This window comes from Camellia sinensis, chromosome 2 (assembly GCF_055761805.1).
Source record: "Camellia sinensis isolate YWXY chromosome 2, ASM5576180v1, whole genome shotgun sequence".
Classification (NCBI taxonomy): domain Eukaryota; kingdom Viridiplantae; phylum Streptophyta; class Magnoliopsida; order Ericales; family Theaceae; genus Camellia; species Camellia sinensis.
The window spans coordinates 82,198,613-82,270,701 of record NC_138962.1 but is presented as its reverse complement, the minus strand read 5'-3'; the positions used below and the strand labels follow the sequence as shown (position 1 = coordinate 82,270,701).

At 35.4% G+C, this 72,089-nt stretch overlaps 1 protein-coding gene across 4 annotated transcripts; it reads left to right on the top strand.

The window, feature by feature from the left end:
- The first annotated feature begins 22,545 nt into the window (after positions 1-22,545).
- Positions 22,546-62,460, top strand: LOC114282840 (uncharacterized). Of its 4 annotated transcripts, XM_082914944.1 has the most exons (10): positions 22,672-22,796; positions 22,985-23,032; positions 23,338-23,376; positions 40,489-40,802; positions 42,996-43,823; positions 45,148-47,153; positions 48,038-48,160; positions 54,042-54,274; positions 61,508-61,651; positions 62,035-62,460. In XM_082914944.1, the coding sequence occupies exons 4-6, from the start codon at positions 40,731-40,733 to the stop codon at positions 47,026-47,028; spliced, it is 2,781 nt and encodes a 926-aa protein (XP_082771070.1). In that variant the 5' UTR covers positions 22,672-22,796; positions 22,985-23,032; positions 23,338-23,376; positions 40,489-40,730; the 3' UTR covers positions 47,029-47,153; positions 48,038-48,160; positions 54,042-54,274; positions 61,508-61,651; positions 62,035-62,460. The 4 variants fall into 4 exon arrangements, with proteins under 4 accessions (XP_028081386.2, XP_082771070.1, XP_082771071.1 ...); XM_028225585.2 differs by lacking the exon at positions 40,489-40,802 and having other exon boundaries at positions 22,546-22,796; XM_082914945.1 differs by lacking the exon at positions 62,035-62,460 and having other exon boundaries at positions 54,226-54,274; positions 61,508-61,640.
- The last annotated feature ends 9,629 nt before the right edge of the window (positions 62,461-72,089 follow it).

Below are 72,089 nucleotides of genomic sequence, written 5' to 3'. Positions count from 1 at the left end.
AGTGAAGAGTTAATAAATTAGTGTTTTGGAAAAATAATTCGGTTTGTATTATCTTGTTTTGAATTTAAAGGTAAATAACTGAATGAAGACTGTAAAAACCGGAAGTTAGGGTTTAGAGCAATTAATCTAAAATTTGAGAGTTAAATAATTAATATTAGAGTGTTATAAATGATTTCTAAGCTTCCAGGGTCGATTAGGATTTGTATGGTTTCGTCCGTGATGCGTTTTCGACTCTAGGGTTTAATTTTGCGAGCAATCAACGAATTAAGGGCCTTGTTATAGTAACTCAAAATTTTGGGATCTAATAAGGTTTACAAAAGTTAGGGGTCTCACAGCTGCGCTTGAGCGGGACCCCTGTTTTCAGCAAGTTTTGTTAAATGTATTCAAGTGCATTTTAGCATCCTCATTGCATCCTAGGCATTCCTAGGCAAAGATTAAGACAAAATAATGAGGACAAAAGTTAGAACACACCAAGATAAGAAAGAACTAAGTTAATGATTCCGGGTGTGTCATTCAATATGTATCCGTTCTATGTTTGTGTAAGTTACGTGCCATAGACGGTTTGGTTTATCTGCTTAATCTGTTTTGCAAGTGGAGCCATCTGTGAGTAATAACTTAGTAAATTTATATTTAACTTTAATTATTTTCTAAATGATATAAATTAAGATCTGTTTCATGCAATGTTATATTCTGTACAATGAATGATTGTCCAAGTTTCTAAAATGTATTCGTGGCATCCTTAGCACATGGCCCTTGCCTGAGGGTAACAATACCGTGGTCTATGAGTACAAGGCCCTTGCCTAGGGGTAACAATACCGTGGTCACATAGCCCTTGCCTAAGGGTAATAATACTGTGGTTTCAAGACCCTTGCCTGGAGGTAATAATACCGTGGTTCAAGCATGTTACAAGTTCTTGGTACCAGAGGTTCCTTTATGGAACTGACAAGTATGACCTTTAATGCTCGGTATATGATCTATTAGTGTTAATAGGTATACCACGTATGATCTTATGCAAAATATGAATATGAACATGTATATGAATCTGTTTCTGATTTGAAATCTGAATATGCATAAGACTCCATTTCTGATAAGAATTTGTTTCTGATATAAATTCTGATTTCTGACTTTGTGATAGACATCATTCATTTAAACCCTTCAATCTGTTATTATTTATTGGGCTCCAACTCATTGTAATTATTTATGTATGCAAGTGACTAGGTGCGTGATCAGGCCTAAAATTGAAGGCCTAAGTTCTGTTTTGTCAAGCCATCCATCGTGCCTCCCGGGGAGGTTCCCGTGTATAGAAGTCAAGTTTTGTGGACCATGTCAAGAGTTATCTTGTGTATCATGTTAAGAACATTTATGTTTTGTCTTGTTTGTTTATTTGTATTATGGGGCTAAGCCCCTTTTGATAATGTTTGCACGATATTGTAAGACGTATGTGGACATGAGATCTTATGTATATATCTTATAAGGTTTCAAATTTATGTCTCATGTATGTCTGCACAGCTTTATGGACTATTTTATTTTGTATATTTGCTTCCGTAGTCCCTAATTATATGTCATCCTGTTAAGAGGTATTTGGAAATCCAAGAATTATTGGCCGGTTACGACGCTAAACCTATAAGGGCAGGTTTGGATCGTGACACTTAGTTGCTCTGGTTTTCTTTTTTCCTCAATAAGTTCAAATGGCGGTGCCGACAATACTAAGAATTGTAGTGCTGAGTCAAAATACCTCAGCAACTTGAACGCTGTAAGTGTTGCCTCCGCAACTTGACTTAGCCATTTTTCTTCATGGAGCTTGTTTAGACCCTTGGCGGGTCGGACCTATTCTGACCCACTGTTGACCCACTTCCCTTGGGTTTTAGCCCATACTTCTTAATCATTCTTGCTCGCCTAACAGGGGGCGATCTCTGTATTTAAGTCCATACTTAATTTCGACCTTAACTTCTGACCTTCTACACAAACTAACTTAAAGACAAATTAATCCTCAACAATAGTTGTTTCTTATGTAGTAAATGATGCATATATATATATATATATATATATTTAATGTTATTCAAAATTAGATAAAAGCTAAAATCAATATTGAATAATTAATTTAAAATAAATATAAAAAAAAAAGTTACCTGACTTAATTTCTTCATATTGTTCAACATTATATATACATTCTCTAAGGTTGATTGGAATTGATGAAGACCGTAACTAATTTTTTCCACAAATTAGAGCTTCCACCATCTTCAGAGTAAAAGAACTTCTAAATGAATCAAGCACATGTCCAGTGGTACTAAAAGCTAAATTAGAGGCCATTGTAGAAATTAGGACAGCTAACACATCTCTTGATATTGGATAGAGAACCTTATACTTATTGGCATTAACCTTCCACCAATTCAAAATAAAGTTTGGAACTCTTGCGTTCTCACAATCATCAAACAAATACTTTTCTAACTCTGACTTGTTCTCCACACTTTTTTCCACCTCCAAATGGTTAATATATTGAGAGGCAAATAGTGTCGTGGGATCTTCCTTTTCATCAACTTCCATCACTTGAGGAGCTTTGCTTGCATTTGAATGTGCAACATTAGCAACATTATTTTTCAACATAATGATGATTTGTGTGTTTCTTTAGTGCGACGATGATGATAATGTTGCTACTAATATATATATATATATATAAAGAAAGATATTGATGATATATAAGAGGCTGTGATGATATTGATTTTTCTTTGGGTTAGATCTAGATCTGTGGAGAAGATTTCTATTTTTTTAGTTGTTGTTTGATTATTATTGTTGCTGCAATAGATTTGGATCTGTGGAGATTTAGATCAGATATTTATGTATTTATTTAAGTTATTAGATTGTCGTTGTTGCCTGGGTGCAGTGAAAAATGGGCAAAGGTTTCTGCATTTTTTTGGACGAGCGTGGGTAAAGAAACTAGTCCAAGACTACAGGTTTAGGGTAGCCACTTGGAATATAGGAACCTTAACTGGTAAGACGATGGAATTGGTAGATGTTATGATTAGGAGGAGAGTTAGTATAGCTTCCGTATAAGAAACTAAGTGGACGGGTGAAAAAGCTAGGGAAATTGAGGATACCGATTTTAAATTATGTTATAGTGGTAAGGACAGACGTAGGAATGGGGTAGGAATCATAATTTCCAAGGGTCTGGTGGAGAATGTAGTGGCGGTCATTAGGAAAGAGGATAGGATTATGTTAGTTAAACTAGTTATTGGAGGGAATATAATGAACGTTATTAGTGCATACGCCCCTCGAATAGGATTAGATGATCAGACTAAGAGGAATTTTTTGGAGCAAATGGATGAGATCTTACAGGAGATGTTCGTATGAGAAAACTTGGTTATAGGCGGAGATTTTAATGGTCATGTAGGCATAGATAAACTAGGCTATGAAAGGGTGCATGGTGGATACGGTTTTGGTGACAGAAATGAGGCTGGAGAGAGTATCTCAGATTTTGCGTTGGCTTCTGACCTGGTGGTGGCCAATACTATGTATAAGAAGAGGGAGGAACATTTGATAACTTTTAAGAGTGGGTCAGTTAAGAGCCAAATAGATTACTTCTTAGTGAGAAAAGTGGACCGCCTAGAATGCAATGATTGTAAGGTGATTCCTGGAGAGAGCCTAACCTCTCAACATAGGATTTTGGTACTAGATTTATGTTTAGAGGGCAATACCAAGCTAGGAAGGATGTTGGGCGTCGTAGGACAAGATGGTGGGACCTAAAAGGGGATTCACTAGAAATATTTAGGAATAGAATGGATAAAGAAGATACTTGAGACTTAGAAGATGATGCTAACACTATGTTGAACTCGATGGCCAATTGTATGAGGAAAATCTCAAGGGAAGTGCTTAGAGAGTCGAAAGGGACGAGACCCAGCGCTAGGGAAACTTGGTGGTGGATGGAAGAGGTTCAAGTGGTAGTTAAGGCAACGAAAGAGTGCTTTCAAAAGTGACAGAATGATAGAACTGAGGAAAACCTTAAAAACTATAGATTGGCTAATAAGGAAGTCAAAAAAATAGTGAGAGAGGCTAAGTTGAAAGCTTATGATGACTTATACACTACACTAGATAGTAAAGAAGGAGAGAAGAAAGTATACAAGCTTGCTAAGATACGAGAGAGGAAAACAAGAGATTTTAATCAAGTTAAGTGCATCAAGAGTGAGGATTCTAAGGTATTGGTGAAGGATGAAGAGATTAAGGATAGATGAAAAAACTATTTTGAGAAACTATTAAATGAGGAACATGAAGGTACGGCAATAGGGGGAAGAAATGGCTAGTAATACAATAAACCAAGACTATAGGTTTTATCGCAGGATTAGGAACTTTGAAGTGGAGATTGCACTTAAGAAGATGAAATCAAACAAGGCTTTAGGACCAGATGGTATCCCTATTGAAGCTTGGAAGTGCTTGGGTAAAAAAGGGGTTACTTGGTTGACTAGGTTGTTTAGCAAAATTTTGTTGACTAGAAACATGCCAGATAAGTGGAGGAAGAGTATTTTAGTGCCAATATATAAGAACAAATGAGATGTCCAGAATTGCAACAACTATAGAGAAATCAAGCTAATGTGCCATTTAATGAAAGTGTGGAAGAGGGTGATGGAACGCCAATTACAAGATATAACAGAGGTGTCAGAGAATCAATTTGGGTTTATGCCCGGTAGGTCAATAATGGAAGCGATTTATCTTTTGAGGAGAGTAATAGAAAAGTATAGAGAAAATAAAAGAGACATTCATATGGTATTTATCGACCATGAGAAAGCATATGATAGAATGCCCCGAGATATAATATGGTGAGTGTTCGAGAAGAAATTGGTGACAAAAGGTTACATTGATATGATTAGGGACATGTATGAAGGGGTGGTGACCACTATTAGATCGCCTACTGGAGAGATAAATGAATTTCCTATCACTGTTGGGTTACATCAAGGATCTACCTTAAGCCCTTATCTTTTTACTTTAGTTATGGATGAGTTGACGAGAAATATTCAGGATGACGTGCCATGGTGTATGCTTTTTGCAGACGATATCGTGCTAGTGGATGAGACTAGAGCAGGAGTTAATACAAAGTTGGAGATTTGGAGAAAAACTCTTGAATCTAAAGGTTTCCGGATAAGTAGAAATAAGACAAAGTACATGGAGTGTAAATTTAGTAACAATAACAATGAAAATAGAGAAGAAGTAAAGATTGAGAACCAAGAATTGCCTAAGAGTGAACATTTTCGTTATTTAGGGTCGATTATCACAACAACGGGGGAGATTGATGCGGATGTGGCCCATAGGATTAAGGCAGGACGGTGTAAGTGGAGAAGTACATCTAGGGTACTGTGCGATAAACGAATACCCACTAAACTAAAAGGTAAGTTTTATAGAATGGTTATTAAACCAGCGATGTTGTATGGGACGGAGTGTTGGCCAACCAAGAAACAACATGTAGATAAGATAAGTGTGGCTGAGATGAAGATACTAAGGTGGATATGTGGCAAGACTAGACAAAACAGAATTATGAATGAATGTATTCGGGAATGGGTATGAGTAGCACCAATAGAAGATAAGTTGAGAGAGAATCGATTGAGATGGCTTGGTAACATTCAACGGAGATCAACAAAAGCAGTAATGAAGAGATGTGATACTGTAAAGGTAGAGGGGAGTGTTAGGGGACGAGGTAGGCCTAGATTAACGTTGGCTAATGTTGTAGATAGAGATATGGATCTACTTAATTTGACTAACGAAATGGCCTTTCATAGGGCCACGTAGAGAAGAAGGATTCATGTAGCCGACCCCATTTGATGGGACTTAAGGCACGGTTTGGTTTCGTTTAGTTTAGTTATTAGATTGTTGTTGTTGTTGTTGTCGATGATGATGATATAGATGTATATGTGATTGTTGTTGTTGATGATGAACAGGTAGAAAAAACAAACAGGATTTGTGTTTGAATTTAAATAGATTTGTGTATTGAATTTCAACAGGTAGGAAAAATATAACTAAAATTTCAAAATGATAAGAAAATATAGATGATATAGATGTACATGTGATTGTTGTTGTTGATGATGAACAAGTAGAAAAAAACAAATAGGATTTGTGTGTGAATTTAAACAGATCTGTGTGTTAAATTTCAACAGATAGGAAAATTATAACTAGAATTTCAAATAGATATGAAAATATAGGACAATAATTTCAATAAATAAAGTTTCAGAATTTCAATAGATACAAAAAATTAGAACAAGAATTTTAACAGATAAAAAATCAACAAATAGAATTGAAGGAAAAATTGAACAGATAAGAAAATTTGACAGATAGATTTAAACAAATAAATGAAAAAATTGAACAAAAAATACAATTTGGACAGATATTTGAACATATAAGAGGAAAATTTTGGATAAATAGTCAAAAAATTTGAACAGATAGTCAACGAAAAGTAAACAGATAAAAAAAAGTCAACAGATAAATTAAGAGGTAAAATTGAAAACAAAATATCATTCCAAAATAGCAAAATGACTTCTCATTAAATTATTTCACAAATGGTAGATCTCTCACTAATAAAAAAATATTCACTGAATTTAATACCTTATACCTTCCTTAGATTAGATTTACAACAAATTTACTCTTATAACTAATGCAGAAGAAATAATTTAAACAATTTAATTATTTTTCCCTCTTCAAAACTATTAATGGATCAACTTAAAAATAAAATTTAGGGTAAACTACCAATAGGTCCTAATAATTATACTTAATTCCCATCAAGTTCTATTGAAAATAAGTCTTGATAAAATTATTGCTAAAAATACTTTTTTTGTGCAAATTTTTTACATAGATCGCTAAAAAATGACAATTAGTGACTTTTTTTTTGTTATTATTTTTTAAATTATTGCTAAAACTTACAATTAATAACTTTTTTATGATAATTTTTTTCATAAGATCTATTAGATAATAGGTCTACTTATTAAGATATGCACGTAAATACCCCATCTATTTTAATAAATGATATACACATAAAAAATAATAAATTATCAAAATGAGACCCATAATAAGGCTCACAAATCTAAACCACAATCTTAAATGTAAATTGTGGATACAAAACCATATATTTCAGATTACAACAATATAAATATTTTCATTAATTGATAAAATCATCACATAATACCAAAAAGTTAGCATATACGACAAACTTCGGTTAGAATTATAAATGAGCAAGGGACTTCAATTCTCTCAATTCTATAAAACATATCTAATAGGTACGAAAACAATATGCATGAGTATCACCAATTGGCATTGATAGCTCTTTAGAGATCTCACAAAGTAGAAATAAAAAGTGATGCTAGAAATTTTAAATATTGTATTAGATGTCTCATACAAGTATGGAATTTATATAGTGTAAGTTTGAGATATTTAATAAAATTTTTGAGATCTCTAATATTTTTAAAAAATAAATACTTGCAGATTTGACATTTATGACTAAAGTGTGATCGTGTGAATCTCAATATATATCAAAAGAACTCATCCTCAGGATGGAAAAATGTCAAAGTAAACCTTCAAATTTTATTTGCATGAGCGGATTTAAAAATAAAAATAAAAAATTAAATTTATGTTCTATTTATTTTGATAAAAAATTATTTTTTAAATTTTTTAATATTTAGTACAATGAAAAATAATAATTAAAAAAAATATTTAAAAAAATTATCTGTAAGTATTTCATTAACATCCTTATCCAATTAGAATTATTCATGAAAAAGAGTAATTTAAAATAATTACATTCACTAAGTTATTCAAATTTATTAATTTAAAACTCTCTAATCCATTATTAAAATTAATATATAAAAATATTGAACTAAATTAAAGACCATACATGTTTAGGGATTTAAAAAGAGAAAATTGAATTGTTAATCCGCATGCCCACAAAAAAATATATGATTTGAAAAAATGTCAATGTGATTACGAAACCCCTCTAAGGATAAGCTTGGCATTTTCATTGGGTCTTGTTTGTTTTCTTCCATAGCTTATGAGATTAGAGGTGAAATACTATCTTGTCTTTTAATAAAGTCACTTTCTTTTTACGTACTTTCATATATATTCATTTTATATTATCATACTATTACACAAACAAACAAAATTGGCGCTTTTTAATCTTACAATTAATAATACAAGATAAACTTATAATCGAGATTATATGTTTTCATATCTATTGCAATAAATAAATATGGACAAAAGGTAATTATTTATCTCATTAATCTAACTGAATAACCAATCTTATATTATTTTCATGAATGGTTAATCTTCTCACTATTGATCATACTAATCAAACAAGGGCTTATATTATCTTTATTTACCTAAAAATTTGGTGCAATATCCTGGTATGTCATTCAGGTCCTCATGTATAAAATGTTTTTTAAGGCATGATATACAATTATATACTTTTGTAATTTGAAGCATAACATATGCTTGAAAAGGGATTTTAAAGGACAATATACAATTTGTCAAATTCAACACAGTGTAATTTTACTATTTCACTTACCCAAAAAAAAAAAATTTAGTATATGACATGACAAGAGTAAAAGAAAATATTTTATTTTTAATTTTATGTTCAATATGGATCTTGTTTGAAAGTTTCCAAAAGAATAATCTAAATATTTTATTTTTATAAAAAAAATGAACAAGTAAAAATAAAGTGAAGATATTTTAAAATTTTAAACATAAAATATGTAAATGAGCAAAAAGGGCAAAAAGGTCCACAAAACAGTTCAGCCAATGCACATCAACTTTATGATTTCAAGAATGCTTGGACTTCAAAATTAGGGATCTTCATAAATTCTGAAATGATTTGGATCAATCATGTGTTTTTGCTTTTTATTATTATTAATTTTCTTTTCTTGCTGGACTAATCATAGGTAAGTGAAGATTGTGAGAATTGTGTTTTTTTTAGGGTCTGTAGCATTACATTTCAGTTCAATGTCCTTACTACCCCAGAACAATTAAGGTGGATCCCATTTCCCACAACTCCAAAAGTTTTTTAAAAAAAAATTGTACCAAATTTTCACAATTTTTAATAAATGAATTATTATTAAATAAAGCACTTGTTTGGAAAGTTGGATTGGCGGGGGTTGAGGCTAAAATAGGTATAAAAAAGATAAAATAGATTTTTTAGTTCAATAAAATAAAATGATACATATAAATCATAATCATTTTATTTTTTTCTCACAAAAGTCAAAAAACTTATCCCAAACGAAACTTTTTAACCCAAAACTAAAATAATTAAAAATCAAAAAAGTTAAAAAGTCAACTCACATCCCAAACAAAGCCAAAATAAAAAACCATTTTGTTGGTTGTGTTCATCAAATTTTAGTGCAACAACAAACTAAAAAAAGGTAGGGTAAATTAAACTGACACCCCCTCGAGGTTTAATTTATTACAGTTTCTCCCCTCACTTTTTGGAAATTACATTTTTCTCTTTGAGGTTTAAAGTTTCATTACAGATTCCCTTCTCAGCAATTTGATTTTTTTAAATACCAATTTTACTTTCACTAGGTAAATTATATTGACACCCCTCACATTTTAGAAATTACAATCCCCTCCCTAAGGTTTAAAGTAGCATTACCAATAGCCTCCTCGATTCGTATTAGTTGGGAAAAAAAAATTCATTGAAAAACAATTAGTGGGAAAAAAATTAATTGAAAAAAATTTTTGTTAGTAAAATTTTTAAATTTCTATTTAAAAACTAACATAAACTCATTTTTTGAATTTACAAAAACAACTTGTTTAATAATTTTTTTGGTTTATAAATTGTTGTCTCAGTTTGTAAATTTGAGGAAAAAACGTAAATTCAAAAAATGAGTTTACGTTGGTTTTTAAATAAAAATTTAAAAATTTTACTAACAAAATTTTTTTTCAATTAATTTTTTTTTCAATGATTTTTTTTTTCCAACTAATATTAACCGAGGAGGCAATGGGTAATGCTACTTTAAACCTTAAGAAAGGGACTGTAATTTCTAAAATGTGAGGGGTGTCAATGTAATTTACCCAGTGAGGGCAAAATTGGCATTTAAAAGAATTAAATTTCTGAGAGGAAAATCTGTAATGAAACTTTAAATCTCAATAAGAGAGATGTAATTTTCAAAAAGTAAGAGGAAACTGTAATAAATATAAATCTCAGTGGGTGTCAGTGTAATTTACCCAGGGTCCGTTTGGGAAGAACTAAAGTGGGCTTTTTTTGGCTATTTTAGCCATAAAAGACAAAATAGGCTATATTTAGCCACAAAAAACAAAACATCACATCTAATCCATAATCATTACACTCCTCTCTCACAAAAAAAGTTAAAAAAGCCAAAAAGCCTTTCCCAAACCAAGCTTTTTAGCCCAGGCTAAAATAGCCAAAAATATCAAAAAGCCAAAAAGTCAACCCACTTCCCAAACGGAGGCCCAGGAAGGTAAGAAGGCAAAGCTTGAACTTCACAACTTTTTTGGGAAGTTGGAGTTTGGGCCTTTTTGGGTTAAAATAATCAAAATAAAATAAAATAAGCTTTTTAGTTCAATAAGAAAGAAATATCACATTTAACCTATAATTATAACATTTTTTCTCCCATAAAAAGTTAAAAAAGTCAAAAAATTCTTTCCAAACGAGGATTTTTAGCCTCAAGTTAAAAAATCCAAAAAACCAAAAAGTCAAAAAGGTCAATCCACTTCCCAAACGAATCCTAAATACAACCTATATATGTTTTGTTCTTTTTTGATAGTTAGGTCATGTTTGGTTTGGTTTTTTCAAACTTAGTTTCGTGAAAAAAATAAAAAATACAATAAAAAATACTTATCATTTTTATATAATTTTATCTTTTTTGAGGACAAAAATAATTTTTCAAAATTCAAAAAATATATTTTTAATATTTACTTTCGTCCAATTAGATTCTATTTAAAATATATATATATATATATATTCAAAAACACTAACCAAACATCATTACGTATACCAAAAATTTGATACTACAATTTAGGGTGAATTACACTAACAGTCCTTAAAATTTGGAGCTCGGGCCATTTTGGTCTTTAACTTTTTAATTGTGACACATTTGATCATGAATTTTAAATATTGTTCCAAATAAGGATAATTGAAGATACTATTACTTAATTTCAAGGGCAAAATCAACAATTTGATAAAATTTATATTAATTTGACAAAAATAAATGTTGAAAATTTTTAAATTTTTAAAAATTATTTCTACCCACTAAAGATAAATTATGTAAAATTGATAAATCTTTTAGACATTTATTTATTTATTTATTTTACTAAATTAATTTTTATTATATGTTTGGATGATCATATAATGAGTAGTTATTAAGCTGTTAATGTGATCGATATGTTTAATATACAAAATATTTTTAGTTTTTGATATTTTGATTTAATGGATTGGTTTAATAATTACATCAAAATTGTTGTCATATTTGACTTTTGAAAAAATAGAAGCTAATTAATGAAAACAAAACAATCACCCATTACATGACTATCATCCAAACACATAATAAAAATTAATTTGAAAAATAAATAAATATCTAAAAGATTTACCAATTTTACATAGTTTTATCTTTAGTGAGTAGAAATAATTTTTAAAAATTTAAAAATATTTTTTTGACATTTATTTTTATCAAATTAATTTATATTTTATCAAATTGACGATTTTGTCCTTAAAAAATTCAATGGTATTTTTAATTGTCCTTATTTTGAATAAAATTTAAAATTCATGATTAAATGCATTATAATTAAAGAATCAAAGATTGAAGTGATGTAAGATTCAAACTATAAGGACCATTAGTATAATTCAACTTACAATTTAATAAGCCTCACTACTAAAGGTTACCCCCCCGGGGGGGTGGTGGTTTAGTTTTCATAAACTTTTCCCTTTTTTTCTTTTATTTCGTAAATTAGGTATAGTTAATCTTGTGCAAAATGATTTCTTGGTTGAAATACTTTCAAAAAAACTTTTTAAAAAAGTTTAACCAAATCAAACAGTTTCTTAGGCATAGTTTGGGAAGTCGATTTTTGTGGGTTAGGGGCTAAAATAGCCACAAAAAACAAAATAGGCTATTTTAGTCACAAAAAATAAAACATCAAATTCAACCCATAATCATTACACTCTTCTCTCATAAAAAAAATCAAAAAAATCAAAAAATCCTTTCCAAACCAGGCTTTTTAGCCCCAGGCTGAAATAACTAAAAAATCAAAAAATTAAAAAGTCAACCCACTTCCCAAACGGAGGCTTAATATCAAAATTTCTCTCTCTTTTTTAAAAAAATTATACGGAGTGATATATCCTGACAAACTTTATATAATGGTAGTTCCTAAATTTTGAAAAAATAAAAGAAAAAAAATTGCAGTTTGATCTCGATTACAAATCTTAACTTTTTAATTGTTTTAATTTAAACTCTTAACATTTAAAATGATAAAAATTCTAACTGTCCGTTTATAAACGCAGAAGCAATTAATACAAAATAACTATTTTTTTTTTCTCTTTATTGCTACTATTAGAATTGTTAGAAATTGAGTGTCCATGTGGCATGACTCATGAACCTTTTAAACCTTATCCATATAAGTTTGAATTTGAATTCAAAACTTATTTGGATAACCACTCATGATATTATATCTATCATATCAACTGATATGGATAGATGATATATTTATCCTATATGTCTTATACGATATATGAGATATGGATATGGGATAATGAAAATAACGTATGTTTTTACCATACTGACTATCTCCCATTAAACAACGATCAAACTTTTTGTACTGTGATTTGTGTGAGTGATACTCATATTGTGGTATCACTCCACTGTTGGGGGTTTGTCGTTCGCATTCTTGAAGCATGTGATTTACCCACGAGATTCTTCGCTTCAGGTTCTATCACCTAAGGTATGACTTAATGGTTTTTTCCTGCTGCGTTATACTTGTTTTAACATTGGTATCAGAGCCTTAATGAGTATTTTCGTGCTTTTTTTTAGGCATTAAAATATGAGTATAATTTTATATAACTATATATACACGATATATGCATGAAAATTAACAAAGGAGGAAGATGAAGTGCGCTGAGCCGCGTGCTGAGCCGAGCCAAGCCGAGCCGCGTGCTGAGCCGAGCCAAGCCGAGCCGAGCTGAGCCGTTCTCCGCGCCGGCTTGACTGGTTTGACGGATGGGTGTAAGGGTCTGTTTGTTTTTTTTTTTTTAAATCCAAAATTGCGTTAAATGATTTTAAGTAATTCGTTATAACTTTGTTTTAAGTGTGGTTGGTATTGTTAGACTAAGAATTATATTTTCTATCTTCTGTAAAATTTTCAAAATTTTATGAAAATAAAAAATATTTTTACTGAAATAATAATTCATTATTTATGCTTTAAAATGTTTCTGGTGTTGCATGACTGATTTTCTGGGGTTGAAATTTTTATTGTAAACTACTGCAAAGATTTACTATTTACTGGTATATTTTTTTTTCAGTTTACCAGATTCTGGAATATTTATTTCTAATTTTATGCATGTTTATTAGTTATTTAAAATTTCAGAAAATTTCAGAATGATGTACATTCTGTTATGGCATAATTTGAATATTAAGGCCAAGTTTGACATGTTCCCAAAAAGTCAAAAAGCTAAAAAGTCAAAAAGTTACTCAAAAAGTTAAAAAGTTATCGCTATTAACCAAAAGTCAAAAAGTACGGCTGCACAACTCCCAATCCTAATTTTCCCCTACACACTAATTTATACAATTTTTTAATACACATTTTCCCATAAAAAGTCAAAAAGTTAACCCAAACAACCATATTTTTTTCTTCAACTTTTTAGTCCAAAAAGTCAAAAAGTGCACTTATTTAGGACATCCCAAACAACCCCTAAATACATCATATTATTTTTTTTTAGGGTTTGTAATATGTTGTGATTAGAGAAGCATGCTTAGTTTTTATTTGTTTAAATTTCATTATTAATTGTAACATAGCATGAGTTGATTGTGAATCTACATTATGATTCTATTGTATGGGATTAGAATATTTTATCATGCTTTTAGATATGCCATAGTCAGTGGGAGGTTGTTCGGTTGAGAGAAATCTTTATAAATTTACTCCCGAAAACTAATATTTTGCGTATAAATTAAATTAAATTTTAGATAATTGTCACCTGTAGCACAAGAGATGATTACGAGCATAGCGGATTTTTGATCTTGCGACTTGTGTAATATTGTTACTATTTAATTTAGATTTTTGAGGCAAAATTATATTATGCTAATCAAATTAATCCCAATGTGAATTTCTCTCGAAATTGACTTAGCTTATGGAAATTAATTTGGTTGACCTAGACTTAGTAGAGATGTTCAAATGTGAATAATGTAATCCTATTCTTTAGATGAGCAAAAGTCTTGGAGACTTTAGGTTAGACCTTAATTGAGCCAAAGTAAGGAAACATGACTCAAAGTCGCCATGGTTTTGTTGCCTTGTTTGGCACAATAAAAACTGATGTGTGCGCTATGGTTAGCGGCACGCTACGTAGCTTTGATTGGCGAGTTTTGGAGTTATGAAATTAGTAAGCCCTTAATAGATCTGTATATGATTTTGACTATTGAGCTGCGCAGATTGACTTTGTAATTTGACTTATAATGATGTTGCATCATTGGATGGAATAACATTCAAAAGTCACGTCATCCAAGAGATGCGAGCTTAAATGAGTTAGTCATTAAGTGTAAGATGAGTAGCCAGTATGAGCTGTGTTTTGCTCTCTACCCAATTATTAGGAGTGGATGGAATAAAATTTCACGCACTATAATGGTGTGCATTGAAGTATCACTTGAAGTTAAAAGATTAGCGCTTAGTAGCAGCAAAATTTATTAACACTAAGTGAAAAGATTAGCGCCAAGTGGCTGCAAAATCTATTAGCATTGCCAACTTATCTAAGTCTGGACACTCTCTATTTCCACAGTTAAGTGTGAGACGTGAGGAGGTGCTTCTTTGTATGATTCCTTAGCTAGGCTAACATTTTTTTAATAACGTTTACTACTAACCGCAAACGTTGTAGCATAGTAATGAAAAGGTCAAGACCGACAATGTTATAATGACTCTAAGATTGTGACACATCGCTTGTGAGAGCATTGTGTCGAATTAGACTTTTTAGCATAATTCGCGCTTAAGTTACTTCAGAAGCTGTCATAGATTAATAACTTATTATCTCATTCTTGTGGATAGTAGAATTAATTGCAAGTAACTATGAAGCGAGAAACATAGATGGCAAGAGGAGTATCATCATCTTTGAACTAGATGCAATAAAGTGTATAGAGAATAAAATTGGCTTGAAGGCGCAAGGGATTAGCACTTACTAGTTAAATTTACGATTTAGGCGCACTTGATATCTCCATGACATCCTTTTATGATCTAGTGAACATGAATTAGTTGTGAGTCATTACCTAGTTGGGCCTAAACCTTTTAAACTTGTCTTCGAGAACTCACACATTAGAATGATTGGAATTAGTTTATAACATTGGACATAAACCGGTGGTTTGTTATACTTAATTACATTAATGAGAAGATGACATAGATGGTTTGAGTAGGCCCTCTCGAGCCCACTCGCTTGTGACATCCTACTCTCATATGAATGTGTAATTTTGTTCGCAATGATTGCGCACAAGTAAGTAGGAAAGTCGTAGAAAGCCGTAGAAAGTCATTTGTATTGGCGCATTTAGTCCACTATGATATTTGTGACTAGAAATGTGTAAGGGTATGATAGTTAGCCCAAAATCTCGACACATTTATAGATTACGATACGCATTTTAGTCAAGACTATTTGATCTCCCATAAGTCAAAAAGTTTTGAAATGATTTTTTGACATTGCACATATGAGGTCGAGATCAATTAGATAAGAACTTTCGTGTTTTTAGTTTGACCAAGGTGGCGAGTATCTATTTGGGTTATTTTTTAGAAAGCTTTGTGAAAAGAAATGGATGCTTAGAAAATTGATTATTCCTAGTACTCAGCAACACAAAAGTGTAGTAGAGATAAAGAATTAAGTATTGTTAATGTTAGGTGGATGATGGTGCAAAAATGTTTCCCAATTGGGAATTGCACTTTAGTTTGTTGCCTATATCCCTAACTAAGTGCCTTCCATATCAATTTTTTACACTCCATTTGAGTAATGGGTTAGCGGAGAGCCATCTATAGGCGATCTGTAACCGTTAAGCAGCTTATCTTTGTTTTACTTCTCATAAGGTTGCGAAGTTAATGCCTAGGGTTCTATAACGCATTATTGTATGCTGTCTTGTAAACACATAGGGTCATGTGGCGCATTATTGTATGCTGTCATGTAAACCCTCCAGGTCATGTGCATATAGGTAAGCAGCTTTGTGGTAGTGTAACTAAGTCACATAAAGTTTTCTTAGTAAAGGTGACGTGAATAGAGTTTTGGAACTCTATAAGATAGAGAATTCTAAGCACAACGCTTTATGTAGCATAATTGAGAATTGAGAGAAATTTCTAATATCCTAGGGACAGTGGGAGCGATGTGCCTACTAGTGGATTACTTCATTAGAGAAGAATACTCTACATTCTTTGTTGCGTGGTAGCGAATGTGAAAATTTTTCACGTCATCACTGGGTGATTGAGAGGGAAACATTCATGATTGCTCCGCAAGATGATAAAGAGCCTCGGATAATACCAAAGGCTCTAGTCCCCTGTTTTTAGAAAGTGAATCAATGTTGCATAGTTTAAGACAAAGTCTTTAAGGATTAATCATTTCTATAATTTGGTTGACTTTCCATTATGACGCGAAACTGTTCTAAAGTTATGCGTAATTTGGATAGTCATTGTTGAGGCATAAGGCTCGCTAGATACCGAAAAGTCGCACCATTGAGGAATGTGTAGACCAAGAGAAGACTTTCTCTTGGGAAGTGAGGTTATTTCAACGTAGGCTATGATTGACATAAGTTCGGAACATTGATTTGTGGACGTTGTGACCCAACTTCTCGTTGGAGAATTGGATAAGTAAATCTGGAGGGATTTACTTTCTGCTTTTATGGTGAAAAGTTGAGAGCGCAAAAAGGTTGCTAGTTCCAATAAATCTTTTACAGCCTAAAACAGTTATCTAAATAGTGGTTCTTAGATTTTGTCGAGCCATGATAGGCCAACGATTATCGATGAAGACCACTGAGACATGATTAATGGTCCAAAAGAAGTTTTTTCCTTACTTAGTCATTATGAGCCAGAAAATTTATAAGATTGTCGCCATCTAGGGTGGGCAGTCCTCTGTTTTAGATATGATAGACATGGGTGATATAATTTATATACTCGGATGTACGATCCTTAGGGATTGTTTTGGAAGAATTTCCGGTTTGTCTTTGATGACTTACATAAGGAATATCCTAGAATGATTCTAGATGCAAAATTGCAAACCCATTGACTTACTTATCGGTAAAAGTTAGAGCCTTAGCTATTGAGTGAATCATCGGATTGTCTTTGGGAGAAACAGATGACTTATATTTCTTGATATTTTTTTTTGTTGTGGGAGCCTAAAGTACGCTATGTGGGCGTATTCGGCATGATAAGTGTTATCTTTGGTAAATGGTCAACTGAGTAGTTTAGACATTGACCTTGCTCATTAGACTGTGGATAGAATGCTTTACTAGTAGTATATTAATTTGTTCCTTGTAAGATTTAATGCGCTAGTTGGGCGCATCTTGAATGAACACAGATTGGTTACCAAAATATCTTTAGAGAGGTTATTGCGCAAAATGTAGTGATCTTGAGCCACTTCATGTGAGGCGCAAATGGTGAATTTTGTTGTATATGCTTATCGCAACATGTGCTGATAAGGCTTATGCTTGGAATCTAGAATTGCGCAGACTGTGGTCGTGTTTTTTAAATCAATCACTTATATGTTGTGAGACGATGAGATGGTGACACTATTATAGTTTGTGTCATAATGATTAGCATATGATGATGTCAGCAGGCAAAATTGGCTCACTTACACGAGCAATCGCCCTTGGCGTTTGGGAGCGAGCAAGGATGAGACTAGTGATTTATTTTTATTTGGAGCCAAGAGAGGCTTTAATTATCCACCATGTATGTCGCCTTGGTTACAGCCAAGATAAGGTCGTGTTAAAGACCAAACATGGATGTTGGTACCCACTTTCCATGTTGTGCCTGTCATGATTAACCAGATACGAATTCTCATTTGGCGCCTGGAAGACGAGCAAATAGAGAATTCGGGTTAGGCGCTAGAAAGCAACTAGATTAAGATCTATACGGTGTATTGACTATGACATCACTCTTTTGGAAGAGTTACTTCACCGTAACATGTATTCATATTATATGTGCTTGACGACCGAGTAATGAGGTGAGAGAATGGATCCTTGTTTTCTCACATTGTGAGTCTTACGTGTCATTATTGATATGACTTTCATTTATGTACCTTTTTGTGACCTTTGACTATGTTATAAGGTAAATGGTTGATATTCTACTACTTTGGTATGTTGCTTGCGGTCATGTATGATTCGGCTTTAAGGGACATCATTGGGAAAACGGTCAATTCTAAACTAAATGGCATAAGGGCAAAGGAAAGATCATCTAATATTACACCACTGTTGTATATTCACTGCCAGTAACTCACATCGCTCTGTATGAGAGGCGGATTGGATGTGAATATATTGCAAGAATTGAGAGGGTCAAACATGCTCTTTTTTGAGGGATTAGAGATGTTTTTTGGACCGGTGTAATTAGATCGGTCTAGGGTATATGAGACACTATTTCTATTTTTTTTGGGTTGATGTCTCTATGTTGGCTCATTTTGAGTTTCTAGTATAGAGCTCCCACATGCAGGTGTTCTCAGCGATCACACGGTTCATTGTCTAGTATGAGATTGTTCATTTTTTAGGAGATTGAGATAGAGATGTGGCAGTGTCATGCCAACTCATGTGCGAGTGGGAGATGTTAGAAATTGGGTGCCCATGTGGCATGACCCATGAACCTTTTGAACCTTATCTATATAAGTTTGAATTTGAATTCAAAACTTATTTGGATAACCACTCATGATATTATATCTATCATATCAACTGATATGGATAGATGATATATTTATGCTATATATCTGATACGATATATGGAAACAACGTATGTTTTTCCCATACTGACTCTTTCCCATTAAACAACAATCAAGCTTTTTGCATTGTGATTTATGTGGATGATACTCATATTGTGGTATCACTCCATTGCTGGGGGTTCGTCGTTTGCATTCTTGAAGCATGTGATTTACCCACGAGATTTTTCGCTTCAGGTTCTATCACCTAAGGTATGACTTAATGATTTTTTTCCGCTACGTTATACTATTTTTAACAAGAATGATATAATTTTTTTCACGAATAATATATATAAAGAGTCATATAAAATAAATAAATTATCGAAATGAAATTCGTGATAAGCTTACAACTCTAAACAACACTCTTAAATCTAAATTGTAGACCCAACCAAACCATATATTTCAAGATTATCATAATATAAAATTTTTCATTAATTAATGAAATCATCACAACATACCAAAAAGTTAGCACATACAACAAACTTCGGTTAGAGTTATGAATGGGTATCATCAATTCGCATTAATAGAACTTTATAGATATGACAAATTAGAATTAAATGTTCGAAGATTTTACATTTATTACTAAAGTGAGATCGTGTTAATCTCAATATCAAAAGAACTCATCCTCAGGATGGAGAATAGTCAAAGTAAGGCCTCGTTTGGGAATGGAGAATAGTCAAAGTAAGGTCTCGTTTGAGAACAGATTAATTTAGTAATTTTTTAATTATTTGGTTAAAATATGAGTTAAAAAAAATTAATATGTTTGTGATGACTTTTTTGACTTTTTACGAAAAGATGTGTAAAAAATATGGGTTGTTGAATTTTTGACTAATTTAGTAACTTTTTGACTTTTTAGCTAAAAATGAGAGTTTCCAAACGAGGCCTAAATCTTAAGATTTTATTTGCATGAGTGGATTTGAAAAAAAAAAAAATTACATTAAATTTATGTTCTATTTGATTAGGTAAAAAAATATTTTTTACATTTCTTTTTAATATTATAAAAAAATTAATAAAATAATTCTTTATAATAATGAAAAATAAATTTATTTGGACAAAAAACGTTTTCTATTTTTAAAAGATTCAAAATATTTTGAAAATAAAATCTTACTAATGCAACTAAATACTACTACCGTCACAACTATCATTGCCACCATCACAGTTAGTGTGTGACCATCTTACGACTACCGCCATTACTACTATTGTAACTATCACCACATCAACATCACTACTACCACCATGAATAACATATTATTTGCAAAAATTTTTTACCCAAACAAATATATAGCAAAGTGCATTGTGAAAAGGTTGACGATTAGAAATACATTGACAGCTCTAAAGTAGAGATATGAAGATTGTATAGATGTATTTCATTAAATTAAATTAAAGACTCTACATGTGTAAGGATACGGGAAGAGAGAATTAGTCCCAAAAAAAAAATCATGTGATATGAAAAATAAAAATGTTAAAAGTTTTAAAAATTTTACTAATACTGTGTTTGGTTGAGGGATTTGACAAGGGATTTGGAAAAGGAAAAGGAAAGGGAAAGGGAAAAGGTATGTGAAACTAAGTGAAATGTATGTATCTTTTATTCACATTTCACTTAACTTTTCACTTTTTCTTTCCAAATTCTTCTTCAAATCCCCCAACTAAACACACCGTAAATATTTATAAGAACTTAAGTGAGACCTACACTGTAGAATATTTAATAAAATTTTTAATAGAGTATTTGAGATAACTAATATTACTCTTTAAAAAAATATCAATGTGATTATGAACCGCTACAAAGACGGGACAGCCTATGGGATAAGATCACCAATCCCCGTGGCCCTACTAGAGTATATTTGTTTGGAGAAATGGTGAGTCTATTAGACTCAGAGATACCCTCTAGCTGGGGAAGAGGTCCTTAGGAATAGTGACATTCAAATTCAATTATAGGGGATTAGAAGTGAAATAATTATGTCTCTTATTTTTGTAAAATTAATAAAGTCATTTTTTATATAATGATGAATTTTAGATAATTTTATATATTTATCAATCAACTAATGCTATCATTCTGCAACTACTATACAAATAAGCACAATTAATCAACTTGTACCACTATATAGTATAGAGACAGACAAACATAATTTATCTTATATTTTCAAAATAATATTATAAACTAATAATTTTATCATTCAATCATAATGTACTTATAATATCTTCTAACTTAATTTGCTAAATAATGTCAAATCCATTGTTTTTAAATTTATAAATTCAAATGCAGCCAAATTGATAAATTATTTTGGTCATATTTCCAATGTATGATTTAATAGTAATGTTAGAAATAAAGAAATAAATCAGAGAATAAGATATAACCATCTCACAAGGGGTAAGTCTCACATATGGGCCCCACACACACTCATTTCGTTAGAGAGTTGTGTCTCATTCTGTATTTACTTGCTGTACACATAAACTTATTCATGATTTAAAGTGAACTCTTGAATGTGTTTGTATATAATTTAAAATAATATTATACAATATGGTAAAAGAGTAAAGTTAAAAATTTATAATTTTAAACTCACAAATTCACATATATGGTGACTAAGAAATTAAGTCTTATAATATTAGTTTTGTGACAAATCAAAAATTGATACATATCATACTATATTATTGTAGATCAAGTCGTAATTTTTTATTTTATTTTTTATGAATCTTAAATGTTTTTCTGATTTTAATTAAAAAAATGTTATCATCACGTTATCTTGATGCGATTTTTATTTTTTTGTGAGATTATAATTATGCATGAGTATATCATGATGTGTGCAACTATAATGTAAATTGAGAAAGGTGTTTTTGGTGTGAATGAGGTACTAAAATCCTGTTGAAAAAACAAAGCTACTAAAATCTACCTATAATGAGATTACACCAGGGTAATTTGGTCATACCATTAAAAGCAATTAATAAAAAAGGAACCAAAACATTTAAGAAATAAGAAGACCTTGTGGTCCCCATCATAAAAATCCCTGAGCCTGTGTTTGGCAAGTGGATTTACAGGTTTTTTTGGCTATTTTAGCCACAAAAAACAAAATAGGCTATTTTAGCCATAACAAACAAAACATCACATCCAACCCATAATCATTACATTCTTCTCTCACAAAAAAACTCAAAAAAGCCAAAAAGCCAAAAAGCCCTTCCCAAACCAAGCTTTTAAGCCCAGGCTAAAATAGCTAAAAAAGTCAAAAAGCCAAAAAACCAATCCACTTCCCAAACGGAGGCTAAATATGAAAAGTTATCCACTACAATAGCACCCAAATTTTACATATCTCAACCCATCTACCACTCATACAAGTGCACATCAAGATTTTCAAATTTTTGTGTACAAAAATACCCTTATTATTAGTGTATTTCCAAAAATACCCTTAAGTTGTTTGACTTGGCAGCATTTGATTCAACATGTGGACCTTTCACTACACTCTGTTTCATTCTCTCATGAGGCCATATGTCTCTCTCTCTCTCTCTCTCTCTCTCTCTCTCTCATGTATAGTTCTCCTTCCGTCACTAAAAACTCGTAGACAAAGGACATTTATATCTCTCTCTCTATAGCCTCTCCCTGTACAAAGAGACTTCGGTTTTTGGTTTTCTTATTCTCTCTTCGCCCCTCTCTCTCTCTGGTCCCGCGAATTCAAGCATTCGAAGCCATAGAAGCTGAACTCTCTTAAACCGGGTAACCATTCTTCACAACCTCTCTCTCTCTCAAAATATATTTGTGGTACAAAGATGTGTTTTTTGTGTGTATATATAGCCACTGTTTGTTGGGTTCTCTCTTTTTTCTTCTTGTTTTCAAGTGTATCTTGTAAAAAAATTGACAATCAGGGCTATTCAACTCATAACCATGCGTACCCATTTGTCCAGGTATTGTCTCTGACGTGGGTTTGGCTTTTTTCGAGCTATTCTTGAGAGGTTAGCGAACCTTATGTCCATTTCATTCCGTATATGTGTTTGGTTTGTATGTTAAACGACTCAATGTACTTCAGTCTCTGCTTTGCTTCGCATATCTTGTTATTTCTCTGTATGAGTCAGTCAAAATTTGGTAAGATCATATGGGAATTGGTGATACAAATAGTGGTTTGGACTGAGTTTTGTCGGTTTTGGTTCTTTGTATTGACTAAAAAAAAAATGTACCTTTTTCAGCTTACTTAATTTTGTGTATTTTGCCATTGATCTTGTGGTCTTTTTTGCTATGTTTACTTGTTTGGTGGCTTCAGATGGTGATATCATGTGTGGAAACGGATCTGGGTTTCGGGGTAAGTCATCCTGTTCTGGGCTGTTGATCTTTAATCTCTGTTTGGATGTCCTTCTTATTCATTCTGTTTTGCGTGCATAAATTTACTATATGGGTTTTGTTGGGGAATTAGCTTACAGATTTTTATTTCATATGCTTGTGATTACAGTTCAGCTTTTTCCTTGATTGTCATGATCAGAGTGAAGGGAGGGAGTTTGGGATTTTATTCCCTAAAAGTATTTAACATATTTTTTCTTAGGTTTTCATTTTGTCTTTGAATTTTGGTCAGTTAGAAGAACTCTTTAACTTTTGATTGCTCCACTCTGTTGAGGGTTTTTCTTGAATTTTTTGGTGTGCAATTGTGTTAGCATTGGGTGATATGCATCATAATCTCAAGTGTTCATGTAGTCTTTATAAATAATTGTTACTTGGGAATTAATAAAATTGGGAAATGCTATCTCTCTTGTGTGCATACATGCACACTAAGAAGCATGGATACGAATACGGACATGAGACAATGATTTCGAAAAAATTAGGATACGGACACCGGAGGATACGGAAATTTTTATTTATTTTACATATATATATATATATATATATTTCTATGTACATGAAAATAAATTTAGAGCATAGATATATAAGAAGCATTAGTGTATATGTGGGTGTATTTTTATTTTTTTCACTTTCTTCCATCTTTGAAAAACAAAGAAAATAAAATAAAAATTAGACATGCCTCCATGACCATTACTAAATTAAAAAAAACGACGCCCAATTAGTATACACTAATACGTGTTTGGGAGGGAAAATATTGGTTATACACTTAACTTTTGGCATAATGCACAAAGTGGTTGCCCCTAAATTTGAACCCATAGCCTCAAGATTATTAGGAGGTTTTACCATTGAGCCATTACTAAATATAAATCCTAAATTAATTGTCAATTAAGAAATCAGATTTCCTCAATTTTTAACCTTTCCTAACTTTTTAACTTCATTTCTAATTTAATCACATATTAAGTTATATGTAAACCGAAACCAAACCAAAACAAAACAAGCCTTAAATTCAATCAAATGAGATTGGTTACATGAATCCTTCTTCTCTACTCGACTCTATCAACGACCATTTGGTTAGTCAAATTAAGGAGATTAATATCTCTATTTACTAGACTAGCTCATGTCAATTTAGGTTTGCCCTTTCCTCTAACAATTCTATCTGCCGTCACTATATCACATCTCTTCACTACTGCTTATGTTGATCTTCGTTGTATATGACTAAACCATCTCAATCTATTCTCTTTTAGCTTATCTTCTATTGGCGCTACTCTTATCCATTCACGAATATACTCATTCCTAAATTTGTCTTTTCTAGTCTTGCCACGCATCTACCTCAGCATTCTCATCTCAGCAATACTCATCTTATCTGCATGTTATTTCTTAGTTGCCTGACATTCCATTCCATTCCATACAACATCACTGTTTTAATAGTCGTTCTATTCAATTTTCTTTTTAGTCTAGTTGGTACTCGTTTATTGCACAGTACCTCAGATGCACTCCTCCACTTAAGCCACCCCTCTTTAATTTTATGGACCACATCTGCTAAAATCTCTCAAGCTGTTGTGATAATTGATCCTAAATAATAAAAATGTTCACTCTTAGGTAGTTCTTGGTTGTCAATCTTCAGTTCTCTGTTGTCTCCATCATTATTGTTACTAAAATTACATTCCATGTACTCTGTATTAGTTTTGCTTATCCTAAATCCTTTAGATGCAAGTGCTTCTCTCCAAGTCTCAAACTTAGTGTTAACTTCTTCTTTAATCTCATCTATAAACATGATATCATCTGCAAAAAGTATACACCATGGCACTTCATCTTGAATATTTCTCGTCAACTCATCCATAATTAAAGCAAAAAGATAAGGACTTACGGTTGTTCCCTGGTATAACTTAAATACATATTAAGTTACATATATTTATACATATTTACAAATATATACACACATGGTTATATAGCTAGCTAGCCACATGTTAACAAGGTTTGCTTCATTCTAGATTGGTGAAAGTGAGAGTGAAAAAGAAAGAAAAAAGACAAAAGAGATAGAGTAGAAATTAATTATTAGTGTTATGAGTAATGGAGATAATTCTTGTTGACAAGGTGTAAAAATCCTGTTATTCTTCATAAAGAATGCATTTTCTGTTAGAATATTTTCTTATTTCCTTATTTAGATTAGATTGTGATTGATTGTGATTCCTTAATCAGTCAATCAATCAATCAATATAAAAGGTGATTCCCTAATCAGTGCCTTAGGACTTCCTTTTATAACAGTTGATTGATTAATATAAAAGGTGATGATATCATAATCATCACCCAAGTTTTGTATTCTTTTAAATTATATGGTATCAGAGCCAAACCCTAAAAACCGTCACCCACATAGCCGCTGCCACCAACCAGCCATCACCGATCACACCACCCATCCTTCATTGTTGGTCCCTGAGTTTTTGTGGGAACCAGCCAAGGTCCCACAGAGCTCTTTCGGCTTTAGCCGAAGGCCCTTCTGGCCTAGTCGACCCTTGTGAGGGCTTTCCTAGCCTCTCTTCGTGTATTTCGGCTTCTGTGGATGAGTGTTTGAGGATTGCCCATCTTTTGTTACCCCAAGTTTCTTTCCCTCTACTTTTTTGAACAGAGTTCAACATTTGTTTTTATTGGAGGTTCATTTTCCCGTATTTGATTTATTTTTTGGATCCATAGATGACCCAGCAATCTAATTGTTATGCTCCTATAGTGGTCTGTATGTGATTTTGCTTGTTTCAGTCCATTCCACTCCTCTTTCTATTCTTGTGATTCGTGCAAGGTTTTTTGGGTTGAAATTGTAGAGTTCTTATGGCTGACCTAACTAGTGAATCTACCACTACTTCTCACCATCTAAAGGGGAGAGCTCCAGTCCAGTTATGACTTTTACATCTGAGAACTTGAACCTTGACCTCAAAATCACCACCGCTCTGTTTAATGGTCAGAATTACCTTTTATGGTCTCAGTGTCTGACACTTTTTCTGAAGAGTAGGAGGAAGATGGGATATATTAATGGGAGAGTTCAAGCACTAGGTATTATGGATCCTGGCTATGACCAATGGAAGATTACCAATTCTTTTATCATGGGGTGGCTCATTCATTATTCCTGAGATTGGGGAAGGCCACTTATCCATGGATATTGCCCAGGATATTTGGGAAGCAGTCGCTGCTACTTATTCTCGAAAAGGGAATTTTTCTCAGTCTTTTGAGTTGCGCCGGTCTATTGAGCACTCAATACAGGGAGAGCATACAGTTTTCTAGTATTACACGTTTTTGACTAATGGTTGGAAACGCCTAGATCATCTCCTAGATTACAAGCTTGTTTGTACAGTTGACTCAGTTGGTTACCAGAAGTTTCTTGCGCAAGAAAGGGTCTTCAAGCTTCTGGAAGATCTCAATGTGGAGTTTGATCTGGTCCAGAGTTGTGTCCTTGGCATGGATGTTCTTCCATCTCTTCAAGAGGCCTTTGCATATGTATAGAACGAGGAGAGTCGTCGTTCTGCTATGTTACCATCTGCTACTGGAGACCGTTCAACATTACTTTCTGCTCATTCTCGAGATGGAGCTGGTTTGTCACTACCACTTTTCCATCCTTCAGGAAAAGATGCTGTGTTCTATGATTATTGCCGCAAGCTGTGGCATACTCGTGAGACGTATTGGAAGCTTTATGGGGCTCCATCAGGGAGTCAGGATGATTGGTCTGGTACTAGAGGTGGTCGATCAGGGCAGTCTAGAGGACGTGGCTCTAATCTACGGGCCCATCAGTCTAGTGATGTTGACATCCTTGATTCTACTTCTGCTTTAGTTGGTTCGACTTTTGATAGTTTATCTAGCATGACTTCTCCTAAGCTTGAGGTTGTTCTGCGTCATTTCCTAGCCTGCCAGTCTTCTACTGTTCCCAGTACATCTTCCTCGTTGATTGACCGTTTAGGTAACTTAGCCTATTCTCCTAGTGCTTTTCTTTCCCATAAGTTTTTGCCATGAATTATTGATTTTGGTGCCTCAGATCATGTCTGGGTCTTCTGACCTTTTCTTAACATATAAGCCCTCTTCAGGTCAAGATAAAGTTAGGATTGCAGATGGTACTGTTTCTTCTATCTCTGGGAAAGGTTTAATTCATGTCACCCCTACCTTATCTTTGTCTTCAGTGCTCTACGTTCCCAATTTTTTTGTTAATCTTCTATCCTTGAGTCTTATTACTAAGGATTTGAACTGTAGTGACATTTTTTTCCGGATCATTATCTTTTTTAGGACCTTGTCACGAGGAGGATGATTGGCAGTGGTAGTGCAAAAAATAGTCTCCATTTCTTGGGTCAGCCGAACAAGCTTGCTCATCATTTCATCCAGTTCCCAACGACCAAGGAGGATTTATGGCTGTGACATCGACGTCTTGGGCATCCTTCTTTTCATTTACTTAGGCATTTATTTTCGTCTGTTTTTACAAATAATAATGTGTCTGAGTTTCTTTGTGAGTCTTGTCAGCTTGGCAAACAATACCGAGCTTCTTTTGCTCCAAGTCTAAATAAAAGTTTAGCTCCTTTTTCTTTAATACATTTTGACGTGTGGGGTCCATCTCGTATTGTATGTTTAAAAGGGCATAGATGGTTTGTTATCTTTATCGATGATTTTTCTCGTACTACTTGGGTGTGTCTCATGAAAGAAAAAAGTGAGATTTTCTCTATGTTTCAAAATTTTCATAAAATGATTTGTACTCAGTTTGGGACAATTGTCAAAATCTTGCGTTCTAATAATGGGGGTGAGTACATCGATTTGGGGTTAGAGAGCTATTTTTTCACTCATGGCATTATACATCAGATATCTTGCACTAATACTCCTCAACAAAATGGGGTTGCAGAGTGCAAGAATCGCCATCTTCTTGATATGGCTCGCTGCATGTGTTTTTCTATGAATGTACCTTGGTCCTACTGGGGTGAGGCCGTTCTGACCACAACTTTTCTTATTAATCGTCTTCCTACCCAGGTTTTGCAAAAACAAGCTCCACTTCAAGTCCTTCTTAGTTCAGAGTCTTTGTTTTCCATTCCCTTTAAAATATTTGGCCGTGTCTGTTTTGTCCACAATCATTCTCCTACTTGTGGTAAGTTGGACCCTCGCTCTCTTAAGTGTGTTTTCCTCAAATAAGGGGTATAAGTGTTATCACCCTCCTTTTCGTAAGTCTATGGACGCCACCTTCTTTGAGTCCCAGTCCTACTACTTGTCTTCTTCGGTATCACTGTCATCCCTTCAGGAGGAGCCTTGGTGTGAAGAGATTCATGTTGTCCTTGTTGCTCCTATGGTGGAGCCAGTTGTTCCTGCACCACCTATTACTGGGGCTATAGAATCTAATACCACTAAGGATAGGGAAAGACAAGTTTATGTCAGGAACAAAGATAGATAGAAAGTTACTTGGATACAAGAGACCACTTCTGCTCACCCACTGCCATCTCCTGATTCTAATAGGAGTCCAGGTAACTTGGAACCTCTTATTTCTCTTGAGTCTACTGATATTGCTTTTCCTGACACTACTGATCTTGATATTCCTATTGCCAAGAGAAAGGGTGTGAGATTTTGTACTTAACATCGTATCTCAAATTTTGTGTCATATTCTCATTTGTCTTCCTCTTATAGAGCCTTTGTGTCAAACATTTCCTTTGTCAGTAGTCCTAACCATTTTCAAGATGCTCTCGCTACCTTTGAATGAAAATTTGCCATGATTGAAGAAATGAAAGCACTTTGTAAATATGGCACTTGGGAATTAACTGAGTTACCTAAGGGCAAACGACCGGTAAGATGCAAATGGGTGTATACTGTGAAGCACAAAGCAGATGGTTCCATTGAGCGTTACAAGGCTCGACTTGTGGCAAAAGGCTTCACTCAGACTTATGGAGTAGACTATCAGGAGAGTTTTGCACCAGTGGCTAAAATAAATTCAGTCAGAATACTTCTTTCTCTAGCAGCTAATTTAGATTGGCCACTTCATCAGTTTGATGTAAATAATGCTTTATTACATGGTGATCTAGAAGAAGAGGTATATATGGACATTCCTCCTGGTTTTGAGGATCATCAGACAGAGGGTAAAACATGCAGGCTGCGGAAGTCGTTATATGGTCTCAAATAGTCTCCATGGGTTTGGTTTGAGAGATTCACTTAGGCTATACTTAAATATGGTTTCAAACAGAGTCAGGCAGATCACACTTTATTTGTGACATATTTCTCATGTGGTAAGACTACAACTCTCATTATTTGTGTGGATGACATAGTGCTTATAGGTGATGATAGTGAGGAAATAAGCCTGTCGAAGAAATATTTAGCTAGTAAGTTTGAAATCAAAGACTTGGGGAAACTTGAAGTATTTTCTGGGAATCGAAGTTGCTCGCTCCAAGGATGAGATTTTCATCTCACAAAGGAAATGACCTTTTGAAGGAAACATGGATGCTTGGATGTAAGGCCTGTGATATCCCATTGGAACCTAATCAGAAACTTGGTGATGATGAAGGAGGAGCAGTTGTTGATAGGGAGAGTTATCAGCGACTAGTGGGTAAGCTCATTTACTTATCTCACTCTCGTCCTGATATTGCTATTGTTATTAGTATGGTTAGCTAGTTTATGCATACTCCTTGTTAAATTCACTTAAAGACTGTTATGAGAATTCTGAGGTACTTGAAATCTTTTCCTGGAAAGGCCCTTTACTTTTCCAAACATGATCACCTCAGAGTGGAAGCCTATACAGATGCTGATTAGGCAGGGTCAATAAGTGATAGGAGATCTACATTAGGATATTGTACCTTTGTGGACGGCAATCTTGTTACTTGGAGGAGTAAGAAACAGAATGTGGTGGCTAGATCGAGTGCAGAAGCTGAGTTTAGAGTTATGACACAAGGTGTGTGTGAACGCTTGTGGATCAGACTGTTGTTGAGTGATCTGGGGATGAGCCAGACAGGCTCTATGCAGCTATATTGTGATAATAAGGCTACTATCAACATAGCTCACAATCTTGTTCAACATGACATGATAAAGCATGTTGAGATTGATCGCCACTTCATCACGGAGAAACTCACTAGTGGCATGATATCTACTCCTCTTGTGAAGTCAGGTGGACAACTTGCAGACATCCTCACCAAGGGAGTTGAGAGTAAACCATTTCATGACATTCTAGGTAAGTTGGGCATGCGAGATATCTTTGCACCAGCTTAACGGGGAGTGTTAGAATATTTTCTTATTTCTTTATTTAGATTAGATTATGATTGGTTAATTAATTGATTGTGATTCCTTAATCAGTCAATCAATATAAAATGTGATTCCTTAATTAGTACCTTAGGGTTTCCTTTTGTAACAGTTGATTGATTAACATAAAAGGTGATGATATCATAATCATCACCCAAGCTTTGGATTCTCTTAAATTACATCTTCTTCCTTTGGAAGTCAGCTTTTGCAATATGAAATTAAAAGTGAAGACAGAGAACCAGAAAAGAAAAAAAAGAAAAATAATAGAGAATTTATAAATGTAAGATAACTGAATTTTGTTCCAAAGGCATAAAAACCCTGCATTTTCTGGATGCAAATGTTTCCTCTTTGCCATCTGTCATTCGGTTTATTGATGAAGGAGAGAATTTGAACTCAATGCTACACAATAAACCACAAACATTGTCACTGATTTTTCTATTGTGTGTTGGATGCACAGCTTAAAATCACAGTGCAATTGAAAATCAAATGCAATTGAAGACGTAATGCGAAAAATAATTGAAAACTACCAGGCTATTTTTTTCAGAAAATATATGAATCTAATAACGAATAGAAAGTCCAGACAAGGCTCTTGCCATCAACAAATCCAGAAAAGCAAGGTTCGTTCTTGCCATCCAGGTTTCCAGGTTGTGGATTCTTACACACATATACATTGCTCCAGCACCGGTTGTTGACTGTTCAAGCCTGGTCAAAGATCATGGTGAACTAAGACAATGCTACTTCCATACACTGTTTCTCTTCGCCTTCTTCGTTGCAAAGTGGTCTTTGCCTTCCTGCCATAGTAGTCTTTACCTTTGATGTTCTTTCGCTGAAGCCCTTTTGAAGAGAAACTTTAGCCCTTGCGTTTTACCTCATCGATCATCTCCCTCTACTTCACTGCCATGGAAAGTGTAAGAATTTATGTATTATTGATTGATGTCTTGATTGATAGATTACAAGATTGATTATATTCTGTATATTACAATTCCTATATATAGAGGAGAAGATGGTAGTGGAGTGTGTGATAGTGGAGGTGGTAGGTGTGGAGAAAGATAGTGGAGGTAGTAGGAGTGTGTGATAGTGGAGGTGGTAGGTGTGGAGAAAGATAGTGGAGGTAGTAGGTGAGTGGTAAATTCTGGTAAATTCTAACAGCCCCCCGCAAACTCAAGGAGGAGAGAAACTAACCAACTTGAGTTTGGAGAGAGTAACAAAACAAGAAAATACATAAAAATAAAAAAGGATAGGAGACACTGTATGGTCGTGTCAGACCGTTGGTGAAGACACTGTATGGGGTCATGTAGGACCGTTGTAGAAGACAGTTTATGGGGTCATGTCGGACCGTTGTAGAAGACAGTTTATGGGGTCATGTAGGACCGTTGTAGAAGACAGTTTATGGGGTCATGTCGGACCGTTGTAGAAGACAATGTTGTGACAGTTTACGGAGTCTTGCTGGACCCTTGTAGAAACTAACCGGAATCTATGTCGGGACAGTTTACAGAGTCTTGTCGGACCCTTGTAGAAACTAACCGGAATCTATGTCGGGACAGTTTACAGAGTCTTGTCGGACCCATAAAGGAGCTAACCGGTATCAAATGTCGGGACAGTTTATAGAGTCTTGTCGGACCCTTGGAAAAGTGGCACCCTCAAAAGGTGTGCCCAATTTTGTCAAAAGGCGTGCCATCAAAAGGCGTGCCCAATTCATCAAAAGATGTGCCGGACATGATGGCGAGGCACGTGGGCGCCTTGGCTTGCGTGCCCATTTGTCGGCTGGTGGTAAGAGGCGCGCGATGCGCGTGGCTGCCTCGGCTATAAGACAGAGGCTGAGGCTGAGGCAGAGAAAACGGAGGCTGAGGCATACCATTCTGAAACCTCTGAAACCAACCTTCTCTGAAAAACTCTGCCTCTTCGGAGAGAGAAACTGTGGAACACTTTGTAGCCCAGAAAAATGGCTTCGTCTTCCCGCGGGCTGCTCACCCTCTTTCCCGACCTCAACGAGTCAACAGGAGAGAGAACTGGTGCGGTGGCACTGGAACCTCAACCAAGTGCCCCGGAGTTTGCTCCGTTGAATTTTCCGATGCGGTCGGTGGAGCAAAAAATGGCGGTGCTGTCAGATGTGGAGGCCAATCAGTATACTCTGAAGGCATGTGTGGAAAGCATGACGGCGGTCACAAATTTGTCGAACCGGCTGCAGAGTAGAACAAATGAGGTGCAGCATGTAAACTCCCAGCTGGCTCTGCTCCAACGCATGTATAAGGATGCGCGAGCAGAGATAAGCGTGCTAAGGGCAGAAAACAAGGAGCTGAAGCGGAAGGCCACCGTGATGTTCCGTTTTGGAGGGCCGCCATATACGGCAGTGGAGGAGTATGGAGGAAATGTGCTCGGTGGCGTAGGAAATCCGGAGGCCGGACTGGCACGGGACACCCAAGATAAAAGTAAGAAGAAGAGACCTGCAGTAGAATAGAGAAGGGAAAAGAAAAATCCCACTGTGGGGGTGGGGGTTTTGGTTTGGTTTGTGTTGTTTTTTTTTTTTTTGTTTTTTTTTTTTTTGTTTTTTTTTGTGTAAAATGGTGATCGGGGTGAGCCCCAACAGGAATAAAATGAGTGTGGTCTGCAGTTCTTCTTCTGCTGTTTTTTTTTTTTTTTTTTTTTTTTTTTTTTTTTTATCAATGTTTCAGTATTATATTATAAAATAATATAATAAAATATATGATTATTTTATAAAAAAGAATAAAATAAAATAAAATAAAAGTAGGGATAAAAAAAATATATATATATATATTATAATAAAAAAATATATATGAAAGAAAGTGAGGGATGTGGGCGGTGGATGAAAACAGGTGAGAGGCATTGTGTTTAAAAGAAAGGAAAAGAGGGGTGACAGCAATTGTTTGTTTTTTTTTTTTTTTTTTTTTTTTTTTTTTTTGAATAAGAAGAATAATAATAATAATAATAAAAAATAAATAAATGAGTGGTGGTAAAGACGTCTTGGCAGATTCAAAACTTAAAAAAAAGAAAAGAAAAGAAAAGTTAAAAAGAGGAGGAGAGAAGGGGTACAGCCCACGTGGGTACATCAGTGTGCAACATGATCAACTCCCTCAAAAAGCAACAGGCCACTTTCAGAGTCTAATCAGGCACAAAAAGCAACTGGGAATTCAACCACACCGACTTCTGATGTGATGGAGGACCCCTTCGTTGTTTTAGAATCAACTTCAACCCATACAGTTCCATCCCCCGGGCTGTTCAACGATCCACTTGACGAGATCAGTAAGCTTGGTAACTCTGGAAGCACAAAAGTCAGTGGTTCATCAGTTAGTGGTGGGGTATTCGATGACATAGATCCCTTTGATGGTTTTGGAAAATCTGTTCCTGCATGTTCAACTGAGATGCATAACAGGGTGAAGGATGGGAGCCCTTCAAGGACAGGATCAAGCATGGGTAGAACACAAACTTCTGCTAGTTCTGAAGGTGGAGCAGCAGCCGGTGGTGGAGTGGCTGGTGGAGGAGTCGGAAGTGAACCTCGGAAGCGACTGGAGGATCGTCTGTTTGAGGCCATTGTTGGGGGCGGCGGCGGAGCCAGGCGCATCGGGCCACGGCAATGAAGCCGACGACGCAGAGGTATGGAGGTTTTGCTCTGGCGAGGTAGGTGTAAAAAAAAAATCTTAGCGGATTAGATTGAGGTCCGGCGGGCGGCCAAGGCGAGGTTGCCGCCCGCCGGTGACGCGAAAAAAAATACTAAACTCTTAACCTTGCTCTGATACCATGTAAGAATTTATGTATTATTGATTGATGTCTTGATTGATAGATTACAAGATTGATTATATTCTGTATATTACAATTCCTATATATAGAGGAGAAGATGGTAGTGGAGTGTGTGATAGTGGAGGTGGTAGGTGTGGAGAAAGATAGTGGAGGTAGTAGGAGTGTGTGATAGTGGAGGTGGTAGGTGTGGAGAAAGATAGTGGAGGTAGTAGGTGAGTGGTAAATTCTGGTAAATTCTAACAGAAAGGGATCAGATTTTTGTATTGCTTTCAACACTCTCCTCTAAATCTTCGAATAAGGATTTTTTTAGTTTGAATCATGTAAAGTATTTTTTTTTTTTGTTTTGTTCTTGAAAGATGTTGAGATCTTCCCCCCCTCAAACATGCTCGAGTGATTAGGAAAATGTGATGAGTTGCCTATGTCTATTACTACCAAAAAATTGGATGGTTTGAGCTATATGGCTTGCGCTCATGTAGTTAAAGTTTTCTTTTTTGCATGGCAAGAACTTGTGCTTTCTTACTGAACTTCCTCCGACCAGTGATGATAAAGCCTATGATGATTGGTCTAATGAGGATTTCGGTATTATGGGTGGTTTTGGTGTAGTTTGGAACCCCATATTGCCTACAGTGGAATTTCGTGAAACCTCTAGGTAGATTTGGGACTCCCTTGCAGCGTCATTCTTGAATATGTTAAGAAATAACCAAACACACCAACAATGGCAAGAAGAAAACAAAAACAATCTTACATAAGAAACGACACAAAAGATTTATGTGGTTCAGTAAGATTGCCTATGTCCACAGCTCACACCAGTTTCACTATATTAAGAATGAAAAGAGAGTACAATTGGCTGCTACAGAAAGCAACACTATGTAGGTGTTTGGCATGTGCTAAAAAAGTGTACTTTTTTTTGCATACATACACTTATTTAGGTCACATCAATCAACATCTATCAACATCTTCTCTCTACTTTTCTATCCACTTTCTCTACTTTTCTACACATTTTTTTTTTTAATTTTATTTATAAAAAGTCAAAAAATGCACTTATTTAGAACATCTTAAATCACCCATATATATAGTGCTAAGGTTACATCAACAATTACCAAGCTACCCTTAGTGCTCAAAAAAAAAAAAAAAAAAAAAATCAGGGAGAGGCTTGGACCCCTTACCCTTGAGGGGAGGCACCCCCAAACCCCTCATTGGATCGAGAACCTTGTGTCTAGTACTATCAGGCTCAATAAACCCCAATCTCCCACTTAGAGATTGATCCACTACACCAAATATGATAACTCTATCCAATATAAAGCAACTAGTGTGAGACTTTCTCCGTCTTAAGCTTGAAGACCAACAGAAGTTGAACACGTCTTTAGTTTCTCAACACTGACTGTCTTGGTGAACATGTCTGCAAGATTATCTCTCGTATGAATCTTCTCCAAGATAAGTTAATTATTCTCTAACAGATGAAGTGGTACATGATATCGATGTGCTTGGTCCTTGAATGAAAGGCTGAGTTCTTTGCCAGATGGATTGCACTCTTGACTATCACTAAACTACCGACAATTGTTTTGTTCTCTACCCAACTCTTTCATGAAGCTCTTCAACCATACCATTTCTTTACATGCCTTTGTGGCTGCAACATACTCCATCTCTGTCATGGAGATAGTTACATGCCTCTGCAATTGAGATACCCAACTGATTGCTGCACTATCCAAAGTAAACACATATCCTGTAGTGCTCTTCCTACTATCAATATCTCGTGGTGATAGGAAGTGTACACATTGTGGTTCCTTAGGTCATACTGAACCCTGGTGCTGGCAGAAGTATGATAAGCTTGCTTATGTTCATCAGGTTATGGATGCTCCATTTCTTCTAGCTCTGTTGATTACCCGATTAATTTTCGTGAGGCACTAACTACTCATATTAGCAAGCTTACTGAGCTCATCCGTTCTCTTTATACTGTCTTTTTTCATCCTCTACGGCAACTCTGGCCGATTCAAGTAATATTGCATGTATAGCTTTGAACTTTCTCTTGCTACTAATGATAAAGCCTATGATGATCGGTTCAGTGAGGATTCCGGTGTTATGGGATGGCTTTTGCATAGTTTCGAACCCCATATTACTACTACAGTGGAATTTTGTGAAACCTCTAGGAAGATATGGGACTCCCTTGTTGATTCATTCTTGAATAAGAGTATTGTTTCTAGATCTGTTTGAGCATATTTTTGCTATTAGGCAGCTTGGACAGTCTTTATCTAAATATTATAGTGGCCTTAAGAACTTTGGGATCAATTATTATAGCATATACCCTTCACTATTGATTTGGCTCAACAGAAGAGATATTGGGAGGAGTTTTTGATGCATCTTTACTTTCAGGCTTAGATTCTCATTTGCGAGGTTTCAAAGATTAGATTCTTGCCTTGAGACTTTACCTTTTGCTACTAATGCCTATTCTCACCTATTGTGGTCTTCCTTGGGATAGAATCATGCTATATTTACTCCTCATCTCAATCCTTACCTCTTTCTGCATTGACTTATAGCAGTGAAGACTGTGTCCATACCTGTGGTGGTTTTTATGGCAACTCTGGTAACTGTGTCTCGCATATTGGTTCCCGTGGACCTAATTACCATGGTAATTCTTCTACGAGCTCTCGTAATGGTGGCTCTCGTGGCAAACATTATCATGGTTTTGGTTCCACTTCTCATGATGATAGGAAATGCACACATTGTGGTTCATTGTGTCATACTGAACCCTAGCATTGGCAGAAGTATGGTAAGCCAACTCATGTTCGTCAGCTTATGGATGCTCCATCCTTTCAGTCGATATTTGTTTCTTCTGGCTTTGTTACTTCCCCAACTAATTCTCATGAGGCACTCACTAATATTAGCGAGCTTACTGAGTTCGTCCATTCTCTTTGTACTGCTCTTCCTTTATCCTTCACAGCGACTCTTACTGGTTTAGGTAATATTGAATGTATGCTGTATGGCTCAATCCATCTAACCTTGGCTCATAGATTGTGGCACTGGTTTCAATTTCTATGATAATTCATCTCTTTTTGATGCTTTACATCGTGTTGCCCATAATATTATACTTGCTAATGGGTCTCGACTTGTTAGTGACCTAGGTACTCTCCACTCCACGTAGTCCCTCTGCTTACCATCTAGTCTCTATGTTCCTAAATTTTCTTTTAATTCACTCTTTGTTAGTCAATTGACTAAAGTCCTACATTGTTCCATAACCTTTTCTCCTAATTCGTGCATTTTGCAAGACCTCCAGACCAAGAGTATGATTGGTTCGGGACATGAGAAGGTTGACTTATATTAGCTGGACACTAATAGTTGTCCTCATCGTCTTTCTACTATTTTGAATGCTACCGTGTCTTCCCTACAGTGGAATTTCTGTTTGGGTCATCGGTCTTTGACTAAGCTTAAGTTAGCAATTATTGTTTTGAGACGTGTCTCAACTTGAGTGTGAAGCTTGTCAACTTGGAAAGCATCACCGTAGTTTTATGGAAATAATAATTCAAAACTACATTTCAATCAAGTGAATCCCTTAGATTTGTATCTGCCAGTGGTCTATCACAAGAACCACCTAAGCAACCCCCGCTTTATTGGTTGCTAACTAGAAGGAAATCGTACCTATACAACCCCGTTTTACCGGGCTGCTAACTAGAAGGTTATCAGTACTTATTGTGAGAAGATTGGTGTATATTTTGTATATATTCTGAGAGATTATGTAAACATTATGTATAGTTAGAATTATTCATATTTCCTTTATAGTGTTAGGGTTAGGATTTGCTATATAATCAGATGTGCTCTTTGTATTTTAATATAATTGAATATACAAGTTATTCAGAAATCTTACATGGTATCAAAGTTGTGTGTGAAACCCTAGTAGCAATCGTGAAACCCTCTTTGGTCGTTTCCCTTATGAGGCTCTGTTTTCCTAAGTTCCGAATTACTCCCTCCTTTGTGTCTTTAGGTCTGCATGTTTTGTTTTTTTTCTTGTAAAGATAGGACTAAACTTAGTGTCCGGTCTGTCCTGTGTGTTTTTTAGGATTACAGTCTTACTCAAAAAGGCTATCACTGTTATAACCACGTTTCTTGTCGCCTTTACGTCTCCCGCCATGTTGCCTTCCTCGAACGCCTAGCTTATTTTCAACTTCCCCCTACCACTATCTCTGTTTTCAAAGAGGATTTGGTTCACAATAATCCGTTTCCTTCTAAGGTCCCTTCTGATGAGTACACCTCTACTGTTCCCTCTAAGTTTATTCCTACTTTTTCTCCTCCTGCTCCATCTCCTCCTCCATTGCTAGTCTATTCTTGTCGCGAGGCTTTTCTCTTATTAGTTGCCTTTTTCTCTGTTGTTGATCCTCCTGCTTTTGATGACATTGATCCTACTGCACGTCAGTATCCACTCCACCATCGTACTCTTGTGATAAGACGATTTTTCTGATACATGTTTTTTTCCTTAATACTGTACCATTTTATATGCCTTTCATTCCTTTTCAGAATCCCAATCTTACAAGGAGGCCTGTCAGGATCCTACTTAGGTTCAAGCTATGCAGGATGAGCTGTCTGCGTTGTAGAAGACTACTACTTGGGAGTTGGTTCATTTGCCTTCAGGTATGAATCTAATTGGTTGCAAATGGGTCTACATAGTGAAGACTTGTTCTGATGGTTCTCTCGAGTATACAGAGCTCGCTTAGTTGATAAAGGGTTCTCTTAGGAGTATGTTCTTAATTATGAGAAGACTTTTGCTCCTGTTGCCATGATGACTACTGTCCATCGAGTTGTGCAAAATACCGCTCAATCCGCTAAAATTGCATCGATCCACATCAATTCACACCGCTCTATCCGTTAACCGTGGTTTAAACTTTAAAATTAATAATTCGCTTTCGAACGTCCCTACTTTGCTATAGTTAATACATATATATTTTCTAACCTATAATGAAATATCAAAGTAAAAATGAGTGTGAAAAAGATTTGATATGTGAAATTTATTACAAATTAATTGTTATATATATGAAAAATATTATGTAAAATTAGTTTGTGTTATATACATGAAAAATGTTATGCAAATTAGTGTTATATATTATGCAAAGTCTTGATAATTAGTTAGAATATTCTTCAATCCGCCAATCTGCCTAAAACCGCTCAAACTGCAATTTACCAATCTGCCAATCTGCTAATCCGCCATTCGGTTTATAATTTTACTCTCATATCACCCAAATCGTACTACGTACACCCCTAACTGTCCGTACCTTGATTTCTGTGGATGTCCGACATTGGCCTCTCTAATAGATGGATGTTAAGAATGTTAAGCATGCTTTTCTTAATGGCCATCTCATCGAGGAGGTTTACATGCGTCCGTCCCCTAGTCTTCCTCATTCCTTTGGACAGATTTATTGTCTTCGTTGTACTCTTTACGATTACGATTTGAAACAGTCTCCTTATACTTGGTATGATTGCTTTCAGATGACTATTACTCAGCTTAGATTCCATTCTTGTGCCCATGATCCTGCTTTGTTTCTTCTCCACACGTCTCTGCTGGTTTTGTTGCCCTGTTACTTTATGTGGATGACATAATCATTATTAGCTCTGACTTTTCTATCATCTATGAGGCCCAACAACACCTCTTCTGCTCCTTTAAAATGAAAGGTCTGAGCCCTTTGCGGTATTTTCTTGGTATTGAGGTAACCTATTCTCTCAAGTGGTATTTTCTATCTCAAGCTAAGTATGCAAATGAAGTTGTTCACCGTGTTGGTCTTTCTGATACTAAGCTTTCTGATACTCTAATTGAGCTTAATGTGAAGCTTAACATTACTAATAGTGTCCCTCTGGATGATACTGCTTTATATCGAGAGCTTGTGGGTTGCTTGGTTTATTTAATTGTCACTTGCCCAGATCTTGTCTATGCTGTTCATTTGGTTAGCCAAATCATTTTTGTTTCTCGTTCCACACATTGGGTTGCTTTGCTTTGGATTCTCTGCTATCTCCGAAGGACTATCTTTTAGAATTTACTTTTGTCTTCTATTTCCTTTTTAGACTTGGTGGCTTATGTTGATTCTGATTGGGCTGGTGATGTCAATGATTGCAGGTCCACTTCTGGTTTCTGTATATTTCTTGGCAATTCCTTGGTTTCTTAGAAAAGCAAGAAACAAACCGTTGTTTTCCGTTCTACTGCCGAAACTGAGTACCATGCTATGACTCATGCCACTGTTGAGATTGTCTACACTTTTGTCTGATGCAAACTATGGTTGCTAGATCTAATGCAAAAGCTGAATATAGGGCTATGACTCATGGGCTTTGTGAGCTTATGTAGTTTCAAGGCTTCAAGTGATGTTGAAGGATTTGGAGTTACATTATGTTAGTCCTATGAAGTTGTATTGTGACAATAAGGCTGCCATCAATGTTAGTAATAATCCAATGCAACATAATAGGATAACATATTGAAGTTGGCAAACACTTCACTAACGAGAAGTTGAGCAAATGTTTAATCTGTATGTTTTTATGTGATCTGAAGACCAGTTAGCTCATATGCTCACTAAAAGGCTTAGTAGTAAGGGTTTTCGTCCCATTCTGTGCAATTTGGGCATGAGGGATATATGTGCACCAACTTGAGAGAGAGTGTCACATTATGTAGTTTGAGCACGTATGGGTATTTTTCTACTTTGAGCCTTTCAATAATTGTATGAGAGTGAACCATTAGTAACTCTCTGCACTTCTGTCGCACACTGTTCTCTCAACCTCCCTCAACATCTTCTACTTTATATATGTTTCTACTCTCTAAATCTATTTGAAGTTAACTCCAGCCATTTGAGCCATAACTGCTAAAAAATTGATTAGTTGATGGTATTTACATGAAACAAAAGCATGGAGGCCGCAAAAGTTTTGACCAAATGTAGGAAATAGAAGACTAGCAGAATATATTTAGGAAGAACATAGTAAGACTAGGCGATAGTCAAATGTGAAATGCTGTAATGTCATGGTATAGTGCTGGAAGTGGGAAACCAAGAAGGATGATTAGAATGGAGATCAACAAGAAATGAAGATGAAAAACTATGAAGTAAACCATGATAAACACACACACCCCTGTGGCAGGTGCTTTGGTTGTTTCCCATGTTCCATCATTTTCCTCGTGTATCTTGATTTTTTTTAACCTATTTTTAAACACATTATTTGTACATTTCAAGGAAATTCTAGTTTCATTGCAGTGTACGGAAATAAAGTGGTTTGGTGATTAGACCAAATTTGTTGTTAAACCCTTGTACTATTGTGAAATGTGTTCTTGTTAAAAGATTTTGAAACTTGCCATGGTGTGTACTTTGTAATGTGTTAGAAAAGTTATGAGCCCTGAAATTTAAGAGAGATTTATTTATTGTTTGCAGTGGTTATATAATTCGTATAGTTATAGTACAACTATGTGCTCTCCCATGATATTTAGAACTTGACATTATTGGATACCTGGACAGTAGTGTTGTGCCATATACCAATTTAACCATAGTCACAAGATCCTGTGAATGATAAAGGAGAATGCATATTCATGTAAGCATGACGAGGAGATTGTTTACTTATCCCCTTCATTATTTGTCTATGTTGTAGCATGAACCTCTGGTCTTTCAGAATTCTTGGCATAATTTCTGTAGCCCATGGGACATCTGGCCACAATGATTACTATCAACTATGAGTGAAATTCGAAGTTTGTCAAAAAGATAAGATTTTAAAATATCAACAAATATTTTAGATTTTATGCACATTGTTTTTGCCAAATGTTGTCTCTTCTTGTACAAAAGCTTTTGAGAATTTTGTGTGCTATTTGATACTACATAAAAACAAGAAGGATGGATACATGATTGTTTACTTTTTTTTATGTGATTGACGAATACCAATAAGATTGAAAGAAATTTTTTATAGAACAACTATAAAGCAAGTGATGCTTTATGAGACAGAGCGCTGGGCAACTAAGAAACAATATTTGCATAAAATGAACATACCTGAGATGAGAATGCTTAGATAGATATGTGGCAAATTAGAAAAGCTAGAATCAGAAATGAATATATTTGTGAAATGGTAGGAGTAGCACCTAATGAAGATAAATGGAGAGAGAGTGTTTTTAGATGGTTTGGTCATGTTCAACAAAGACCTATAGATACAACTTTAAGGAAGAGTGATAGGATCACCATAAATGGAGATGCTAGGGGGAGGGGAAGACCTAAGTCAACATGGGATGCAATAGTGAAAAAAAATATGAATTTATTTAATTTAACTGAGCATATAACCCTTTGATAGAGCTGAATGGAAAAAAATAATTCATGTAGCCAACCCCACTTGATTGGGACATAGAAAATATAATGAATAGCATGGGTGACAAAGAAACAATTGCAACATGGTTCCAACTGTCAAAAATTCAGTGCTCCATCTTTTTCATCTAAGTCTTGCAAATATGAGATACACTTATTTTATTTTATTTTTTTTTCATATTTACTTGTTTAGTTTGAATGGTATTCATATACGTGGGCTAGGTGTTTGAGCACGCCTTTAAATTGAAACCGCAATGATTTTGGATTTATTTGTTCTCATGGTTTCTGTGACTATGTTTGGCAGATGAACTCTGGTCAGCTGGATCATAATGGCAAATGTTTAGAAGAATTGTCTTCTGAGCAGTTACTTCCCTCAGATTCTCCTGATATAAGTGACATATTTGGAGATCCACAGGTGTTCCCTCGAGTTGGTAATGAGTATCAGGTTGAAATTCCACCCATGCTAACAGAATCCGAGCAGTTTCAGCTTCAAAGGAACCCAGCTGATACTGGATTTATTTTTGACATTTCTCATTGTTTTCTGATGGGATTACCCATTCCAGTTACGTGGGTTGATGATAAAATAAATAACCATGACAATGAAAGAATTGGAGTTAATCGAAAATCTGTCGATTCAGTTAATGCAAATGAGTCACTGGGATCTAAAAAGGTCAAAAAGAGCCAACTTGTGTCAAATAAGAAGGGTTTGAAATCCAAAACATTAGATGTTTCAGTGGACAATGGTAAAAAATTAAAGTCAGTAAGCTCTGAATCTGCAATGGCAGGAATATGTAGAAGCAAAAGATCCTGTTTGGTTCCTGGCTTGCTTGGTGACTCATCTTGGACTGACGTTGAAGTCAATAGTTTTCTCCTTGCAATATATATATTTGAGAAGAATCTCTTCCAGGTGAAGAGATTCATGGAAAGCAAAGAGATGGGTGAAATCCTATCCTTTTACTATGGGAAGTTTTATGGGACCAATGAACATCGAAGATATTCAGATTGGCGGAGGATGTTGAAAAGCAAGAAGTGCAAGATTGGACAGAATTTTTTTACAGGATGGAGGCAACAGGAACTGTTATCTCGTTTGCTTCCCCATGTCCCTGGGGAAGCAAAATGTACTTTGGTGGAGGTATTGTATACTTAAATGCTACATATTTGACATGTTAGCAATTCTGAACTAGGCTTACTAGATCACTTATGACATAGATACTCATGTTGACCATATGTTCCTGGAATGAATTTAGTACTGCTTTGTGATGAATTGTTGGAATATATGTTAAATGACCATTTTTGCTCTCATTGAGTTATCTATGCATGTTCTATTATTTCTTAATTAGCTTCGTCAGGATTATAAGCGTAAACCTTTACAGCTTCCTGCAACACATTCATTTGTACAACTCCTAGCTAGAGCCATATAATGTTGCATGGCTCACTAACACAGCTAAAGGTTGATAAACAATTCCTTATGACATCTACTCTTGGTAAGCTTAATGAACCAGTTATGCTTGATGTTTTTCCACTTAAACTTTTTCCCAGACTTTTGGCATTATTACAAAATGGGTTTGTGACATTCATCCTGTTGAACACAATGCATACTTCTCTTTTGATGGAAAAAATTAAGTGCACTCGTACGTGTGCCACCAACCTAAAGCAGTGACGCTACAGAATAGCCCATTATTAATTCAATAAATCTCTTCATACAATGGCATTATTGTACAATGGACTTATTAAGTATAATGGGCTGTGGAAACCAAGACAAAGGTTATGGGCTCAAGATAATCCAGTGGTCTCTTTGGTCCAAACTGTTCATTTTATTGTGTAGAGGCTTACTTTATGTTTGTCCAAAATTAGTTGATTTATGTAATATATGTATATCAGTATATGTTTGTTTTCATAATCGAGGGTATTCTAGTAATCTTAGATTTTCTAGGGATCAATGGGTCAAGTTCTGTTAATGGGTTGTTATATGTGTGGTTTTTGTTAGGTCTAGAACTGTGTTAGTTGTAGAAGTGTCAAAATTCCGATTTTGAGGTCTTAGCTCTAGTTGGAATAGAACTTCTGCGCAAGTCTATTTACTTGTTAATTCTTTTGTTCAATAGAGAATTTCTGCTTTAGTTTTTATTCAATGGTAAAAGAGTAATATGAAATTACCAGAATTCGGTTTAAGGTTCTGTGATTTATATCAGATGCTACTTCATCTACCACTCTATAGATACTAGCTTTGGTTCTAAAGTTGTTGACAGATTTTTTCCAAATTTTAGTAGTGAGGAAAGTAAAGTTGTACCAATTTTGTATGACAAAATGCTTCCACAGAGCCATCATGTGCTGTTTTCTCAATATGAATTTTAGCTTTGTTGCATTTCACAACATCTTTGATTTATTTGCTAGTTGCAAAAGTCTTTGCATTTTTTTAACATGTAGTTCTTTTTATTTTAAAATTTTGTCACTATCAGGTCTCTAATGCATTTGCAGAGGGAAGATCTTCTCTTGAAGAATACGTTCACAGCTTAAAGACTGCTACTGGTGTTCCCATCCTCATAGAAGCTGTAGGAATTGGGAAGGGGAAGGAAGATCTAACCAACCTTTCCACAGAGCCCACAAAGAACAATCAAGTGTTTCCTGTCCAGGTTGAAATACCAGTTGGGAAAGCATGCTCATCCCTTACGCCTGTTGAAATAATCAGGTTTCTAACTGGAGATTTTCGGTTAAGCAAAGCTCGATCAAACGATATTTTCTGGGAAGCCGTTTGGCCTCGTCTGCTAGCGAGGGGTTGGCACTCTGAGCAACCAAAGAGTGGTAGTTATGTTTCCAAACATCAGCTGGTTTTTCTTGTGCCTGGTGTCAAGAAGTTCTCAAAAAAAAAACTTGTAAAAGGAGACCACTACTTTGATTCTGTTAGTGATGTTCTGAGCAGAGTTGCATCGGAACCAAAACTTATCGAGCTTGAGGCTGAAGAACCTAGTGTCGTCAGCAACAGCAAGGAAGCACATGAAAGAGATCCCGAACCAGAACCCACATTGAACCACAGTGATCCAGCTGATCATCAACAGCATTGTTACCTTAAACCCCGAGTTTCAACATTTAGCCCAACTCTTGCGAAGTTTACTATTGTGGATACAAGTTTGGTCTATTTAACAAAATCACGCAAGGTGACAGAAGTGAGAAGTTTACCTGCTGATATTCAAAAAACTTCTACCTTGAGTATTTATTTGACAGAAACAGATAGTGAATCCTCTGGGGATTCAGCGGATGAGCCAGAGTCTTCTGATATGTTATTGAAGGATCAGAAGAAAATTAAATCTTACAATCATGCTAAGGGTATGGCTGATAATAGCAATTCAAACCAAAGGATGCCAATCAATTGCTCAGATGTTGCAAAAAAATTGGTGGAAAACTACCAGGATCAACAGACTGGTTTATCAAATGAGCAGTCAAGGATCATCAAGAACCAATTCAGCCAGACAGTGGGACCTGGCTGTTCAAGTCTTTTGCTCCCTGTCATGAAACAGCGGACATTGGCTTCTTGTGTGAAGGATGACGCTAGCTGCAGCTTGGCAAAGTTTATGGTGGGCTTTGGAGTAAAAGAAGTGGATCCTAATTTTATGTCAAGTTCACCAAATGTTTCCCAAGTTGGTCGTTTTCATGCGAAGGTATTATCGAGTAAATCTTCAGCAGAAGGAAGTTCAAAAAAGGAGAGCAGTGAAGGTGTTCTTCATGAGAATAGTTATGTTATGAAAATATCTGACTTGAAAAGTGAGAAACCTCAGTCACGGCCTGTGATTGACCTAAACATAACCCAGGTCCCATCAGATGCTGAAAATGATGAATCCCATATGATGGAGGTTGATGACAGCTTGCAAAACCCTAATGCACATGTGTTAGGCTCTTCCTCTGACAACCATGAGCTCATGGACGAACCTGCAGTTTTGAGTAATTCCATTGATGTCAATGCTGCAGAAGAGGCACCAATTGTGAATCCCATTAGGCAAAGCACAAGAAACCGGCCATTAACACCGAAAGTAGTGGAAGCTATTGCAAATGGGATGCTAAGCACAAAACGGAAGCGAAGAAAGCAAGACAACCTAGTATCAAGGCCTTCTTCCCGTAGAGATCACATCAGAAACACTGAAACTTCAAATTCTGGCAGCACTAGCATTGGTACATTGGATGATAAGGAAGGAAATGGGGTGGATGGGATTTGGAATGGCAACAAAAATGAGGTTAGCTATTCTCTTGTTGAAACTGAAAGAAAAGCAGTTCAAGAGCTTATGGACATCTCTAAAGCTGCCTATCATCCAAGAGTTCCGAATTTGAATGATGATTTATCTAGTTAGGTGCTGATTCACCTATCTTTGACTTAGTGATTTAGTTCTGAAATCCCTGTGACGCCATCCAGTTCTCAATTACTGTGCATAAGCATAACATCACAGTATCGACATCCATTTTGGAAGAAACATAGGTATCTTTTACCTTTTCACCCAACTTTTTTGTTATTGACAAGTAGAAAGTGGCTATCAGTGTCATGACGTGGCATGTTACAGTTGCAGCGGTTAGACAATTGGCACTTGCTGATTATAAGGCAGAGTTTGTAGAGTATACAACAATCTTCAATATTTCAAATCCTGAAGTCTGAATTAATTCAGCCGGTGGAAATTGAACAGTAGCTGATTGTGAACATATTACTGATCTTGGGCTTTTTGTTATAAGCTATTTATGCCAAACTAAGAAGCACTGACACTCCAAGATGGGTGCCGTGTCCATGTCTGACACAGTGGGGACATGCATGTCCACGTGTCTAACTCGTCACATGACTTGTCAATTTTTTTAATGATTATTTTATTGTAGGACATATTGAGGACACTTCACAGATATTTGGACACAGCTTAGGACATCTTTTGTAGGTTTTGTTTATTCAATAATTTTAAAAAGCTGATTTGGGATCAAATTAAATATATGAAAATATAGAGGGAATAAACCACAAAAAAAAAAAAAAAAAATACACCTACATAAACATCGTGCCTCCCGTATGTATGTATCCTAAATTTATATTCATATACGTAGTAATTAAAAATTTATAAAAAATATACTTCTTTTACTGTATCTCTGCCGTGTTTGTGTCCTAATTCTTTGAGAATCGTTGTGTCCGATGTTTGTGTCCATATCAGTGTCTATGTCCATGCTTCTTAGATGGCAAATAAAATCCCTTCTAATTTGTGAAAAATAAGGTCACACATGGGGCTGTTTAAATTAGCATTACAATTTAGGAATACAAGTCATAATGCTTGAAAGACCTGTGCTTTTTTTCTTCACCTTGTTCTCATTTTTTTATGTTTGCTTTGACAGTTACAGGGGTTTATGTAAGAGCTGCTGAGGCACTGATCTCCAATCCCAACTGAGCTTCTTAAGGCTGTGTGAAGTGGTTATGTTCTGATAAAACTTTATGCAACATAAAGTAACAGTATTTGAGTGAGTACTGTAGTTATTTTGCACCTATTGGAATGACTTTAGTTTTTCATGTTCTGATAAGGATTTCATCCATCAGTACTGAATTGAAACTTCTGTGAATGTTTTTTCTTTTACCCTTGTGATTGTTTGAACATATTCTGCTTGCTTTATTTGTAAGCTTACCTGAAGATATGATTCAACAAATAAAACTAGTGTTGGATGTCCTATTTAAATGGAGTCATGGCACATTTTGTGGCTTAGTGTTAGTATTAAAAGATAGAGAACCATCGCTTAGGATATAGAATTATTCAATGTTTTTCACTTAAAGATGATATGGCGTTAGATCCATATTCTGCTTTAAAGGATCAAGTAGTTTCTTTTAATACTTGTATAAAATGCAATAGGCTGATTACACTTTGATTTTTATGTTCAAAAACATCCCATAGAATTTTGTTAGTATGGACGCAATAACCATTATTGTATGGCTGTCAGTATTAGATTTCATTTTCATTTCCATGAGTATAGGGACTGTCTTCCTCACCCTTCATAATGTTTATTGTTTAACAAATTATATTCATATGCACTTAGTACATGAACATGCTTATCAACTTCAAATATACCTGCATTATCTCTTATTGCCTTGGAGTATTAACAATTTCAGACTGCATTGTATTGTAATGTGTAAGATTATATAACTTGCTCTTTAGTATTTCTACATAAAGTGTGAAGTAGACCTTCCTTATTCCAAACAATTTTGTTTAGATAATATAATATGGGTGCTTAGAGAAGAACATCATGGTCATAGGCCCTTAGTATCATTTTATTTGCATAAATGCACTATGGTTTCATTGTTCTTCAATCCAACAACTCTCATGTGATGCCATGATTGGGCATGTAATGTTTGTTGGGGAATTTTCAAATGATTTTCAAAATTTATAGTTTAGTTTTTGGGTGTTTTCAAAACCTTGTTTTTCTTTGGAAAGCTTGAAATAAGCTTGGGGACTTTGTTCCACATTGAAAAGAGAGCAAAACATGGAGCACTTAATAAAGTATTACATAGAATATTCCTTTGAATATGGAATTGTGGGATGGATGCTAGTGTGCATGCACTCACACCGCAAAGATGTTGCTTCGCACCATCCGCACACGCGCCCGCGCGTGGCGTGGACAGTGGGTTGTGTGGCATTTGATGGCGCGCAAGGTACCATGAGGGCTCTTTCCTATTTGCATCGAATAGGTTGGAGCGATGACGTGGATCTAACATGGCATGAGTGACATGGAATACAATTAGCTCCACGTGGCAGCGATGTGGCGTCTGTTGGTGATGAGTCCTTCAACTGATCGAACGGTTGCGTGTCAGATTTGGAGCGGTTTAATCATAGCCATTGATTGGAGATGCGCGCGATCGTACGAATGAGATGGCATCCGATCGTGATCAAGTATGATCAGTCATGATATCTATTTGGTGTGAGAATGATCTGCACCATAGATCGTCAATCTATGAAGCATGGACACGCCAGATTTGATGCCGTGGCGGTGTCGGACATGGGGACACGCTGGGGATACTATGGGACATGCCAGGTGGCGTATCCTTTTAATTTAATTATTTTTTTTGTAGGGGCCACGGCGGGGACACGCGTGTTTAGATCTGGACATGGCATAGACACGACGGGGCATAAATCTTTGGGGACAAAGAAGAGAATGAGACAAAGGAGAGAGAGCGAACCATTGATCGAAGACGCCGACGTGAACCATTGATCGAAGACGCCGACTCGAACCGTCGACATCCAGTCATCGACGAGGTCCATCCAGACCTTCAAACCCTGATCGTAAGTCCTTCTCTCTCTCGTACTCTCTCGTCTCGTCTCGTCCCTCTCTCTTGCACTCTTGCACTCTTTTTCTCTCGAACTCTCGAACAGTCTATCCTCTCTCTCTCGCACTCTTCTCTCTCTCGAACTCTCGTTTTTTATTTATTTATAATAATAGGTTTAAATATATATATCTTTGTAAAACTTACTCTTTTTTTTATTATTTATAATAGGTTTATGTATATATATCTTTGTAAAATTGTTTTTTTTTAATTATTGGTTTATATATATATATATAACTTTTTTGTGGATGGATAATCTATTTATATTTATTGAATTAATATTATTATGTTAGTTTTTGTTAATCTACATAACAAATAAAAATATATTTTAAAAAAAAATTTACTGTCCCCTGCTGTGTCCGTGTCCGTGTTTGTGTCCCCATTTTTTGAAAATTTCCGAGTCCCGTGTCCATATCTGTTTCCGTGTCTGTGTCCATATGCGTGTCCGTGCTTCTTAGTCGTCGATCCAACGGTCAGATCTAATCGAATGCGATTAAGGGACATGTCCATTCAATCAGATGCATTAAGGCCTATAAGTAGGCTGTGAAATCAGCAATTTCAATCCATCCAAAAAATTCAGAAAGCATTTATGCAATTCTCTCTCTCTCTCTCTCTCTCTCCCCCTCTCCCCCCCCTTGATTTAGAGTTTTTGATCAAGAATTTTAAGCAAGTTTCTGCTTTTTTTGCTGGTAATCAAATTTCGCGGACTTGATTATCAGTGTCTTGGTTTTTTTGATTATATCAAGAGTATTCTGATCTATTGTCGTCAGTGTTGACGTCAGTAGACTTGATCTTTAGACAAGGTTTTATTATATCCTGGAGGCGAATTTACTGTAACCCCCTGCACACCTTTTGGTGGGTGCAAATATTGTCTTTAGGAAAGTGACTAAGTAACGTAACTTGAAGCACCAAATTTCTTTTCTACATAGACAAGATCATCGCTAAGTTTTGAATACCCAAAGACCACCAACTGAAGAATTCAAGATGAATTGTTCCAACAATATTTAATGGGTATTTTCATTTCCCAAGTGCATCTGTTTTCCACGCTCCTGGTCTATAACTTGATGTCATGCATTGTCTTAAAAGTCTTTGGCAACTCAATGCATGATTTTGGTTCATTTGTTTGTTTCTTTATTCCTCTGGTTGCATAAAATTAAAACCCTACAGACTTGGAAGTAGACTGCTTCCTTCTAGGCAGAGAAAAGATCAGAGGAGCCAGACATATGATCTGAGGCACCAGAATCAATAATCCAAGGCAAAGATGTATGACACAGGAAAGCACAAGGAGAAGATGCTAAGTTACCTGAGCGGGCAAAGGACGAGGAAGCGGTACTGAGAGCAGTAGAAGAACGGCGGTCGAACAATTGGCGCAAAGCATCCTCCAGCTCAGTATCAGAAGCTTGGGTAACAGAAGTAGAATTAGAATCAAGGGTATCAACGGCACTAGACTGATGAGCCCGGGAATAGGAACCACGTCCTCGAGATTGGCCAGACCGACCTCCTCGAGAACCAGACCGATCACCTCGACCCCCAGATGGAGTCCCATGAAGCTTCCAACATGTCTCACGAGTATGCCGCGGCTTCTTGCAATAATCACAGAATACAGACTCCTTAGCAGCAGACGGAGGAGGCAGGCTGAGGCCATCTCGAGGAGTAGACAGTAATGCGGAACGGTCAGTAGAGACAGGGGGCATCATAGCAGATCGATAACTCTCCTCATTTTGTACATAGGCAAATGCCTCCTGAAGTGAAGGAAGAGTGTCCATACTTAGAACTCGACCCCTAACTGGATCATACTCCATATTTAGGCCGGCCAAAAATTTAAAGACCCGTTCCCGTGCGATGAACTTCTTGTACCCGACAGAATCAGTAGGGCAAACGGGCTTATAGTCTTCTAGGTGGTCAAGGCGTTTCCAGCCGTTGGTGAGGAAAGTGAAGTACTGAAGAACAGTCTGCTCCCCTTGAAGTGAGCTCTCAATAGAGCGACGCAACTCAAATGCCTGTGAAAAATTTCCTTTGCGGGAATAGGTAACAGCCACAGCCTCCCAAATGTCTTGGGCAGTCTCCATAGACAAGTAGCCCTCACCAAGTTCTGGAACCATCGAATGGATAAGCCAACTCATAATCAAGGAGTTGGTAATCTCCCATTGGTCATAACCTGAGTCAGTGGTACTAGGTGCCTGTATCCTGCCATCAACATACCCCATCTTCCCTCTGCTTTTCAAAAACAAAGTCAAACTTTGAGACCATGCTAGGTAGTTCTGACCATTAAATAGAGAGGTGGTGATTTTCAGACTAGGGTTGGGGTTCTCAGTCATGGTAGTAGGTAGAATGAGACTCTCACTCTTTGGTGTTTGAGAAGAAGGGGACACACTAGTGGAATCTGTCATGGATACAATACTACCAAACCCGCAACAAAACTAGTGGAAATCACAAACCCGGAAGGTGGTAGTGAGATAACAGGCACAATGACCACTATAAAGACATAACAAAATTAAGAAACGATTTTTTATTTATTTATTTATTTATTTATTTATTATTATTATTATTATTATTATTTTTTTTTTTAAAGTTGATTGATTTATGTATACATGTATTTATATATAAATATATATATCAGGCTATGTTTATATATATATATATATATCAGGATATATATATATATATATATATTTATATATACCACAGTGAGATCATACCACAGTGAGACAGAGGCTGAGGACGACGAGTGACGAAGACGCCAGAGGACGACGAGGGCGATGAAGACGAGCGACGAATGGCTGGAGGAGATCGTTGAGCTGAGGAGCTGACGGCTGAGTGACGATCGACAGAGGAAGACGAGGAGATCGACGAGGTGAGGAAGACGAGCTGAGGAGATCGACTGAGGAAGACGGCTGAGTGATGATCCACCCAGGTAAGCTTCGAACCCTAGAGTGTCGTTGGTGAAAAGGTCTACCAACGAGGGTGAGCCGAAACCCTATAGGTTCAGCTCTGATACCATGAAGCTTGAGTAACCAGCTTAGGGTATGATGAGATATCACCCCTTATTTATAAATGAAGATTAGGGTTTACAAGGAAGACAATTACAAGATGATCCCTGAGGACATAATGATTACAGACCCTAGTGACTTTCGGCTAATATAATATGCTAAGTGACTTTCGGTTAATATGCTAACATTAGCTTCCATTTTGTTTCTTTATATTTCTACCTTGGCATTGACCCATATGCTAATGTGGTCAACTAAAACTATTGCAAAATGAGATGTAATATACTTAGTAAATCTATCCATAGAGAATGCAAGAAGACAAGAGGATTAGGTGTGATGTTGAGGCTTGTATTTATATATCATTGTTCGAAGTTCATTTTTAAGTTTGGGAACTATGGAAGGGTTTAATCTAAATGAGGTAGGGGCAGGTTTGGGATAGAAGAGAGTTGACAAACCCAACTCAGGTTTGCAAACCAAATTTACTGGAGTATTGTCCATGGGTTTTTGTATTAATCTGACACCAAAATCACAAGAAAAGATCATGTTTCCATAGTTGTGTCCAAGGGAACCTCCATGGACCATTACATTGTTGATAAGGTGTACATATGATTTATTTCTTTGAATTCCAGTAAATGGAATAGAATAAAGATGGGGTTCAATGTTGAGGTATCGATGATTTCAGCTAAAGAAGAGAAATATGTTCTGTTCATAAAATTATTGATCAAATTTCTGATAGAAATTTATAAAGTAATTAGTTATTAGATTCAATCTCCACAATCTCTTTGTGGTATGATGACCATAAAACGGTTCTGAAACAGGTTAATCATTGGTAAACATTCTAAACAATTCTCAGCAATATCTAAAAGAAATAGGTGGCAGTCTAAGTCTTGGGCAAGTTTGATTATTTTGAATTTAAACCAGGTCACCAAAGTGAACCGTTATGATGCAAAAATATGTTTATATTAGTAGGTTAATGTGTCGAGGTGTTTCTTTAGTTAGTTGGCTGTTTTCATCTCTTTGTGTTGGTTAAATTGTGGTATTGTAGAAGCTTTTTGGACTTGGACTTGTATGGAAAGAGACTGATCTGCATAGATAAGGAGTTTTTTCTGAAGAAATTTTTATTTGAGCTGAACCTCTATCCTAGCTATGTTTGAAGCATTTGAGGCTAGGGCTTTGACTACTTATCCCCACAGAGCCTTCTAATCCATCTACACTGTGTATTGCACTAGAGGATTTCCACTGCTGATTTGTCTTGGTCTGGAATCTTCCAAAATTCAGGTACTTCACTTGAACGCAAAGGCCATACATGATTATTCATCCTTACATTTGTGTTAGCTGCTATTATATGCTGAAACATATTGTTTTCCTCACTCATTGGAATTTATTAGCTTATTATTAATAGAACGTTCTTGTTAGCATTAAGTGGTGCATGAGCTAACTATTTTTATCAAATTAGTATCAGAGCAAGCTGGTTCTCTTTCATTTTTGTTTTTCTATATTTTAGGTAAGGTGTTTCAGTTGTGAAAATCCATAGCCGCAAGAAGTTTTTGTAGATAATGCGGTAATGGCGCTATTGAGGAAATTAGAAATTGGATGAGAAATGGAGCGTGAGTAATTTGTGGATTGGGTAGACAGAAATGGAAATTATTTTGATTTTTTAGTGAAAGATGTTCTCGAAGAGAAGAAAATGAGATTAAACTTGGGGACTAGCTTCTATTTGGTGGAAGATTTCCCATTTTCCTCGTCTTCTTATGTTGATTTTTTGGGGGAGTTGCATATCCCAGTAGATTTGTAGGTAGTTTAATTTCAGCTCTCTTTGGCCTTTTGTATACATTGTGAAAAAAGGTTGCGCCCCTGCTGATGTTCTTCTATATAACATTTGCATATTAAAGAAAAAGGAAAAAGGTGACTTGTAGCATCTGATTTCGCTTTTATCAACGGCTTAGGTTTCGCTTTCAATATTCATGTAATAACCAGCATAAATTACATTAACACATTTCTTTATTTGTCTTTGTATCAGTGCTATGATAATTAGCATCTGATGAGACCCACAGGATCACATCAACATAAGGGAAAAACCAAAATACCATATAATGTTTATACATATATACATATGTATATATGTTCATAAATCTATGTTTCTTTGCAATATGGCTAGTTAGTTATATGAACAAAAGAAATATAATACTTGAAACCGAGATAGATTGAAAAAACATTTAGGTATCGTTTGGTAATGTTTACTAATTGTTTTTATTTACAATATATATATATTAAACATGTTTATGTTTATTTTTGGTAAAAACAAAAAATATGTTTGGTATGCACGTGTCTTGTTTTGAAAATACGTAAGAGGGGGTGGCTAACCGAAAGTGGTTGCCGAAGGCAAAAAGTAGTTGTCAATTGCTGGAGGTGGGTGGCCAATGGTGGAATCTGGCAGAAGGTGGTGCAAGAGGGTTTCCAGGGAGATGTAGTAGTCGAAGGTGGTTGCCAGTGGTGGTTGTCAGTGACCAGGGGTGGTTTCCACGATGGGAGGTGGTTGCTGGCTGCCAAAGGTAGTTGTCGACTGCAGGAGGTGGTTGTCATCCACATGGGAACACTTGGTCCATACTCTCATCCTGTCAGAGATGTGTCTCACTCTTCTCTCATCTCTCATCCTTGACTCTCTCTCTCTCGCTCTCTCTGACCCTCACTGTGCATTACTCTCAGTATCTCACTCTTCATGTCTTTCACACTCTCTCTCAGACATCTTAATCTCGATGTCGCTAGCGATGCCATGCCCTGATTCTGGAGACCTGGATCCGTGAACAGGAACTAGGTTATGAAAGGACTGGTGACAAGTGATTAATATTTACAAGGTTCATTAAAATCAGATTAATAATTAAAGTGACTTCAAAGGTTAATAAAACTCGTTACTTCCAGTTATTGCTTATGTACCGTACTATGGAATGGTCTGGTGACCTCACCCCCAACCTGTACAAGTATACATTCATACATTCTAAACAAGTCTCATTAAGGCGATAAAAGTAATTATACAAGCAACAATTATCTTAAGGCTTACAAACCAAGCCTTTCAATTACAATCACAAGAATTCTACAATTAAAATAAAAATCCAGGATCCACCCATAGTGTCTGTAGAAATTTAATGTATAAAGAGAAATAGAGAATTGTATTATTGATTGATGTATCTTGATATTCTGTTGTGTATATTACAAATGGTGAGTGGCTCATTATATAGGAGAGGGTGAGTGTAGTAGGTGAGGAGTAGGTGGTGGTAGGTGATGGTAAATTGGTGGTAGGTGATGGTAAATTTTAACAGCCCCCCGCAAACTCAAGGAGGATAGAAACTAACCAACTTGAGTTTGGAGAGAGTAACAAAACAAGAAAATACATAAAAATAAAAGAGGACAGTTTATGGGGTCATGTCGGACCGTTGTAGAAGACAGTTTATGGGGTCATGTCGGACCGTTGTAGCAGACAATGTTGTGACAGTTGTTGTGACAGTTTACGGAGTCTTGCTGGACCCTTGTAGAAACTAACCGGAATCAATGTCGGGACAGTTTACAAAGTCTTGTCGGACCCATGAAGGAGCTAACCGGAATCAATGTCGGGACAGTTTACAGAGTCTTGTCGGACCCTTAAAAAGTCGCACCCTCAAAAGGTGTGCCCAAACTATCAAAAGGCGTGCCATCAAAAGGCGTGCCCAATCCATAAAAAGGCGTGCCGGACATGATGGCGAGGCACGTGGGCGCCTTGGCTTGCGCGCCCGTTTTGTCGTCTGGTGGCAAGAGGCGCGCGATGCGCGTGGCTGCCTCGGCTATTTAATCAAGACGAAGGCTGAGGCTGAGGCAGAAGCTGAGACAAAAAAACTGAGAGAAACCTCTGAAAAAACTCTTCCTTTGCTGAGAGAGAAACGCTGTAATACGTTGTAACACTCTGTTGCCCAGAAAATGGCTTCGTCTTCCCGTGGGCTGCTCACTCTCTTTCCCGACCTCAATGAGTCAACAAGAGAGAGAACTGGTGCGGTGGCCAGTGAACCTCAACCAAACACCTCTGTGTTTGCTCCGTTGAACTTTCCGATGCGGTCGGTGGAGCAAAAAATGGCAGTGCAAACTGATATTGAGGCCAATCAGTATACTCTGAAGTCATGTGTGGAAACCATGACTGCGGTCACAAACTTGTCGCACCGGCTGCAGAGCAGGACAAATGAGGTGCAACAGTTAAACTCCCAGCTGGCTCTGCTCCAACGCATGTATAAGGATGCGCGAGCAGAGATAAGTGTGCTAAAGACAGAAAACAAGGAGCTGAAGCGGAAGGCCACCGTGATGTTCCGATTCGGAGGGCCGCCATATGCTGCAGTGGAAGAGTATGGGGGAGTGAACGTGCTCGGTGGACAAGGAAACACGGAGGCAACACCGTCAAGGGCCGCCCAGGACGGAGGCAAGAAGAAGAGACTGGCGGAATAGGCGAAGAAGTGAGGTCGATTGGTGGCCGGCTGCAGAAAAGAAAACAAAGCTGTTGTGTTTTTTTTTTTTTTTTTTTTTTTTTTTTGTGTAAAATTGTGATCGGGGTGGATCCCTGAGATGAATAAAATATGGTGTGGTGTGCAAAGCTATATGGTATGAATGGAAGTGGAAAAAGATTAAAAATAATATGAAAGAAAAATAAAGAAAGAAATAATAAAAATATAATTGAAATAAAAAATGAAAGATGGGAAAATAAGGAAAATGGTTTGGAGAAAATAAATAAAAAATAATGGAGTTGGAAAGCAGACGGAGGAGAGATGATGATGTTTTTTTTTTTTTTTAATATAATATAATAAAAAGAGATGAGACAATTAATACGAGTCTACCACTGCCAGCACTCCACTTCTATAAAGATGAGACAATTAATGTTGGAACAGACATCTGCTAAAGCCATTGCCCCACATGGGCATGACTCTCACCGCCCACTTTCTGAATATAATATAACCCACTCTCTATCTGATGTTTGTATGGGTATATGCAAAAGAAGTATGGGTATATGCAAAAGGTGGGGGATGATGGGGTAAAATAAAATAAAAGAAAATGATGACCAAAGAAAAACACAGCTGTAAACAACACGAAGGGCATTGGGTATAGAGAAAGATGTGTTCTCTTTTGTCTGTTTTTGTCGTCACCATCATCATAAAAGAAACAGAGAATAGGAGTGAAGAGACTGGTCGAAACCCGAGCTAGAAAAGAGCAAGCCCTTTGGGTCGGCCCTAGTCAATTACCGTCTCCACCTTTCAGCTGCTTCGAGGGCTTCAGAAGCAGATACTAATCTGCACATGGCTGTGACCTCCCAGAGCCTGAATGGATTTAAGCCACCAGCAAAGCCTTATGGGTTGAAATCTCGTTCTGAAGAGAGTAAGAAGAAGATGAAGGAAGGTCAAGATCCTACTTGTTGGATTGATTTCTGGATGCAGGAGGTTCTGAGGGAGGAGGCGGAGGCTGCGGCAGAAGGCAAGGCGCCGCCGCCGCACACTTCGTCGATCGAGAGCGGCGGCCACATCTTCGATTTCCTCTTCGCGGCGCAGGACGCCTCGACTTCCTCGCTGCTGTGGGCGGTGGGTTTCCTCGACACTCACCCGGAGGTCCTCGCCAAGGTCCGCCGTGAGGTGGCGGCGATCTGGTCTCCGGAATCGAACACTCAGATCTCCTCCGAACAATTGAGGGAAATGAAATACACCGAGGCTGTGACGTGTGAGGTCGTGAGAATACGTGCTCCGGCGACTCTCGTACCTCACTTCGCCGGCGAGGAATTCAAGCTGACGGAGACTTACACTATTCCCAAGGGTGCGATCGTTTGACATATAAAGCATATGTTGAGGACGAAGAAGATGAAAGGACTGAAGCAGAATCTTTGGATACAGACGCTTCGGATGATGAGTTATTTGATTCAGATGAAGCAGATGGAACCTACAAGCAGCGTATCAGGGATTTGTCTGATGGGGTGGATAAAGAATCACTTATGGATGTTCTAGCAGCTTTGATTGTCAGTGAGGAATTAAGAAGAACTTTCTAGTATTCGGAGCTTGGGGAGGAAGCACATGCAGAGTGATCAAGGTATGTGTAGAGGTCCGGCGGGCGGCCAAGGCGAGACTGCCGCCCGCCGGTGAAACAGAATGACTAGGTTGTTAACCTCGCTCTGATACCATGTAGAAATTTAATGTATAAAGAGGAATAGAGAATTGTATTATTGATTGATGTATCTTGATATTCTGTTGTGTATATTACAAATGGTGAGTGGCTCATTATATAGGAGAGGGTGAGTGTAGTAGGTGAGGAGTAGGTGGTGGTAGGTGATGGTAAATTGGTGGTAGGTGATGGTAAATTTTAACAGTGTCTCCAAATCCTGCGGTAGGACATATGGCCGAAATCGCACTCAAAGTGAGTACTATTCGATGCCTTTCTACCCCTCCAAAATAAACATGACCAAAATAAATTACAAATGCAACAGTTCACTCCTCAAAATTACAACAAAATATCAAAAGTATCACATTGGAATGACTCTTCAAATCCCAAACATAGCTTAATGCGGTCCCCTCAGCTATTTTCTTGAAGAGGAAGAGGTGAGCTAACAATGCAGTTTGTAGATCTATAGCAATGCTGTTTGATTCGTGAATATTCAATATGATAATCTACTGCTAATTCTTCTCCCGTTTCTAGTAAATTAAAATTTAATCTCACAATCTACTAATGGAAAAATTAGAAAAACAATAAACCGTAGAAGTACTTGTCACAATATACCATATTATCTATGTATTATTCAAGAGAAATTGCTATCACAATGTTACTTTATTGTTCATTCTTTGCTTCTGCTCAACTCGTAATCCTTGAAACTGAGGACAAGCTATGCTGGAAACTCCATTCATCAGGTGACTTTGAGGTTCACTCTCTCTATAACAAATTTTCAATCTCACTTGGTGAAAAAAATCAAATCATTAGATTTGATATGGAATATGTGCCCCCTCCTAGAATCCAATTTCTTGGGATGGCTGTTATGACATGGTCATATTAAAACTTGGGATATGTTATCAAAGTTTATTGCTTTCGACCGTAGCATGTTCAGAGTTTGCATCTTTTCTAACTCTGAACCTTAATCAGTGGAGCATTTTTTCCTTCTTTGCCCCTTTTCTTGGAGGCTTTGGTGTAAGTGCTTGGTTTGGTGGAATATGCAGTGGGTACCCCCAAAGAATTGTGATTGAGGTCGGGGATAAACTCGAAATTACTTCAAACTTAGTAGTTGGATTGGACACATGGTGATAACGCTCATGTGATTTTTGTTTTTACTGTTGCTTGTTTTGGTACATTCCATTGATCAAGTAGCAATCAAATTTGGGTTTAACTAAAATTTGCTATTTAGTAACTTTTCTTCTTTCTTAGATATTTCATGTTCTACAAAAATTAGGATTATGCCATTATAAATAGACTTGTAAACTTCGATTAGAGGGAATTCAATCTTAATAATAATTTAGAGTTCTCATAATTCTTTGTGGATTCAAGTTTCTTTCTCGTGAATTTGACAGCTCTGTCTTCTAGAATGATGGATATTGTGCAATATTTCCTTGTGTTAGAATACATCTAATTAAGTGATGATCTCCCTTTTAACTTCTTATTTTTTTATTTGGAAATCTCGGCTAGAGTGTTTGATGCAGTTTTTGCTTACAGCTTATGAGGCAAAAATAACTTAAATAAGTTGAAAAAAGCTAATTATTGAAAGGTAAGGAAGGGGTGCTTTTAGGTTTTGCTTCTAATTATCAACTTTTAGCTTGCAATAAGCTTCACCAAACAGACCTGTCATAGTTCTAGTTCACTTGACATGTATAGACTATTCGTTCTTAATGGTAAAACTCATTGGCAAATATTGCTGCATCACTATGGGTAGTATATCTTCTTCTTTTTCTGAAAAATGTCAGACAAACTTCTCATGTAAAATCATATTAAGCTGCCCTTTTCAAATTTCTGTGATGGTTCTATTGTTATGTAGTGGTGAAGCAGTGAATTCATTCGGTGCTTCTGTAGTGAAACTTCTCTGATGGAGGAGATCTTTCATGCTAGTTTTTCTTTTTTGGAATGTACCATGTCAAATGTAAATCAGTGGTGCTACAAATTCAAGCTTGATACAGCTGTTACTTGTAGCCATGTTTTGCAATTCTACTCATCGTATTTAGGTTTGCAAACTATGTAAATAAAATTTATCAAAATCTGTAGCCTGAATGGTCGGACTTTATGTGTTGTATATTTATATGAAGTACAGAACAATAGGTTGATTTATTGCTTTTAAGTTTTGACCACCAAGGAGAAAATAATCCACAATTGAATATTCTGTAGTTTGAAGGCTATTCTTAAGGTTCTTAATTGTCCACAAACTTGATTGAATTTAAATAGAAATTAAGATGGCAGAATGAACATTAATTTCTATTTTATGTACATTTAGTCTAATGAGTGGATCTTATTGTTTGATTAATGCATATCTTTCTCTATCTACAGCCAATGAAAGAGACTAATTTAGTGCAGATGCAAGTGCTACCCTTTTCAGCTGGACTCAGTCCTTGGTTCAAGAATCAGTGTGTGCGCATCAAATCGGCACTCTCCTTAGAACAATCATCATCTACCATGGAATATTTAACACAGGTACTCGAAGTTTGGAGTCTTTTAGCACCAACATGTATGTGTATGTATGTATATATAATATGTACCAATGTGGTTCCTACAGAGAAAAACAAAGGAAAACTGAGAGAAATAAAGAAAAAGTGCAGGGATGTTTTCTCCCTTGGCAATTATGTTCCACTTATTTCAGGGAAACTTTTTATAGTATTTTTTTCTGCTAAAATAATCCACAATTGAATATTCTGTAGTTTGAAGGCTATTCTAAAGGTTCTTAATTGTCCACAAACTTGATTGGATTTAAATAGAAATTAAGATGGCAGAATCAACATTAATATCTATTTTATGTACATTTAGTCTAATGAGTGGATCTTATTGTTTGATCAATGCATATCTTTCTCTATCTACAGCCAATGAAAGAGCCTAATTTAGTGCAGATGCAAGTACTACCCTTTTCAGCTGGAATCTGTCCTTGGTTCAAGAATCAGTGTGTGCGCATCAAATCGGCACTCTCCTTAGAACAATCATCATCTACCATGGAATATTTAACAGAAGGTACTCGAAGTTTTGAGTCTTTTAGCATCAACATGTATGTGTATGTATGTATATATAATATGCACCAGTGTGGTATGATTGATGAGGAAGGTGAAAACAAGTTTCCTACAGAGAAAAACAAAGGAAAACATAGAGAGAAATAAAGAAAAAGTGCAGGGGTGTTTTCTCCCTTGGCAATTATGCTTCACTTATTTCAAGGAAGCTTTTTATAGTATTTTTTTCTGCTAAAATGTCTGCTTGTAGCATATCGTGACATCAAATAAATATATTGGTTACTTGAAGAGGTGGCAAGTGAATGTGTTGAAGATGCCAATGATTAGAAGATATCATGGAAGATGATCCACACACATCAGGTAGACGTACCAACCACAACTTTTAAAGTTTAGGGAGCGTTAGACAGGTAATTGCAGGTTTTGAAGAATAAACGAGCAATAAAAGTGAGCATTCAATGATGGAACTCAAAATGACCAACGGTTCCTAGTCATTCCAACTGTCCCTAAACAATCTGTCTTGGCAGGTTTGTTGGATATGAGATCTCGAGTAGTCCTAATTCTTACAGAGCAGTTCAAGTCAATAAGGCAGGGTGTGCCATATATGTAAAGGCAAACATTTGTGATCTGTTTATCTTACTGGTCAATTGGAATAAGGCAGGGTGTGCCATATATGTAAAGGCAAACACTTGCGATCTGTTTATCCTACTGGTCAATTAGGAAAATATTTGGCTGCTTTAAGAAGCGACGAGCAGAGGACGCCACCACAACCAGCCTCTCCCTCGATAACCAACTTTATATGTGTTTATCTTAAAGTTTAGATGTCTACAGTGGCAGCCAATTTAGCCCATTGGAGAAGGCAACGGTATTTTTCTCTAAAGTTTTCAGAACCCTTGACCACTACGCCTCTGGTTGATGCGTGTTGATTGGCACTTATTTAAGTTAAAAGTCAATAATTTTGAGTAAAAACTAAAGGAGAAGGTTTTCCTCGAACTCGTAATATAGGAGCTCTTACATCCTAAGCAAGGTAACAACGTATGATTGGTCACTTATTATATAATTTACACAATTCAAAATTTCTCTAATTTTTGTTCAATTCTGCAATGGTTAAGGTTATCTCAAATATTAGGAAACATGTATTTAGGAATCTTAAATATTTTAGGTAATTATGTATTTTTTTCAATTAGATTTTTAAATATATTCTCTAACTTTCTAAAAAAGTTCTATTTTACTTGGATCTCTAAAAATACTTACATATTGATATTTGTTTCTACACGAGTGAAGTTAAAAAAAAAAAATTCTATTGTCTCAATATTTGTATATTTGTATATTTTTAGTTTAAAAAACTTTACTCAAATTTGGAAAAAAATTATTTGATTTGAACCACTGCCATAGAAAAACTCAAATGTAAGCATAAACTTGAGTAAGAACTTTACTATGACAATGGTAAATTTGAGATTCATGAAATAATTTTAAAATTTTTGAGTAAGAAGTTGAGTCTCCCTTAATTTAGATAAACATCTTAATAAAATTCAATTTGATATAAGTTTAGGTCAAGAAGTGAATAATATTTTGAATATTTTTACCTGATTTTTTTTTATGGAACCTAAACTTAAATTTATTATGGGTTTGAATCAATGATTGAAGATACCTAATAAGATATGATGAAAATGAAAATGACTGAAAAGTAAACAAGCACAAGAAAAAGAAAAAAAAAGCACCAAGTTTGTGTAGAGGATATTCACTAGTTTTTGTTTAGTGACCTAAGTATGATTAGTTTTTTTAAAAGTCAAAAATATTTGTTAGAAATTTTATTGCAGTAACAAATTTTTTTGAAACATTTTAGATTCTTAAAGATATGTTTCTTATAGCGTTATTAGGAAATTGAATAGATTTTAATTTATATAACAAGTGGCTAATAATTTTTTGTCACATCGTTTAGGATGTAGGAACTTCTACATAATGGGTTGGAGGAAATTTTTTTTCCAAAACTAAAAGCACATCTCTCCTGTTTCTCAGATAATCAGTTTTCTTTTTTCTTTTTTCTTTTTTTCTTTTTTTTTTTAAATTTTTTTTTTTTTTATTTTGAGCACATTTTTTAAAAAGTTTATGTAAGCTATTTTGAGACATAAATTGTAAGCAGAAATTGCAAACTTATATATAACAAACAATCGGATGGCATTTTACCAGCTAACTCACCGTTTAGCGATGTGTATGACATTAGTATGTCATGTTGTCAATTTGCATTCAACCTTAGAATTCTACATTATTTGACGTTGGTTGCCAGCCCACTATTTGTTATGTACAAGCTTACAACTTCTGCTTACAATTTGTGACTCAAAAATAACTTGTATAAACTAAAAAAAAAAAGAAGAAAGAAAATGATTATGTAGGAAACATGAGAGATGTGCTTTTAGTTTTTACTTAAAATTATCAACTTTTTAACTTAAAATAAGTGTCAATCAACACGCATCGGCCAGAAGCATCGAAAATTTTAGAGAAAAATGTTGTTGCCTTCTCCAATAGGTTAAATTGGTTGCCACTGTAGACATCTAGACTTTAAGATAAATACATATACAGTTGGTTATCGAGGGAGAGGTTGGTTGTGGTGGCGCTCTCAGCTTGCTGCCTCTCAAACAACCAATTTTTTTTTTCCCAATTGACTAGTAGGATGAACCGATCACAAGTGTTTGCCTTCACATATACGGCACACCCTGCCTTATTCACTTGAATTGTTCCGTAAGAATTAGGACTACTCGAGATCTCAGATCCAACAAATTTGCCAAGATGGATTGTTTAGGGACGGTTGGAATGACTAGAGACCGTTGGTCGGTTTGAGTTCTGTCATTGAATGCTCACTTTAATTGCTTGTCTATTCTTTAAAACCTGCAATTACCTATCTAATCCCTCCTAAGATTCAAAAGCTGTGGATGGTACTTCTACATGATGTGTGTGGACCATCTTCCATGGTATCTTCTAATCATTGACATCTTCAACACATTCTCTTGCCACCTCTCCTCAAGTAACCAATATACATATTTGATGTCATAATATGCTACAAGAAAACCATTTTAGCAGAAAAAAAATACTATAGAAAGTTTCCTTGAAATAAGTGGAGCATAATTGCTGAACGAGAAAACACCCCTGCACTTTTTCCTTATTTCTCTCTTTGTTTTCCTTCTTTGTTCTTTTGGGTAGGAAACTTGTTTTTCACCTTCGTCACCAATCATTCCACACCGGTGCATATTATATATACATACATACACATACATGTGTGCATATATGTATCGATTTGGTCCTAAAAAGAACTCAAAATTTCGAGTACCTTGTGTTAAATGTTCCATGGTAGATGATGATTGTTTGAGGGAGAGTGCCGATTTGATGTGCATACACTGATTTTTGAACCAAGGACTGATTCTAACTGAAAGGGTAGTACTTGCATCTGTAGTAAATTAGGCTGTTTCATTGGTCAGATACTGTTACTTCATGTTGCATAAAGTTTTATCAGAACATAACCACTTCACACAGCCTTAAGAAGCTCAGTTGGGATTGGAGATCAGTGCCTTAGTAGCTCTTACAAAAACCCCTGTAACTATGTGTCTTTGAAAATGGATGTTGATACTGTGATGTTATGCTTAAGCGCAGTAATTGAGAACTGGATGGTGTACGTCACAGGGATTTCAGAACTAAATCATTGAGTCAAAGATAGGTGAATCAGCAACTAACTAGATAAATCATCATTCAAATTCGGAACTCCTGGATGAGAGGCAGCTTGAGATGTCCGTAAGTTCTTGAACTACTTTTGTTTCAGTTTCAACAAGAGAATAGCTAACCTCATTTTTGTTGGCATTCCAAATCCCATCCACCCTATTTCCTTCCGTATCATCCAATGTACCAATGCTAGTGCTGCCAGAATTTGAAGTTTCAGTGTTTCTAATGTGATCTCTACAAGAAGGCCTTTATACTGGGTTGTCTTGCATTCTTCGCTTCCGTTTTGTGCTTAGCATCCCATTTGCAATAGCTTCCACTACTTCGGTGTTAATGGCCGGTTTCTTGTGCTTTGCCTAATGGGATTCACAATTGGTGGCTCTTCTACAGCATTGACATCAATGGAATTACTCAAAATTGCAGGTTCGTCCCCGAGCTCATGGTTACCAAAGGAAGAGCCTAACACATGTGCATTAGGGTTTTGCTAGCTGTCATCAACCTCCATCATACGGGATTCATCATTTTTGGAATCTGGTGGGACTTGGGTTATGTTTAGGTCAATCACAGGCCGTGATTGAGGTTTCTCACTTTTCAAGTCAGACATTTTCATAATATAACTATTCTCACAGAGAATGGCTTCACTGCTCTCCTTTTTCGAACTTCCTTTTGCTGAAGACTTACTCGATAATACCTTCTCATAAAAAGGACCAACTTCGGAAACATCTGGTAAATTTGACATGAAATTAGGATCCACTTTTTTTACTCCAGAGCCTACCATAAACTTTGCCAAGCTGCAGATTGTGTCATCCTTCACACAAGAAGCCAATGTCCGCCGTTTCATGACAGGGAGCAAAAGACTTGATTAGCCAGGTCCCACTGTCTGGCTGAATTGGTTCTTGATGATCCTTGACTGCTCATTTGATAAACTAGTCTATTGATCCTGGTCGTTTTCCACCAATTTTTTTGCAACATCTGAGCCATTGATTGGCATCCTTTGGTTTGAATGGCTATTATTAGCCATACCCTTAGCATGATTGTAAGATCTAATTTTCTTCTGATCCTTTAGTAACATATCAGAAGACTCTGGCTCATCCACTGAATCCCCAGAGGATTCACTATCTGTTTCTGTCAAATAAATACTCAAGCTAAAAGTTTTTTGAATATCAGCATGTAAACTTCTCACTTCTGTCACCTTGTGGGATTTTGTTACATAGACCAAACTTGTATCCACAATGTCAAACTTCACAAGAGTTGGGCTGAATGTTGAAACTCGGGGTTTAAGGTAACAATGATGTTGATGATCAGTTGGATCACTGTGGTTCAATGTGGGTTCTGGTTCTGGATCTCTTTCATGTGCTTCCTTGCTGTTGCTGACGACACTAGGTGCTTCAGCCTCGAGCTCAGTGAGTTTTGGTTTGGATGCAACTCTACTCAAAACATCACTAACAGAATCAAAGTAGTTGTCTCCTTTTACAAGTTTCTTTTTTGAGAACGACTTAACACCAGGCACAAGAAAAACCAGCTTATGTTTGGCCTTACTAAAGATTAATATGCAGTTCTACAATGCAACCACTAATTAGTTTTGGTAATATGTGGCCCAACATAGGACCATAAAAGCAGACCAAAATACACCTGGATTTGAGCATAGTTCGGCCTGATATAACTATATTTTTGTTTGATCTCATCTTCAACATTCACAAGTTCAATTTTGTATTAGGAATGGTGGCTGAGATGTTGTTTGCCTTAGGTTTAGCTTGCTTTGCTGCTGTTATCTTTTTATTGGAACCTCTCCAATTCTGCTGTTGCTTTGGGAGTGCGCATGATTGGTCTAAGTCTAGGGTGCCAACATAGTTGGAATGTGAGGCTTTGACAATGATGCAACTTCATCCTTAGCCTATCTATTGTATTGTTCTTATTATTAATATAATTCCTTTTTTTGCTGATAAAAAAAAAAAGTTTATATTTGTTTGTGTATTTGTACTTATGCTTGTTATGTTGGAGTTTTGGTCTTAGTCGTGTTTGCAAATACATTTTATGGTTTTTCATTTTTTTGTTTTGTTTTGTTTAATTGCCTTTCTTTCTTAATAATGTATATCTTAATTATGTTCATTACTAGAAATCTTTTTTACAATAAATAAATAAAATTATAAAGTGAAAATTCAGTTATAAAATTGATAAAATAATTTTATTTACCAAACACAAGGAGTCAAAAAGGCTATTAATATCTATTTGGGTAATATCAAAAAACCATGTATATCTTATGACAATTTACTTAATGTGTTTGAATTGCTTTTTCTTAATGCAATCTATACTCCCACTAAAAACAATAAACTTTAGATTCAAAAGAATCTCATCTTTATTAATTTGTATAACTTTTTTTAGAAAATAATACAACCTTTTATGCCACAAATTTGGAGAGTTTTCATTTATAGGCAATAATTAAAACTAATAAAATAATGCAAGGTAAATAATTTTTTTGAGAAAATACCCATCAAATTTTAATTTATACAGACCATCATAAAGAATGCCAGAATTAACAAGGAGGTATTCCTAAATAGATTGAACGTTTATTCCGAATTTTGAAAATAACCATCAAGGTTGAGTTTGGACAAATCAATAAATAATTTTCAAAATTAGAATGAACATAATTTTTTTTTTTTTGGAAACAAACTCTAAATAATGATCAGTGCCCAAAAATAAATGATAAATCCCAATAATTTCAATTGAGATTTTACCAAAATTGGTTTGAAAATAATCTTGCATCGTATAAAAAAATGAGCAGCCATTGTCTTTCTTATGAGATCGAGAATTTTGAGTAGGCTCATTTTCTTTAAATGACTATTTCTTTATGCCATTTTCTAGGCTTTCTCTCTTTCTTTCCTGCTCCATAAATTATGAGATCAATAAATGATATCTCAATTACTTAAGTTTTGTCTCTTCTTAAATAAACACACTAGTCAATTTATTAACTTTCTACTTACTATTCAAAGAATTATAGGTAATATAAATGACCCACACTAGAGAGATAAATAATTAAAACTAAATTGCACGAAAACAAAAATATTCTTAAATTCTTTAATTAAGTAGTCACGTTAAACAATTCAGTGACATGTTCAAACATCTCATGCATACCATCGAATTTTATGATAGTAAGTTTAACCGTAAGTGTCATAGCAAAAAACTTATTAGCAGTTCGAAAACATTTTTTCACATTATTTAGCATTATCAGTTTAAGGAAGTTAAAACTTAATATTTGCTGTAATCATTCACATAAAAATATAAAAATTAATTTGATCGATCATTTCATATTTTATGAAAAGTCTTTTTATTTTACACTGCTTGAATCGTAATAGCAATAAATTTATCAAATAATAACACTACGTCAAAATCTAGAACACTGAGATGAAACTGAACTTATTCTATTCAATTTGAGAAACCTATTTTATTTAGAATCGAAACAAATAAAGTATACAAATATAGCAAAGTAAAAACTTTAATCAATAATTCATACTCACCACATTAGTGCTGGAAGTCACCAATAATTGATAATTAGTTAAGACAAACGCTTGTTTAAATAATCATAAATAGTATTACCGCAACTACCTTTGGAATAATCTAATGGCATATTATTAACAATTATAATGATTTCCTTTCACCAATAGGAATAATTGATAAAATATTCACAATTAAGTAGGATTGTTACCTTTGGGTATTCATTCCAATCTCAATCATGAATACTTTTCAATTATCCTATTCCAATTCAATAATTACTTAGAATTAGTGCACCTTTGGGTCTATCACATGTCTTTATAATAAAATAATTGAGATTTACAAAGCCATTATTTTTAATACTTAGAAAAAGTACTAAATTTTAATTATTTAATTTGATGTCTATGTCATTCTGATTGGGTCACTTTGAAAACTACTAATCGTCACATAATTAAAATTTCAAATCAAAATAAAAACTTTGAATGGACATTAATAAATAAATAATAATTTATTCACAATTATTCATCATCATAATCATTATGAGGGCATATTACTTAATCATAAGAATAATATTATTGCATAACAAATATTAATACAATTTATATTTCATGTCACATAAGAATACATCCTTTTGTACATCATCAAACTACCCATAAAATCAAGATTATACATAATGGTGGTAATAAAATCAAAATAAAATTATTTTCAGATGTTACAGTTAGAACCTTAAATAACAATGTGTGGTACTATAAAAATATTAACAGCAGGTCAATTGATTTTTAGAATCTTAAGTCTCGGTGTTCACGAAATTGATTCTTATATAGTCCATCTTTCATCATACAGATTGATCAAATCATAATAATAAAATTACAACAAATGCTATCTCAATAATAAAACAATATATCCATGCGGCATCACTGTCATACTAGCCAAATTTCTACATCTGTGGCCTGGTTGGTTGGCTTTGTTTATTATTATAATTCCGAATCAATTGATTATATTATAAATTTGAGAATTAAGAAGAAAAAAAAATTGACCTAAATATCAATAATAAAATAATTGAACATACATACAATTTAATTCCAAAAAGATGACCATAAGCACATAATGATGAATTTTTCAGACTCATTATGTCAAAATTCTTAGTATTCTTATTTATAGAAATAATCAAATTGTTAGGTTTTTATAATTTATAGTCCCATTTAACAAAACTCATTTCAGTTGTAATTGGCTTCAGGGTCAAGGGGCAACACCCTCGAAGTCAAAGGTGTTTGACCGCTCGAGCTATCATTTGTGCACTCGAGCGGTGAAATGGTACATTCAGTATTTATGCCTACAAACTAAACTTCTGGGAAATTTGTTTCACCACTCGAGCAGCTGGCCTATATATTTTGCACCACCTTTACTCACATCGCTTCAGTGGTGAAGTATGCGTTCAAGTGGTCTTCGCGGCTCTATTTTCTATAAAGTGCGTCGTTCGCAATTTTAAGGATTTAACCCGCTCAAATTCTCAGAGAAGAGAAAATACAAAGCGTTCTACAGTAGATGATATTTTTATGTGTTTCCTTAATGTATAGAAGGTGATCGATTGATCAATGAATTACATAGTGTCAAACATTAAGAGTTATTTTCTTTTTTTTATTTACATAAAGAGAGAGATGTTCTTAAGTGGATTCTGAAGAATTTGGGCCTGAAAGTTTAGTGGATTCTAGAGTGGCTCATCGTCGTGGATTTGACATCGGCGTTGTGGATTCAACGTTGGGCAAAGCAATTTCGTGGTGAAGATGGTGTTGGGAAAGACACATCGGGTTTGGTTCAATTTGAGTGTAGATTTGCTAGGTAATTGAGTACTCTTGTGTAATTCCTATTTTTATCTTTTTAGTGAATTATTTTGTGGTTTTGACCCATAATTTTTCAATCACAATTGGATAAACTCTAATTGTGATTTTTTTTTCCACGTTAAATCGTTATGCCGATTTGTCTTGATTGTTTGATTGAGATTGTTATTTACTGTTTTAAATTGAAACATAATTATGAATTAATATCTTAGGATTATTTAGATTTTTCATAAATAATATTTTGGAAGGTAGTAATCAAACTAATTGATAAAGTCATAACTAACGCATGCTTTGCTAAGAAAACCAATTAAAGAGCATATGTCCAAATATAAAATCGATTAGGTTTAATCATATTTAAAAAACGGAGAATCATAATAAATCTTAATAAGGTTATGATACTACATGTAAATATATCTTATGATATTATGCATATAATAACTTTCATAATCCAATATTTAGAAATATCATGATTTTCATGTAAATAACTGTGCTTACCTGAATCCATTGTTGCAGAAAACTTTAGAGAATCAGTAGATGATTGAAAACAAACCCTAACCTTTAGGTTTATGAATAGATTTTTTCTTTCTCTTAACCCTTTTTAGAATACATGAATTCAGAATTATTTGATAGGTAATTTGAATGTTCTTTTATAGATAGAGAGATAACCAATTTCTTTATTCAACTATAACTCCACTTGCCCATCAAAGTAACAGACTTGGAAACCACTCTTCTTATTGACCAATCAGATAAAACTTGTGGCTAAAGATATGGAACAATAATCCAATTAAATCTCTAGTTCATATATGCAGTATCATGTGAGTCACCATAATAACTAAATAATTAAATTTAGTCTTATAGTTTCTACTAGATAACTATAAATCCGGA

Bases quoted from the DNA above. Each gene is read 5' to 3' on its own strand.
- LOC114282840 (XM_082914944.1), top strand. From the start codon at position 40,731: ATGTTGAAGGATTTGGAGTTACATTATGTTAGTCCTATGAAGTTGTAT. The intron at 40,803-42,995 runs GTTAGTAATAAT...TATGTTTGGCAG, and splicing joins ACAATAAGGCTGCCATCAAT to ATGAACTCTGGTCAGCTGGA. The intron at 43,824-45,147 runs GTATTGTATACT...TGTCACTATCAG, and splicing joins CAAAATGTACTTTGGTGGAG to GTCTCTAATGCATTTGCAGA.